This window comes from Magnolia sinica, chromosome 9 (genome assembly GCF_029962835.1).
Source record: "Magnolia sinica isolate HGM2019 chromosome 9, MsV1, whole genome shotgun sequence".
NCBI classification, from domain to species: Eukaryota; Viridiplantae; Streptophyta; class Magnoliopsida; order Magnoliales; family Magnoliaceae; genus Magnolia; species Magnolia sinica.
In genome coordinates, this window is record NC_080581.1 from 51579947 (window position 1) to 51640894 (window position 60948).

The 60948-nt window shown below is 39.2% G+C and overlaps 2 non-coding genes across 2 annotated transcripts; both read right to left on the reverse strand.

Moving 5' to 3' along the window:
* Positions 1–41719: 41719 nt before the first annotated feature.
* Positions 41720–41826, reverse strand: LOC131257245 (small nucleolar RNA R71). Its single transcript, XR_009177257.1, has one exon. It is a non-coding gene; the product is annotated as a small nucleolar RNA R71 (small nucleolar RNA).
* An 11121-nt stretch (positions 41827–52947) lies between these two features.
* LOC131257132 (small nucleolar RNA R71) lies at positions 52948–53054 on the reverse strand. The gene has a single exon (XR_009177148.1). It is a non-coding gene; the product is annotated as a small nucleolar RNA R71 (small nucleolar RNA).
* Positions 53055–60948: the final 7894 nt, after the last annotated feature.

The following is a 60948-nucleotide window of genomic DNA, read 5'->3' on the forward strand; positions in this document are numbered from 1 at the left end:
CCCATACGAGTAGAGATCCTATTAGATAGGTTCAATCGGTAAATAACAAGACACGAGGTAGACGATTGCACTGATATAAATGAGCCCCTTCTATGGTGTACAGTGCGAGCAGCAATGAAGAAGGATGAGTTTTTGAACTCTTAATGAATCCATAACCATATATTTGGTGGTGTACCCAATTGCTGCGTACACTTGATGGAATTCACCGATATGGGTGTGGAGGTAGAGGCCGCTTCCTATGAGAATCTAGGTGAATTCTCTAGAGCACTCATGAAATTCAGGTAATGGTGTATGGCTGAAACGCACCGAACCGCAAAATCACTTGTAGCGGAAAAGTTGTGTGAGTGGCATGTACTTGTGATCTACATCAAAAGGAATCAGGTTCAAGACTATGGTGTCACCTGATTCCTGTAGACCTGTCATGTTTACTCTAATGTCAGTTCAAGTCTATGGTGACACCGCCACCATTACACAATTCTTCCATCTTAACCCGAAATGTCAAAAATTTTGAAACATGTGGGGGATTGTTGTATTTTAAATTACTTTAAAATAATTTAGTGTTTCAAAATATCCGTTGGGTCGGGCCATGGCTATGGCCATAGGTGCGCATATGCCCTATGAATGTGTCTTTTCACTAAAAGGTTATATCCTTTCAATTTTTATTTTGAAAAGTTATGTCTTTTGAAGCCTAAGGGTCGCACCACTTGGGTTTAAACCCAATAGTCACAAACCTTTATAAAAGGGTGTCTTCACAAAGTCTATAAATAGACTTTCTCTCATCTACTTTTTAAAAAAAGTAAGAAAAAGTTAGTATTATATTAAAAGTACAATTTAAGTGTTTTCTAGTTTGGGTTAAGACTACAAAGTGGTTCGAGTCCATGTACAGTGAGTGCACCGCTGGGACCAGGTCATAGTCATTGTATCCTGGAGGTCGATTGCTCTGGAAACCTATTGCACTTGGGACGCTGTCCAAGGAGAGCAAATTCGATTTCAAGCCGAGTGACTCACGTCACGCCTCGACTTATATAAATCGATAAGTTTTCTCTTTTTCTCAATTTAAATTTATTTTATTTAAATAGTTTTTCAAACTCCATATCTCAATAATTCATCCCATCAGGGTTATGGCCCGATGAATGGTGGACCTAGCAATCCAGGGTCTCATATTAATGATTGACAATCCTTTTTGGAAATTAACAGACAGATGATTCGATTCACGATTGCGAATCACAATCCTTTTTGGAAATTAACAGACAGATGATTCGATTCACGATTGCGAATCACTCCTAATGGTCATATTTCACTATAATCAGTCATCTATAGATTTATAAGTCCCTAACGACACCTGGGTTGTTCTAAACAACTGATCAATGGTAGATTAGCTACGTAGTACGGTTTGGGAGCCGATGTATCATTAGGTTTCCCGAAACATGATAAATCAGTGGGCCTGCTGACTAGTGTTTCAAAAACTAAGACAAATGATTGGATCAGTCCTAGTTTATGCACTAGTGGCCTTAAAGACTACCCATGTGGAAATCAATGGTGATGTCAATGATTCGAACCCTTCAGACCCATTTAAGTGGACTTTAGTGCTAATGGGCGTCTAGTGATGATCACAGGAATGATCAAGATGTTCCATGATCCACAATGAATGATTAGATGGTCGATATTGTGGTTGAATAGGTGTATAATTTAAACCTATGATTGATCTTATAATCATATGGTTGGATTATTAATGATCATGATATAAGTTAAACTATTAGTGGATCGTGTGATCTAAAGCCTACGATAGACACTGTGTGGTTCAATTGCCTAATAGGGTGGTTAAAATCCTAAATTAGGTTTCTCTAATGACCTGATGATCTATTCTTAAAGATCAATGGATTGATGGCTTAATTTATAAATGGGGACTACTTTTAACGATTGGATTTAGACTGGAATGCATGTGAATGTTCAAATAAGTTAGGTCACACGGCAACACCCGAGTACTGAAAAGTACAGGGTGTTACAGGTGATTAGGACCAATTAAAAATTCTACAAATAAAACACAAATGCCTAATTAAAAAAAAATTACCTATTTAACTAAGGCAATTAACACTAAGGCTTCCAAGACAAGGTGGGTCTAATTATATAGACTACAATAAATAGGCCAATTAAGCAACTAGTCTATAAGAGATAGTGAGCTTGTATATACTTTGTAAGTTAAGTGCCTAGCATACAATTCGACTCAAACATTCATATGATTTAACTAATTAAATACATAAACATGAATAGAATTGTGCCTAAATCACAATCACAAATATAAGCATATATAGTGGTTAGGTTTCCTTACTCTACTCCTGGTGAACTCACTCTCCTCGAGTGTACCGGTATTCACTATTAGAGGTTTTAAGTCAGGTTAACATCTAATATTTACAAGTATACACTCCCACCAAAGGCCTATACAAGGACTTACCCACATACTCACCTGTGTTGGTGGCTCCCTCAGAGACTAAGTTAGTTTTCTATCAGCTAACCAATAACCACTGGTGGTCCTAATCCAAGGACTTACGTACACTCTTACTGGAGGCTCCCACAAAGATTAACACATATGCGTGGACAACGGACACACCCATGTTGGTGAATTCGGCCCTAAATGAGAACCTAGGTCCAACACAAGAAACTATTCGAGTTTGGGTCACAAACTCTTACACTCAATCCTATATAAGGAAGGAATGTATGAAGACTCTTACAAATGACAACTTGTCGGATTGAGCCCATTTTATAGCACATTGCTTGAGTTGTTTCTTCAAAGCTCTCCAGTACTTGAATCATCTCCTCAATTATTCCACCGATCGTTGATGCTAATGCTACAGTTCCTACAAACATTTGCCTTACATATGATGTGCCAATGAGGTGACCAAGGCAAGAGAGGTGGTGGAATCTCCTAAACCTAATAGATGGTTGATTTCCTAGGGGATTCACCTAGATGGGTCTCTTAGAGGATTTAAACAAGAATAGACCAATAGGCTTAGAGTCTAATCTCTATATAATGGTAGAGATCAAGAGCAATTGAGGGGTAATGTCAAGGAAGATGACTTGAATCTCATGTAATTAGAGACTTAGGATGTGGGATCCCTGTCTTTTATAACATCGCTCATGTGCACACGTGTCCCAACTCGCACTATTAATAGACCATCCACTACACCCTAGTGCACCTAGAAAACTCACCAAAGTGATTTATTTTGGATGACCTTGAGACCTATATCATGTGGACTGCATTGTCGTTGTGGTCGTAATGGTAAAAACCGTGTGTCAATCCGACGCTCCGTTAGTGAGATATAACCCATCGAATGTACAGCCCAAATTATGTATTCAGTAACACAAGCAACCATTATTATGCTAGGCCCATTGGACTTGAGCCCATGTGGGCCTAAAGCCCATTTTTAGAACATGGAAATTACCAATAAATAGGATAATTGCTACATGACAAAATAAGAATCTAGCACATATAAGACAAGCACTATAAGACAAAATTGGATTCTATCCCAAAACTCATCATTAGCTCTCTCCCCATGCCTTAGAAACTAATCATGGCTCATGTTCACCTCATCCTATGCATGCATCTAATACATGTTTTGATTTGTGCCACATCACTTCAAACAACCAATTGCAATACTCTACTTCATCATCCACCATGCATCACCTACAACCCATAACCCTTATCCATCCATTAGCCAATGCATGTCTAGATTTCTTCCACCTTGGCCAATGCATGCTTAGCACCATCTACCTCATCTATCCACTACCTATACCGTACATCACATTCCACCTCACTTTTAGCACCAATGAGATCCCATGAACTTGCCACATCATTTTGCCACCTCAACCCCCAATTCCCAATATAAGAGTAGGAGCTCTCTTGCACTTATTCTTTTCTTATACTTAGAAAAATTCTGAGAATTTAAGAGAGAGTGAGAGAGAGTGGGACCAAGGTGTGGCCCGCCATTGATCAAGAGGGAGTGGACCACACATCATCATCCAACTATCAATCTATTGAAGTGAGTCTACACCCCTCCTTCCATCTTCCTCATCCTCCTCTTTCTTCCCCTTTTTATTTTATTGATTTGTGTTGGCCCTACTGATGTGGAGTTCTTGTGTGCATGTATTTATATCTATGGTGGTCAGCAAAGTGGCCCATGTCAGTATGGCCCACCATGATGAACATCATATCTACACCCTTCATTTATAATCATGTTTTTGTTTCTAGACAGCAAGTTCTAAAAATAATATAAAATCAACAATGCTCAGATCGGAGTTGAAACTTGGGAATATTATGAATCACAATATGAATAACTCTGGACTAAATTTTGTAGTCATCCAACGGCCCAATCATCCGTAACATCAAGTTTACTTGGCTATTATCCAACAGCCCATGCAGGATTCCGATTTGCCTAAATGGACCAATTTTTAACTCTTTTAATGAATGTATTAAAAATTATGTTTTGTTGGATTGGTAGAAAATCGAACCATCTTTCCAATGGTATATAATAAGCCACAATCGGAGTTCGGATGGCCAAGATCTTGGCCTTATACAAAAGATGTATTGGGGAGCTTATTATGACCATTCTTGTTTGGGCCATATCCGTGATTCCAACGGTTAGATGTATTTGATATTTGCTCTTAACTTACTTGAGAAGTTAATAATCATACGTATGGTCCCGATGGTCAGATTCTCTTATGATAAATTTAGAAAATTTTGGACCGATAGATACTTTTATAAGTATAAATCTTGAATTTCTATGTGTGGTGCAGATGGATCCAAGGCTCTATATGGTTGAAAACCTATAAACGGCCTGAATGACTTGTTCCCAAACCATCCATTGGATCAGATCTTCCAACAGAGAATCTGATCATAGAGATTTCATCAATATATATATATGTATATATTTCATGTGTTACTTGATGAATATATTGGGTCTATGTCATACATAACAATTATCCTCTCATTGACCCACTTGGGTGTGGGATCACTTGTGATTTATGCATTTTATTAGTTCATCTAATCTGAGAACCCATGTATATTTTTGTGTCTCTTATCTATGGTTTGCAAGTATGTGAGCCCCACTTGCCATTTGTAACACCATGTCCATTCCGTACCATTTTCTATGCATATCTACGTGATGATTGATGCCCTTAGCTAAACCTGGATTGGCCGTTCATAGTACCCACCCAACTAACCGGAACCCCACGACCTCGAAACCTATCTCATATCGACCGCCCCATCGCCGCGATCATGGAGGTACCACCCGTGCGTTTGTATGATACTCCGTTAGTGAGATACGCCGTGAAGAATCATTAATATATCATGTGCAAGGTGCCATGTACTCCATTCCACACATGTGCACAACACATGCCATGCACACATGCACATGCCACACATGGGTGAGAGAATCGATACCCATGTGTGTGATGTCACACACCCATACCTCTCCTCTCTCATGTGCATGAAAAGTCAACTTCTCTCCATACCATATCCTATGCATGACATCATCACACCATGCCATCCCATGCTCCTTTAATCAACCATTAATTACAAATCATGAATTAATTACCATAATCCTAGCCTAAGCTAATATTAATCACATTATCCTAACTTAACCAAATTTTTATCAATTTCTCTACAAATACTGTAACATCCTGAAAAATTTTATGTAAGGACCCGAGCACCACCTCAATCAGGTTTCTCTTGGAACTCAAGCCCTTAGAAGTTAAATGTGAATTAACTAGCGCTAAACTCGATTGCCTGTGAAATTAGCATTAATCACTTTAAATTTGATCTGCAAGACCCAAAACCTGTAGAATCGTTAGCGCTATGTTACCCTGAAATCTAAGATTCAACGCTAAATCCAGTTGCTCTCAGGAGTACTTGGAAACTTTGTATCGGACCTGGACCGCACGTCGAAAGTCCGATAGTGATGATCTTAGACAATTATGATCACCTTATTGGGCTTGACAATCACCTCAAAAATCAAGTCCAGATGATATCCTGAGACGATTTGCTTGAGTCCGGAGTAAAGAGTGTGAGAAAGGTGAAATTATTTAGAAATTAAATATGAATTTAAGAAATCTGAGTCATGTCACTTGCGCGCCGATTTTAAGCATTCTGACCGTCAAAATCTGACCCAAATTTACCATCGGATCAGGGAAGATGGCCTATATATGTCAAAGTGCTTGTGGCCCTGATCGAGTTTCGGTGATCGTTGAATTGAAATTGGTCCGCCATGAGCGATTTGGAAACCCGATCGAACTGAAAATTTAACTTGCTTAAGATCCAATATTAGTGAGCTTAAGTCCGACCACACTAAAAAAAAGGACCTCCAGAAGCGCTCCATTAGATCGAAATAAACTCGAATTGGTTATAACCTAAGTATACCTTGGCCCTGGGGCTATTTTTATCAATATTAGGCCTATATAAAGACCTTAAACCCTCACTCTCAAATTCCATACGAATTTTCTAAACCCTAGCTAAGAGAGAGAGAGAGGAAAAGAGAGAGAAAGTGAGAGAGAAGTTGGTGAATCATCTTGAGATTCTTCCCTGTTACTCTGCGTACCTAAACCATCGCATCTGAATCATTATTCCAGCGATTCTAAGTTCATTCTTGGGTAAGTCAATCAAACCCTAGCCTGTTTTGGAGCTTAGAATAATCTATGTGTTGATGTAGCTAATTTAATTCATGCCTTAAGTTATCTAGTCGCCGTTGACGAAGACTTATCGTCTGAATCAGATCTGTTGCACACTTTCTGGTTTAAGGTGCGGACTATATTCGTATAGGTTATGGTTTTCAAGGCTTTCAATGTCGGTTAATGATTTATTATTGTTGTGGGTGCAATTTCACATGCCAAATGCGATGTTTGTATTGCGTTTCTAATATATATGAACTATATTGAGAATTGTGTATTCCATGTATATGTAGAAAATATCGTATACGTATGCAATATGAGCATATGTTTGCCATGATTAATTGTCACATGTTTGTGCTAGTTGTATGTGTAACAACTCCTTGGCAAGAGGAATTGTCCTAATGTGAGCTATCACCAACATACGTCATGTATGTTAGAATATGTAGCCTAAGTGTTTGTAGAAATGTCTGAATGAATAAGTGTGTCATATATTGTACTTTTATGGGCATTGAGAAGAGATTCTCAACTGTCTTAATGATGTGTATGATTTCCTCCATATAATCTATATTCTTTGTCTGTTTAACTTAGACGTCACTTACGTGTGAATTCATGTTAAGTTGATATTCAACAAATGCTCACATGCTTGTATGATTGGAATTGTTGATCCATTACTGTTCTGAATTGCTGGTATGAATATCTGTTATACTTGAATGTGTTTGGGACTATGAAATAGTCCAGGGAATCGGTAACCAACCTTGAGTTCGTGGCCGAGGTTGTTTTCGCCACGTAGGACGTGTTTGACGAACTCGAGTCGTATTAGGGTTGTCAGCAGTGGTTTGGCCACACGGAGTGTTGCGCACTCTATGTCGTTCAACTCAACATGCGCTCGTGCTAGTCGAGCTCGTCAAGTAACCTGATTGTCCCGATGGATGTGCACCATGTATGGACGCTATTGTTTGAATCTAGGGTACCAAACTTACCAATGCAATCCCGTTAACCATTGTACCATGATCCGCTAAGACTCATGAGCCGGGCATGGTGGTATGAGACACCGTGGTCGAATTGTCGGCCTACGCTGGGGCGACGAGCCTCCCCGTAGTGACCAGTGAGCACACCAGACTCATGAGCCGATTATAGTGGTATGGGACACTATATTCGCGTTGTCGGCCTACATTGATTGGTGACAAGCCCTTTGTAGTGTCCTCGAGCATACCTTGATACTGCATTGAGGTGACGAGCCTTAGTGTAGCAACTAAGGTATGACTAGGCATGCATTGATTAGTGACGAGCCCTTTGCAGCGACCTAGAACCATATGATCGTATGAGATTGTCTAGGACTGACGACCCTAGAATGGATCATCGTTTGGGAATTGATATGAGGAAGGTACCTTAGCTTCCCAATCCTACTGTATGAAAAGAACTAATAACAACCTGGTAATCATGTTCATGCACCGCATTGCATGTGCTTTGGCATCGTGGGACACCGCAGGAGGTTGTCATCCATACCGTAAGATGAAGACGCTGAGGGAGTGCAGGCGAGAGCATGCATCATTTCTACATACATCCTTGCATTAATAAGAGTAATTAGGACGTGTTTGATTGTATTGCCTTATCATTACTGCTTGATTGATTTGATAATATGTTAACTTTTACTGTATAGTTCCACTGAGTTGATCACTCACTCCCACATTCTGGGACTGTGTTTTAACACCAACCAGACTCTGTCTTAGATGCAGATGATGATGCGACCCATGAGGCAGAGCAGGAGTATGAGGATGACGAGGACGCGTTTTCTTTTATGCAGTTCTCAGGCGGGTTCATGTGAACCGTGCCCTGAGCTACGGGGATTCTGGGTTTCTTTTGTAATGGATGATTTCATTTTGATACTTATATTTTGAAACAAACACTTGTAATTATAACCTGGCAAAGCATACATATCTCAGGGACTTAGATAGATATATATATATATATATATATGTTTCTTCAGTCTCCCGCTTGCAGATTTCACCTATCCCTGGATTATGTTTGCAGTTTGGCTTAATCTACTCCATGTTTATGCACTCATACAGACAACATACATCCATCATTGCATATGTTGCATAAGTGATGTTTTGAAACTCGGGAGCTGAGTTATGCTCGACCCCCGAATTTCAGGGCATTACAAGTTGGTATCAGAGCATGATTTGGATTAAACCGAACATGGGTTATGGTCACACAACGCACGCTGACGCCACCTTAGTGTAGGAGGGTGCGAGATTAATCTAGAAACAGTGTAGGTTTTCCAGTTGCTCTTATCGGCGAAAGTTGACTGAAAACGATCGCCGAGATCGAGTCCGTGCACACTCTTGATCACACACAGCGACCCCAAATCTCTTCTAGACCGTCCATTGACGGGTTTAGACTATGTGTCATCCTTTTCTAGCCATTAGAAATCTGGTAAAAGTGAATCTATATCAGATTCTACTCAAAGTGACCCGATAAGAGTCGAAACGAACTAAGGGCCCAATCGGGGAATTTATAGGGGGACCTAGGGTGGGACCCACATCAATTGCTAACCTAAGGGGCAGGAGGACCTCGCTCAAATGGCGAGTCCTCGCCGAAATGTCCAGAGACCGGCGATGACCTCGCCAGTTCGGCGAGCCCTCGCCACCCAGCGGGCCGGTTCGGGCCGACACATATGGGGTCTAGTGTAGCCCACTCCTCCACGGTTGCACATTTTTAACTCCTCCAAAACCCTCCTTCCTTCACAAAGCTACCCTCTAAGCTTCCCTTTTCTGAAAATTTCTCTCAAAACCCCACAAAAATCCCTCCCCAAACCCCTTCTTCTTCCATTTTCGTGCACCCCCACTCTACCCATCTCAAAACCCACCTCCATTGCTGTTTTCCCTCTCTTTTCTTTCCATTTAAGTACTCAAATCCCTCCTTTGAGTCTCAAATTCATGGAAGCCTCACCATTCCTCCCATTTTCCCTCTTTCCTTTCATTTTCCATGGCCCTATTTGAGCTTATCACGGCTATATTTTCTATTTCTACCATTCTCTCTTTCATGGGGAAGAAAAGAGCTCCTGTTGATGAAGCTAGGCCTAGCCTCCCAACCCGTTCATGGAGGCCGAGAGGTGCCACCGCGAGCTCAACCGCCACTCGAGAGTTTCAGACAAAGCGGGATCTCGATCCTCAGTCTCCCGTTGGAAGAACTTTGTTGGCGGAGCTATCTTATGGAATCTATGAGGGTCATAGGGTCCTTTTTGAAGCTCATGTAGATCCATGGCTATTTGGAGAATATCTCTTATTTGAGCGCCTGGAAGGGGCCGGTTGATGTCCGCTATTCGAGGGTGAATACCGCGCCAATGTGGGTACTGTCCGAGCTTTCTATGCCCACATTCGAGAACCTTCGCTGGAGCCATTGTAGTTCAAGATCCCTTACGGAAGAGATCGAGAGGCCACAATCAACGTCACTTTGATATCCCAACTTCTGAATGTGCCACTTGGCGAGGTTCATGCAAGTGAGAAGAATCTGAGTAGTACGCGTGAAAGGGATTGCCGCACGTGGTTCCTTTGTGGTCGTCTGGTTGAATGGCAGCCTAACAGAAGCCTTTTAGCGACCAACATGACAGACGACTTTCGCTTGCTTCACCACATCTGCACATTCAATGTTTATCCAAGGTGGAGCAACCGCAATGAGTGTACGTGCCTTATGGTAGATTTCCTGTATCAGGTGGGGCAAGGAGAGGAGCTGTGTGTGCCAACATACATCTTGCGTCAGATTGTCATTATCGCTCGTTCGAATAGGAGGACCGAATCGCTCCCATTTGGCCGACTCATCTGTAAGATTGCACATGAGTTTGGCTACAGACTCGGGGTGGAAAAGCTGGTACCTGTTCGTTACATCAATGAGACGACTCTTAATCAGATGGATATCGGGCCTCGTCGACGACAAGCCTTACTTGAAGAAAGTGAGGATGAGACTGAGAGCGATGAGGAAGAGAGTAATGGCGAAGGTGGAGCTAAAATAGAAGAAGAAGAAGAGCAAGACGAGGAAGAAGTGGAGGCCCAGGATACGAGTGAGATTCCCCTCCTGCGGCACCGTAGCAGGGTACAGATTAGGCCGTCAGGGATGCCCGTATAACTCGACTTGAGGAGGGTCAGGCTGTCCTACGCCAGGACATTATGGATCTTCGGGGCCTCGTGAAACATAAGTTCAAGAAGGTGTCTCACACTCTAAAGTCTATCCTGTATTGCCTGCAAGATAAGGGTGCCCCTCCTCCATCACCTGATTCTGACAAGTAGTTGTAGATGTAGTCGTCCCTTGCTCTGTTTTGTTGCTTGTTATTGTGTGTAGTTGTTATAGGCGTAGTAGTTTGGAAGTTATTTTGTGGTTTGAAGCTTAAGATGTATTAGCTCGCATGCTTTCTCTGTCGCGATCCATGTAATGCTGCACTTCTTGTATTGCGACAATTTTGTTAAATGAAATGCATGTTATTTTTCCATAAGTTGTGATGTAAGTGCTGTGTGGGTGGATTATGTGGATGTTGAATCTCATAGGTTGCATCCTCTGTTGAATGTAGGGTATGCTTCCTAAGGGCTCGAAGACTTCGGCCCATCTCTCTTTAGGCGAGTCGCTTGCCGGGGTTTCCCCCTAGGTGATAGCCAGATGGATCCACAGTTGGGCCCGTCTCATTTTGGTGCTCGGGCGGACTCTCAGCCAGCTACTGGCCCCGCTGCTGGGACGACTCCTGTGATACCACCCATGACTCCACCAGTCACACCTTCGGTTCCTGAGCTGAACCGTGCATCTGCGTCGACGCCTTATGCATCTTCGTCTGCTCCACCTCCTAATAGGCTTGAGCAGATGATGTTGTTGATACAGCAATAGCAGATCCAGTAGCAGCACCACCACCACCACCACCACCACCAGCAGTAGCAGTTTTTATCTTCCATGGCTGGTATCTTTGATCAGTCGATGGGGGCGACTCCACCTGCTTCACCTATGCACCCATCTCGGAACACTAGTGCTAGCGGCACATTTGAGCGATTCCAATGCTTACAACCTCCCATATTTACGGGTTCTCATAGACCCAAGGAGGCCGAGTACTGGATTGACCGCATCTCTAAGATGCTGAGGCCGCTTCACTATTCTGAGGCTGAGCAGGTCGAGCTTGCCTCTTTCATGTTTGAGAAGGAGGCCAGTTTATGGTGGGACAGTGTTCTCCGCACAGTTGCGGAGGGTTTTGAGTGGACGTGGGAGGCATTTGAGGCTCGCTTCCACGAGAAGTATTTTTCGGTCACTTACCGACACGAGAAGGAAAGTGAGTTCCTTCGCCTCCGTCAGGGAGGGATGTCGATGACAGAGTATGAGAACCGGTTTACTAAGCTGGGTAGGTATGCTCCATTGCTCCTGGGTGATCAGCTGATGCAGATGCGACATTTTTCTAAGGGGCTAAGGCCTGAGATTCGATCAAAGATGTGTTGTGCTAGCATCTCTTCTTATGCTGAGTTGGTGAGCATGTCCCTGCGAGCTGAGCAGGACGAGGACAGGTCGCCCTGTATGCGAGCACCTATGGTTCCCAGACCGCCACCTGACTTTCCGAGTACACCATTTCTCGACAAGAGGCCATGGGCAGATTCTCCTCCGAGACGTGTAGCGTCGCCGACTCAGCCGATGCGTTCAGATCTGCGCTGTACATACTATGGAAAAATCGGGCATTCGGATCGTAATTGCTTTACGCGAATGCGAGACAGTGGATTTACGCCGCCGCAGAGGATCAGCCGTCTAATGCCTCAGGTCATATCAACTCGACCCCTTCGTTCAACACTAGCTCACCCATCTTTCAAGCCTTCTATACCACGCTTCAGGCCACCTCAATGGCCCATGGTACCACCGCCGAATTGCCCACAGCATGCTCAAGTTCACGTGCTTACAGCTGAAGCGCCTGGGGCTGACTTGGCACCGAGATCTTTTGAGGTTACAGCTCACATCCAAGGTATTCCCGTCTCCGTGTTGGTAGATACTGGGTCCACTATCTCTATTATATCGTATGCGGCAGTTAAGCGCCTGAGTTTGGGCACTGTTACTATGAAGGGAGTGACACTCAGTACCGCTACAGGGACCTCCTCTGATATTACCAAGATTTATATGGGCTGTTTGATTGATCTAGGGAGCAGATCGATTCTAGTTGACCTGTTTGTCACACCTCTATATCATTACAATGTCATTTTAGCATGGATTGGCTCACGAAGATGCGAGCAGAGATTGATTGTGAAGCTAGACTGGTGACAGTCCATGGACCTGAGGGCGAGACATTTACTTTCCCTGTTCAGGTCAGTTACCCTTTCCGTTTTGGTTGTTATACTTCTCTGTTGGAGAGTATTGCTGGTTCAGTGCTTGAAAGCACGCCAGTAGTTCAGGATTTTGAAGATGTATTCGAGTCGATTCCTGGATTACCCCCTCGGCGCGAGATTGATTTTAATATCAATCTCATGCCTGGTGCGACGCCTATTTCATTGCCCACCTATCGCATACCTCCGAGTGAAATGGAGGAATTGAGGAAGCAGATAGATGGCTTGTTGAATTTAGACTTTATTCAACCTAGTGTGTCCCTTTAGGGTAGTCGGCAGTGGTTTGGCCACACGGAGTGTTTGCACACTCTATGTCGTTCAACTCAACGTGCGCTCATACTAGTCGAGCTCGTCAAGTAACCCGATTGTCCTAGTGGATGTGCACCATGTATGGATGCTATTGTTTGACTCTAGGGTACCAAACTTACCAATGTAATCCCATTCACTATTGTACGTGATCCGCTAAGACTCATGAGCCGGGCATGGTGGTATGAGACACCGTGGTCGAGTTGTCGGCCTACGCTGGGGCGACGAGCCTCCCCGTAGTGACCAGTGAGCACACCAGACTCATGAGCCGATTATAGTGGTATGGGACACTATATTCGCGCTGTCAGCCTACATTGATTGGTGACAAGCCCTTTGTAGTGCCCTCGAGCATACCTTGATACTGCATTGAGGTGACGAGCCTTAGTGTAGCAACTAAGGTATGACTAGGCATGTATTGATTGGTGACGAGCCCTTTGCAGCGACCTAGAACCATATGATCGTATGAGATTGTCTAGGACTGACGACCCTATAATGGATCACCGTTTGGGAATTGATATGAGGAAGGTACCTTAGATTCCCGATCCTGCTGTATGAAAAGAACTAATAACAACCCGGTAATCATGTTCATGCACCGCATTGCATGTGCTTTGGCGTCGTGGGCCACTGCGAGAGGTTGTCATCCGTACTATAAGATGAAGACACTGAGGGAGTGCAGGTGAGAGCATGCATCATTTCTACATACATCCTTGCATTAATAAGAGTAATTAGGACGTGTTTAATTGTATTGCCTTATCATTACTGCTTGATTGATTTGATAATATGTTAACTTTTACTGTATAGTTCCATTGAGTTGTTCACTCACTCCCACATTCTGGGACGGTGTTTTAACACCAATCAGACTCTGTCTTAGATGCAGATGATGATGCGACCCACGAGGCAGAGCAGGAGTATGAGGATGACGAGGACGCGTTTTCTTTTATGTAGTTCTCAGGCGAGTTCATGTGAGTCGTGCCCTGAGCTACGGGGATTCTGGGTTTCTTTTGTAATGGATGATTTCATTTTGATACTTATATTTTGAAACAAACACTTGTAATTATAACCTGGCAGAGCATACATATCTCAGGGACTTATATAGATATGTATATGTTTCTTTAGTCTTCCGCTTGTAGATTTCACCTATCCCTGGATTATGTTTGCAGTTTGGCTTAATCTACTCCATGTTTTATGCACTCATACAGACAACATACATCCATCATTGCATATGTTGCATAAGTGATGTTTTGAAACTCGGGAGCTGAGTTATGCTCGACCCCCGAATTTCAGGGCATTACAAATACCTATCCATCCCTTAGCATTTTACCATTTTTTCTACACATGAGAGAGAGCGAGAGGAGTGATCTTGGTGGGACATCAACTCCATCAATCCCATCCATTTCATCCATCTCAACCATCCATCTAGTCCATTAAGGTGAGTACACCCACTCCACTCTTGGTTTGTTTTCTTTTTTATTATTTGCATGATTATTAGTGGTGACGATTTGATGTGATTAATGGTGTGGATGATGAAGATAGTATGATTGATGGTGAAGATAATTGCAATAATGATGATGATGCTATTAATGGTGTGGATGCATAGGAGAAAACCTATAAAATCAATTTATTATAGAGTTCATGTGGGACCCATTAATAGTGGGCCCCACCAAAATGTTTGTATGACATCCAAATCATCCAACCATTGGCCCATTCGGCTGGCCAAACTCACACACACCCATGCACACATGTGCACGTATCCACAAAAAAAAAAAGAAAAAAACAAGAGAAGGGAGAGACGCTGCTTGTTGGCAACAGCATCCCAACGGTCTAATATAAAGGAGACGGGCTGTGGGCCCACAATGGGCCCTACCCATGATGAATATATTTAATCCACGCCATTCATCCGATTCCCAAGCTCATTTTAGGCATTGAGCCGAAAAATGAAGCCAATCTAAATCTCTAATAAACCACACCATCAAAAATAGTGTTTTAATAGTAATAATCTATTAGGGCCTGCTATGATGTTTCTATAGTTGAAAAATACTGAATATTGGGCTTCTGAGATCTGTCTCAGGCGATAAAATCCAACGGATGGAGTGGATCGCCAGGATATGGGCCCCACCTATGAAAAACCATTGCAAAACAAAAAAAAATTATATATGCAAGGGGCGTTAGCCCCTTGCTATGCTGACGTCTTGCGTCATCTGGACGCTGCAGCTGCTACTGCTTGCTAGAACGAGCAGGGACAGTGGGTCCCACCATGATGCATCTTGACCATGATCTACACTGTGCACTTGATGGTTCCCCTTTAAAAATGGGTCATCCCCAAAAATCAGCCGTACACGGAACTCAGGTGGCCCACACCATCATAAATAAATAAATATATATATATATATGAAGCTGAATAAATCAGCAATATTCATGGTTCTGATCATGAGGTATATGTTATATCCAAACCATTCATCCATTTGGCGAGCTTGTCTTAAAGCTTGAGAAGAAAAATAAGATTGATCTAGCTGTTAAGTGGGCCACAATACAAAAGCAGTAGGGCTTGAACGTCTACCATTGGAACCCTTTTGGGGTCAGAAGTTTTGGATCAATATGAAATTAGTTTTTCCCCTTAATTCAGGTCCTTGTGACCTTATGAACAGATTGGATGGAAAGTAAACATTAAGGTGGGCCCTGTAAATTGTTTAACGGTGAAATCATTATCTCCACTACTGTTTGTGGTGAGGTCTAGATAATCTTTGGACATGATTCATTTTTGGAAAATGCTATAAAATGATCTCTAAAAATAAAAAATAAAAAATAAAAATAGATGAACTGTGCAGATATAATAAATATATCACTTTAGGACCCATGTAACTTTAATCTCCTTGAACTGTTTGTACAACTCGGAGCTCAAGCACATAAAAACACTTGTCAGGGTCCACTTGAAATTTGGATGCATCTGAAACTTGGACTAAACCCTCTCAACTTTTATGTGTGGTGTGGCCCACACAAGCCACAGATTAACTTGATTTTAAGCCAAGAGTCCCACATAATGTCTTTGATAGACCATTTTAGTACATGAGCCCAAAAAAAATAAAGCTTATCCAAATTTTAGGTAAGCTGCACCACACGAACAGTAGAAATTGAACATTTACCATTAAAGACTCATTGTGGGTCTACCACGATGCATCTGATTTATTGAGTCCATACATCATCCTTGACCAGTCCATTGCATAGTATGGTTTCAAGAATCAGGCTGATCCAAGGTCCACCTAGACTGTACCACCTGAAACAGTAAGGAACGAACTCTTATCACTAAAATTTTCCTAGGGCCGAGGTTAATGATGCAATGTATATCCATACCATCCATTGACTTCACCGGATTGTTAGAGCGGATCCTAATTTCAAGTGGGTCACACACAACTCAACCTCATGGGAAATCCCCATGGACTCCACCGCATAGGACCCATTGTGAATTCCATTGGTGTGTAGGCCTAAGAATATTAAGGCCCATTTTGAGTGAACGCCATGTGGGCCCATCAGTGGTAGCCTTGTTTGGGCCAATCATTAGGCCTCTTCGACAAGATTTTGTAATCTCCATGTGTTGAATGTATGACGAACTAGTATTGTAATTTTTGAAGTAATGATGATTAATCCCTTAAATGGGATGATTGTGGATAGCCCTTGATCACTTAGCACTTTGGATAGAATGCGGCCCCAAGTAATAGGATCATGTGACTTGTGTTTAAATCCTTAAACATGTTTAATTATAATAATTATGTAGACTCTAGTGGTGTGAGGGTGTGATATACCTGTTTGGCCCATTAGTCATGTGGGTATTTGATGTATGTATAGCCACCTAATCATAGGCAATGGTAGAGTATATGTAGTATATGTAGTCATCTAACTGTATGAATGTGAAATGCATATAAGGCCCTAACCATATGAAATCAAGTGGCATTGATGGCCATTCAATAACATAGGTTTGTGCTTATCGATATAAATACCGCCACTTGAATCACATGGTTGTACACTAAACTGAATGTGATGTAGGGTTATGTTACCCAAGCTAATGCTATCAAGGTCCTGGATTCTATGTAATGTGACCTCTGAACCGTAAATGGTATGATGAAATGTGGCACTTAGCCCTTAACCATGTGACACCGAATATGAGTCACTAACTATGTGACATGTGAAGTGGTTGTAATATAAGAGTCATCATAACTGGTGTAGCCTTGTATTCATATGTAGGATTATGATTGCTCAATTATGTTTGGATATTTTAAAATATGGATACTAGATCATGATAGTAATTGTATACATACTAAACTATGTGAAATTGTGGTACTGGCCACCTGACTATGTGAAAGTTTAGTAAAGCGGTTACCCCATTAGTGCGGCCCATTGATGCAGCCCACTTGATGTGTATAAGGCCCATTAATGCAGCCCACTTGATGCATATAAGGTCCATTATGATATATTTGAGGCTTATGTTTATGGTCCATGTGTTGAGGCCCATGTGATGTATACATGGCCCGTATTTGAGGTCCATTATGATGTGTATTCAACTCGTGTTTCAGGCCCGATATGATGTATATGAGGCCTATGTGATAAGGCCCATTATGCATTTGAGGGTCAGGCGATGGAGCCCATTGTGATGCATATTTGGCCCTTGTATGAGGTCATGGGTCCAATATATGTTAGGCTTTATGTGGGCCACTCCTTGGGAGCAATGTTGGTTAAATGTCCACATTGATGGGCAATGATGGTTGAATGTCCACAATGTGACCTTCCCTTAGGCCTTGTTAGGCCCATTCTCACCAATTCCGATTATTTATGTCGATTATGAGTATGTGACAGCATAGCATCATGATACATGCCCATACACATCATCTGTATGTTTGTTATGAGAGGTGGTTGACCATTGCATACGTCATTGGGCATGATGTTATGAGACTCCCAGATAGGTGGAGATTGTCTCACATGAGTACACTGTATGCGCTGGATTGATGTTGACTGGATTGTATGACTCATGCATCTTGCATTGTGATTACTGTACGCCCTAGCGACATCAGGGCCGTAACCTCCACAAGCATATCGTGGATGGCCAGATGAGACACCAAAAATCTGTTCTAGCATTGAGCTGCCATAGATGGCCCTGGGTGAAAATCCATAAACCCTCTTGGTACCAGAGGACGCTCCAACGTCGAGACCGAGTGGATATATGAGTGCACGTGGGCCGAATACCAGGAGGTCATGTCTCCCACTGTGTCGTGGTCAGTTGGAAAGGGGTGTGGCCTTACTCGCCCGAAGGTAGGGGCATTACTAGGCTGAGTTTGACCAGTTCGTGAATGGGTTCGCTATCGATGTGCTGGGTAGATATTGGCTGACTACTGGCCAGGTGGATAGTGTGGTCTCTTCCACTTACATGGTCTCACGTCAGTGGGCGGCGATTTGCATGTAGTGTGTACTAGATCCCGGTAATGATCCCAGAAATGAACAGTACTGATATGTGGACTTATTAAGCTGGAGTTGCATACTCATTTGATCATTCACTATCCACTCTAGCTGGTGGTGCGTAACTATTTGTTACATGTACCTTTGCAATGGTCAGGATTTCTGTTGGGGCGCGTGACTAACCTGAGATCAGGAGTTTACCACATTGAGTCTGACTATCCAAATTAGGTATGGGACTGGTTTGGATAGAAGTCCCTTGTGATGGGCCCCATAGCCTGCGATACTACATACCATCATCCCGAATTCACACTCCAGCATGGTCATTGCATTCGCACCGCATATTGCATTACATCCACGGCATATGGCATTTGGGTTATATGTTTTTGCATTTAGATACGGCTGACGGTATTCGTGAACTCATTAGGAATTGCATATTGCATTGAATCATCGACATCTGATATTTGACTCTTTATAACTCCTCATTTGCATAGCTGATCTGTAATGCGTACTCTAATATTGTATGATTATGGCATGACAATATGATGATGATGATGTGATTATAGATGCGTGTAATACGGTGTTGACTGTGATATAGGAGAAATGAAAATATGACTTGGTGATGCTGGTAGCATTGACTTGGAGTATTACTATAATGCATATGTCTTGCATTGACATTGGCATCGGCATCCTACCTTACGTACTATACACCTTTCACCATACATGATTTCTTGGTGGCATATTTATCTTGTTTGCATGTAAGACACACTGCACACACGTGTGTACTCACTAGGCTTTTTGCCCAAGCTTCCTATTTCCCATTTTTTGAAGGGCTGGAGTAGCTTGGAAGACTTAGCTTTCTCGTTACATTACATCTATTTTTCGATTTGGCAATGTTAACGTTATGTACCTTTTGCAAAGCATTATACTTGTAACATCAAGATTTATAACGGAGAGTGTTGCTTGGTATTTTGATCATGGATCTTCATGCTCGGGTATTATTATATATGTATATAAAAAAATCAGTCAAAAATCTTCCTTGTAGTGCGCCGAATTGGGACTTGGTGTATGGAAGTCGAGTGTCGGATTCGGGGCATCACGGAAGCTGTCTGTCCCCGAGTTTGGGGCATGACACCATTGGATCTATTTCATTCCCTTTACACTTTTTGTTTGCTGAAAATTTTCCAAGTACTTAACTGTATTGCATGTAGGACTCTTTGACACCTTGTACTAGGTCCCACACTCTGTAGTTTAGGGTCTAACTTTGGGGGTTGTTTAATCCTTATATAAGTGAGCTGGAATGTCCTACCTTTTAGTCAGGAATAATCCCTGAGTGTTTGGAAATTGGGCCCTAAGTTGTGACAGACTCCATTTCTGAAAACTGTCTGATTATTTGTGTTTTGTACCAACTTTGGGCCTCTATAGTGGACCACATGCTGGAGATTTGAGTAGGCCCGCACTTGGAACCTCTAAGCTACACTAATAAATAGATAAATAACATTTTAATTGGGCCAAATCAGACCCCACATGATCAGGGAGTGGATCCCAAAATGTGGTTTGACATGGTTGTGCAGAAAATCAAAGTGCCTATGTTTGGCCCTATACCAAATATTACGTGTGCACAACCAGTTGGTCCCAACTTATAATTTTTGAAGTACATATATAGTAAAACTAAGGGCACCTAACGGCACACTGAATGTCGTCCCTTATGATCATGGGATATACTTAAAATTAGGCCAAAACTAATTTTACACTATGTCCTGCACAGTTTCTCCAAGTACCCATGTTTGGGACATCACCATAAATTGTACTCACCCAACCAATGAGGTCTGCCTTATAATTTGTAAAGCCCATACATATAGCTAGCAGTTGGTTATTCTCTTTCACCATATGTAGGCCCCACATGATCATGAATCTGACTCTAAAATGGCCTAGAACCAACATTGCACAAATCTGTTTGATGTATAATTTATGTGGGGCCACGTCAATGGGGTCCACCACCTTCCCAAAGCATTTCATGCAATATCTAAACTCTAAAAAATAACTCTTAGATGTTGTTGGGCTCAAAACCTTAAGTGGGCCATCTAGTATAGGCTATCTTGTATGGGCCTTACCTTCCATGTGATGAGGCCCAATGAGATGTATGTGAAGCCCTTGTATGAGGCCCACTATGATGTGATGAGACCCATTGTGATGTATGTGAGGCCCATGTTATGAGGTCCATTGTGATATATGAAACTCTTGTGCAAGGCGCAATTATGATGTTGATCCCACCATGATGTATATGATAATGTTTATGATGTCCATCCATTTTTCTAGCTAGTTTAAGGGTCATGGGCCCCATTGTGAGATGGTTTCTATAGCGGGCCGCATTCTAGGAGACAATGGTGGTTAAATGCCCACATTGTAAACTCCTTAGGGCCCATTGCTAAGCCCATTCCCCATTGTAAGTTAGAATTTAAGGCGGGCCACACTTTAGGAGCAATGATGGTTAAATGTCCACGTTGCAAACTCTCTAGAGCCCATTGTTAAGCCCATTTCTATTTTCCCCTTATTGAGCCCTCATTGAGAATAATGCTTTCCACCATACCCTATAGTACTACTCAAACCTTGGAACCCATCTTGTGGCCATGATATGTAGGCCCGTTGTGATAAGTAGGCACATTATGATATGTATGACCATTGTGATTTGTAGGCCCATTGTGATTGTATGAGGCCCATTATGATTATATGAGGCCCATTGAGTGAGGCCCATTGTGATTGTATAAGGCCCATTGTGATTGTAGGAGGCTCATTGTGATGGTATGAGGCCCATTGTGATTGTATGAGGCCTATTGTGTGAGGCCCGTTGTGATGGTATGAGGCCCATTGTGATTGTATGAGGCCCATTGTGTGAAGCACGTTATAATTGTATGAGGCCCATTACGATGTGTGAAGCCCATGGTGATTGTGTGAGGCCGATCATTGTTATAATTGATAATCATGCATGGCATACACCATGATTCGTGCCCATACGCATCATTTGCATACTTGTTATGAAATGTAGTTGACCATTACATATGCCATAGGGTAGGTTGTTTATGGGACTCCTTTATAGGCGAAGTCATCCCACACGAGGGCACGGTATGCGCAGGATTGATGCATGATTGGACTATGTGACTTATGCATCTTGCATTGTGTGTTGTAATTGTTGTACACCCTAGCGACATCAGGGCCATAGCCTCCACAGGTATATTGTGGATGGCAAGTTTGGACACCGAAAATTTTCTCTTTATATGAGGCACGAAGGATGTCTCTGGGTGAAAGTCTCTAAACCTAACAGTACCGGAAGATGCTCTAACATCGAGACTGAGTGGATACATAAGTGCACAAGGGCCGAATACCAGGTGGTCGTGTCTCTCACTATGTCATGGTCGGTTGGAAGGGGGTGTGGCCTTACCCTCACGAGGGTAGGGGGCAATTGCTATGCTGAGTATGACCAGCTCGTAAATGGGTCCACTATCGACATACCGAATATATATTGGCTGACTATTAGCTAGGCGGATAGTGAGATCTCTTTCGCTTATACGGTTGTGCATCCAGTGTAGGGCGGCAATGTGGTGTATAGTGTATTAGACCCCAGTGACTATCCAAAGAGGAACTGTACTGATATGTGGATTCAGATGAGGACTGTCATGACTTGTGATTGCACCTTGCATATGACATTGGCCATGTAGGCCTTACATCGCATAGCCTTAGTATGGCTGACAGCATTGTACTAAACCCCGGTGATGATCCCAGAGATGTATGGTACAAATATGTGGACTTACTAAGCAGGAGTTACGTACTCAGCATTTGACTCATTCATTCATTCACTATCCACTCGGGCTGGTGATGCGCAACCAAATCATTATGTGGACCTTCGCAATGGCCAGTATTTCAGTTGGGGCGCACGACTAACTTGAGATCAGGAGTTTAACACATTGAGTCTAGCTATCCAAATTTAGGTATAGGACTGATTTGGATAGAAGTCCCTTATGATGAATCCCACAGCTTGCGATACACATACTATCATCCAAACTACACACTCCAGCCTTGTCATTTCTTTTGCATTGCATACTACATTACAACCTCTGCATATGACATATTATGACGCCCCATCACTGTGGTCACATGTGGGCGGGCACACGTAGACGGACGCTGATGTGGGCGGGGCCTAGCAAGCCTGGGTGAGCTACCACTGGTTGGCAGACTACTGTGCTGGTGGGCTACTGTGCACACAGTGTAGGCAGGACCTTATCCCACATATTCGTGGACTCGTCAGGATTTGTATATTGCATTACATCCTCAGCATATGACATTTAGTTTATTATGTCCTTGCACTCGAACAATTACGCGTTAGCCTTGCCATTGCCTTTCCATCGTATGCCATAAAGTATAAAATGAAATTTGATTATCTTGTTCATGATGATTGGCTATTTTAATGATCATGGTCGCTTGTTGAGTGACATCTCTATTATTGATGTCATGTTCAAGATAACCTGTATAGTATACGACATACTCAATTGATAACCTACTCACTTATGATAACATGATTGGTTGATAACATGCCTATGGTTGTTTTGGATGTTCTTACAGGAGTGCCCTAATAAGACGTATTTTACTCTTGGCACGCAGTAGACTCATGAGCTGTGGTTTGCTCGTATGTATGACTTACACTTTTTAGGATGTATACAAGAGCTGTTGGAGTTTGTTATTGCTTCATTCATTACTGTTGAGCTGGTGCACCATATCATGTGTGACATGTCGAACAAGTTCATCTCTTCGATATACGTTGATACCATGTACAAAATGTGTAACCGCCTAAACAGATTAATCGTTTTAAAAAAATTACAATGAAAAAATCCTCTTTGTAGGATCCCAGGATCGGAATCTGGCATATGGATGTCGGGAGCCGAGAATGGGATACTACAGAGGCTATCAGTGCCGAATTCGGCAATCGAAAATTTTGTGAGCCTGATTTTCGAGTTTGGGGCGTTACATAGGATGTGTGATATTAGTGGTGAATCACCTAATCTTTAAATGCACAAGAAATCCATTCAAAAGCTGTAAGTGCTATAGTTTATATCCCTGTCTGTTGTCAAATTTGTGGTTTCAAAATCACTGTTATATATAACTTGCATAAGTGAAGCTCTCTCAAGGATCAACATTCATAAACAAGCTAAGCTCACAACAAGCAAAGCTCACAAGTACAAGGATCAATCTTGAATGCAAGAACTGCTCACAAGACAAGACTCAAGCTACAAGACTTCAAGAAGAGTACAAGGCAGTTTGTAAAGAACTCAAGTCACTTTCAAGATTGAGCTACATCAAGATTTCAAGATTGAGCTACATCAAGAGTTCAAGGCTCATACTTCAAGGTCACTCGTTCCTAATGTTTCAATGTCCTTACTTCATGATTGAGGTTTGACTGACCATAGGTTGACCTTAGAAGTAGGTCACTTTGGATACATAAATCGAATGTTTATTTTACATGAGTTTGGTCTGTTCTTCGACTAGTCCTAGGCCTTCTTCGACTAGTCCTAGAGTTGCTTCGACCAGTCTAAGAAATTCCTCGATCTGTCGTGAGTTTGTTACAAATTTCGGATAAAATCTGTTAGGCTTCGACTAGTCCAGGAATCTGTTTGACCAGTCGAAGGAACAGTGTCGACTGCATCTTCGACCTGTCGAAAATCTTTGACTCAAAATCCAGCGATGTTTTTTAGGTTCTTCGACCAGTCGAAGGAAACCTTCGACCTTTCGAAGGTGACCTACGACCAATCGAAGGAGACCTTCGACCAGTCGTAAAACAGTCAAAGCTTATCGCGCCTGATTTTTCAAATATCTGTTATTGCTTCGACTAGTCAAAGAGCTCCCTAGACCAGTCGAAGACGCGATCTGCTCACCTATAAATAGTGCACAAATCTCAGAAGAAATCATCGAATTAATTAATCCATTCAAGCCAATTTTCGTCGAACTTCTGAGAGATAATTTTGTGCTTCATCTAAGCTAAGTGTGCTTATTTAATATTCTCTTTCCTTAACTTTATTTAATTGATTTTGTTTCTGCTATTCCAATCTAATTTGATAAGAGGAATTGTTATTCCCTTTCTTTGGAATCAAAATCAATTAAGGCAAGCCCTATTTGGTTTAATTTAAAATCTATTAGAATTAGAACCATTGTAATTGAGTACTGGACATTGAACTTAGACATTCAATTATCTACTCTGATTTGGTTCTACTGGGCTGCTACAACGAAGGAGATAATCGGGTATTTTACATTTAATTGTAAATTCCTTTCTGTTTTGGTTTCTTTCAAGATTTGCCAGAAAAATCTTGTTGTATTGCTTATCTGAGGAGAGCCAGGAAAACTCAAAAGTGGGGTTTTTTTAATTGTGTAAGCCCACAAACAAAGACACAATTGTAAAGGTTTTGGGTGAACCTGGGAAAACCTATTTTGTTAATGAACACTAATATCCCCTGTGTGAGGATATTAGGAGTGGAGTAGCATTCTGTGTGGCTGTTGTTTAACAGTTGGTGAACACACAGGCGAACCACTATAATCCCTTGTGTTGTGGTTGAATGATTTATTCTTCTGATCTTTAATTATTCTTTTGTGAGATGTATGTATGGTGGTGAATGTTGTAATCATTTAATTCAAGCATTGTGAGAATGTTGTAATAGTTAAGAATTTATTTTCTGTTATTCCTTTATCAGCTTGATATTCAATTTCCTTTAAAAGTTGTTCCAGCAAGGTTGCCTTGCCATTTTTATGGTGTATGGCTGTCCCTAGAACAATACATTTGTGATTACAATTTATTTCAATTCAGTTTGTATTTATTTTTGTATTGCTCTTCGGTTTGAGATTTGATACAAAGATCTTTCTAGAAATAAGGTTGTTCTACCATAAACTTTGATTTTTGGTGTAAGGTTATCCTTATAATTACATTTGTATCAACCTCTCAAGATCTGAATTTTGAGGTTATTTTACTTTCCTACATTGTGATTTATTTTGGCTATCATATTCTTTTTAATTCCGCTGTTATAAGTTTTATTTGGCATTGTCCTATTCACCCCCCCTTTAGGACATATAGCTAGGCCTTTTCAAGTGGTATCAGAGCCTAATAGCTCTTTTTTAATTCTTGGATTTAATTCTTGAGCTAACGATTTAAGCTATTTAAGATGTCAAATTTTGATAGCCTTTCAGTCACAAGGCCTCCACCCTTTTATGGCTCCAACTATGCCTATTGGAAAGCCAGAATGAGGATCTTCCTCAAATCAATGGATGAGAGTGTGTGGCAAGCCACAGCAACTGAATGGAAACCTCCTATCATGGAAGTTACTGGGGTTGATGGTTCAAAATCTATGAAAGACACACCATATTACCAATGGACCACTCTTCAGAAAAGTGAGAGTAGTGCAAATGTTAAAGCACTAAATGTAATTACTTGCACACTATCACCGGATGAGTTCAAAAGAATCATTTCCTGTGATACTGCAAAGCAAGTTTGGGATATATTAGAAATGACACACGAGGGTACTACAATTATCAAAAAATCTAAAGTCTAACTCCTCACAACTAGATTTGAAGAAATTCATATGGAGGAAAATGAAATGTTTATGGACTTTTACACTAGATTGAATGACATTGTAAACTCAATGTGGGGTCTTGGCGATAAAATCCCAGAAAGTAAAGTGTGTGCAAAAATATTACGCTCACTTCCTAAACGGTTCAATTCTAAAGTAACCGCGATCCAGGAACTTCGTGATATGGATAATATGAGGGTAGAAGAACTAATTGGTTCTCTACAAACCTACGATTTAAACTTTAAAGCTCCTAAATGTAAATCTATCGCACTAAAATCTTCTAAATGTAATTCAGAAGAAAATTCTGATTCAGAAGATGATATGGCTCTTTTAGCTAAGAAATTTTACAAGATTTTCAAAAGTAAGAAAAGGGTTGATTTTCAAAAATCAAATGATAAAAAGAAGTTTAGACCCAAATCTCGAAAATCTTTGAAAGATAGTCAATGTTACAACTGTCAAGAATATGGGCACTTAGCAAATAGATGTCCTAAAAGGGACAAACCCAAGAAGAAGGGTATGTTGGCTACATGGGATGAATCATCTGATTCTGAAGGTTCTTCTGAATCAGAAGATTCTGAAACTGAGTCGGGCAATGAGGTTAAAGCTCTTATGACTCTAGCCAAATTCACATTTTCAGATAATGACTCAACAAGTAAAGAAAATCTGAGTAGTGAATGTGAAAATGAAGATGATCTTCAAGACGCTTATAATGCCTTATATAAGGAAAGTTGTAAAATTGCTGTCAAACTTAAACTTCAAAAAGAAAAGTTTTCTAAACTCAAAAAATGTTTTGAATCACTTGTCTTAGAAAAATCACAAATTTCAGATTGTTTTGAAAAATCAAAATGCGATTTGGAATTCAAAACTCCTAATTATTGATTTAAAATCTGAAATTGAGAAACTTAAAACTGAAGTATCTTCTCTTCTGAGTCTAAAGGACACATGGAAATATGCCCAAGGTGATCCAAAGTTAGAGAAACTTTTATCCGGATCAAGAAAATGTGGCGATCGATCCGGGTTGGGCTATGATAAAAATCTACCTCCTAAACAAAAGTATACTCCTCCTATGTTTGTTAAAGGAGAGTCCTCAAACTCAAAAGGGAAAAGTACTTATCAAGATTTTTCTAGAAATTCAAAAACTTTTCAAAAACCTAGAAGCAGCCATGTCAACTTTAATTAGAAACGAAATCCACTAGCTGAAAAGATAGTTGATTTACTCAAGGAGCTCTTAAAATCTAACTCTATAGGTCATTCCTACAAATATACACAAAAGAAGACCAACTATGTTCCTAAACCCAAAACAGTTATGAAATGGGTTCCTAAAGTTACCTGCTTGGTTTCTCACACTGCTTTCAAAGCAACAAGTCATTCAAAGTGGTACCTAGACAGTGGATGCTCCAGGCATATGACAGGTGACAAAGCTTTATTCATGGATCTGAAAGATATTACTGATGGTTCAGTCACATTTGGTGATGGTAGCAACTGCAAGATTATAGGCCAAGGTACCGTTCAACTTTTTAATCTTCCTGTGTTTAAAAATGTTTTATATGTTGAAGGCTTAAAACATAACTTGCTTAGTATATCTCAAATATGTGATAATAACCATAGTGTTCGGTTTTCTAATCAAAGCTGTGAGATACTAAACAATAAGGGTTCTGTAATATTAACTGGACGTAGAACGTCTGAAAATTGCTATATTATTAGCAAATCCAGCTCATCTAATCAAACATGTTACATGGTCCATACAGACGAGACTGATTTATGGCACAAACGTCTTGGACATGTAATTATTGAAATTTATATAGATTGAGCAAACGAGAACTTATAAGAGGTTTACCCAAACTTCAGAAATTAGATAAAATATGTGGTGAGTGCCAGATAGGCAAACAAACAAAGAACTCACACAAAAAGGTGAATTCAAATACCACATCAAGACCACTCGAACTTCTCCACATGGATCTGATAGGACCTACCAGAACAGAAAGTCATGGTGGGAAAAAGTATATCCTGGTAATAGTTGATGACTTTACCAGATTCACTTGGGTAGTCTTCTTAAGGGATAAATCTGAAACCCTTGAAGAAGTAAGAAAAGTTTTCAAAAGGATTCAAACTGAAAAATCTTCTCAAATCAATAAAATTCGTAGTGATCGTGGATCTGAATTTGAGAATAGCAATTTTGAGAAGTTCTGTACCGACCAAGGAATATTACATGAATTCTCTGCTCCCAAAACTCCACAACAAAATGGAATTGTAGAAAGAAAGAATAGGGTGCTTCAAGAAATGGCTAATGTCATGTTGAATAGCATGAAGCTCTCTAAAAATCTTTGGGCTGAAGCAGTCAACACAGCTTACTATATTATTAACCGAGTCTACACTAGCAAAGTAATAATAAAACGGCTTACGAATTGTGGTTCAATAAAAAGCCTACTGTTAAATACTTTCGAGTTTTTGGCAGCAAGTGCTATATTTTACGTGATCGTGAAAATTTGGAAAAATTTGATACGAAGAGTGATGAAGGTATTTTTCTAGGATATTCTTTAAACAATCGAGCTTATAGGGTTCTGAACAAAAGGACTGGTGTGATTCAAGAATCCATTAATGTTGTCATTGATGATCACTTAAACACGCCAATTTCTAATTCAGATAATGATGAAGTACTAATCATTGATAAACCTGATACTTCATCGAATCAGACTGATTCGAACTAAGGACTGTTAAAGATCATCCAACCACACAAATTCTTGGAAACCCTCTCACCGGTGTTTGCACCCGTAGAAAACTTGAGGATATATGTAATTATGTATGTTTTACATCCCAAATAGAACCATTTAACGTAAAAGAAGCTCTTGTTGATGAGAACTGGATTGTTGCGATGCAAGAAGAACTCAACCAATTCGTAAGAAATGATGTTTGGTATCTCGTACCAAGACCTAAAGATAAACACATCATTGGAACAAAATGGATTTTCAAAAATAAGTCTGACGAGTGTGGAAATATAATTAGAAATAAGGCTAGACTAGTGGTACAAGGTTATACTCAAATTGAAGGGATTGATTTCGATGAAACTTTTGCACCAGTAGCACGTCTTGAATCTATCAGACTATTTATATCCATTGCATGTTTTAGAAAGATAAAGATCTATCAGATGGATGTGAAAAGTGCATTCCTAAATGGCGATTTACATGAAGAAGTCTATGTTGAACAGCCAATGGGTTTTGAAGATTCCAAAAATACTGATTATGTATATCGGCTTTAAAAGGCTCTTTATGGATTAAAACAAGCACCTAGGGCATGGTATGAGAAACTAACGAAATTTCTTTTAAGTCATAATTTTCAAATGGGATCTGTTGATAAAACTCTGTTTGTTAAAAAACATAATGATCATATCTTAATGGTGCAGATTTATGTTGATGATATCATTTATGGATCAACTTGTACTGACTTGACTACTGAGTTTGCAGATTTGATGAAATCACAGTTCGAAATGAGCATGGTTGGGGAATTGACTTATTTCCTTGGATTGCAAGTAAAGTAACAATCTGAAGGAATATTCATTTCTCAATCTAAGTATGCTTTGAATCTAATCAAGATATTTGGATTTGAGAATGGCAAGAATTTCGATACTCTTATGAGTACTATCCTGAAACTCTCAAAAGACTCTAATGGTAAAAATGTTGACTCAAAACTTTATTGGAGTATGATTGGTAGTTTGTTATATTTAACTGCTAGTAGACCTGATATTTCTCTAAGTGTTGGTATTTGCGCAAGATATCAATCTGATCCAAAAGAATCTCACTTGATTGCTGTCAAGCGAATTATTAGATATGTCGCAAGTACTGTAAATCTCGGTCTCTGGTATCCTCATGAGACTAGTGCCAATTAGCTGGGTACTCAGATGCTGACTGGGCTGGTAATCTAGATGATAGAAAATCAACCAGTGGTGGTTGTTTTTACATTGGAAATTGTCTAGTTTCCTGGTTTAATAAGAAACAAAATTCTATATTACTTTCAACAGCTGAAGCTGAGTATATTGCAGCTAGTAATGCATGTACACAGAATGCTATTACATTGGATGCAACGAATGTTAAGTGATTATGGAATTAAACAGGATTTTATGTTATTACATTGTGATAATTCTAGTGCGATAAATATTTCAAAAAATCCTATTCAGCATTCTCATACTAAGCACATTGATATTAGATTTCAATATATAAGGGAATTAGTAGAAGAAAAAGTTATATCTCTAGAATATATTCCTACCGAAGATCAATGAGCTGACATTTTCACAAAACCTCTCGATAAAAGCAGATTCAAAAAGATGAAATTTGATCTTGGCATGTGCATTTTAAAATGATTATTTATGCCTACTTGTATTATAGTGTATATATTTGCTAGATTGAATTCTAATTTTTGTATAATTTGCAAGAAATATGAATTTTTGGGCATTCTTCGACCTGTCGTGAGTATACTCGACCAGTCGACCTTCGACCGGTCGTAGATACCCACGACCAGTCATAGAACTCAAAAATCACTTAAATTTGAGGATTTTTACTTTCTTCCTCATTTCAGTTTTCTTCTCTAAGGAGCCGTTCTTCGACTTGTCGAACCATCTTTCATGTTCTTCAAGGTTAGTGTTCCAAATCACGTTTTTCTTGCTGATTTGTATCTAGATTGTTTTCTTTTCAAGCTTTAACCTTTTTATTTTGTATTTCATTGAGATTTGGGGTTTGGATTTTGAAAAATCTGTTTTGTGTAAACCCACTTCTCAATCCTTTGCAACTTCTTATTTTCTTGATATCCTTGTTGCAAATGGCTTCTAGAAGTAGAAAAACTACTTCCCGTGGTCCTTCTTCTTCCTCCAGATTGACCGTTATCTCTAAGTGTCATCTTCTTGTTCCCAATGATGATCTATCATATGTTAGGGACATTAGATTACGTAATGTTATTGTTGAACATCCTGTTGATGTTAATCATATTGCACCTTTTGACATCCTTCCTATGCTTGAAGCTGTAAGTTGGGTTAACTTATTACATTGGGGTGGGCCTGCATACCGGTCCATTGCCCAATCCATGTTTACATGTATTAGTGCTTTCTCACAGGATAATTTAACTTTTAAAATATCTACTAGAGAAGGGCCTTTTGACATTGATCTTCATTTAATTTCAGCCCTTATGGACATTCTTGTGAATGATGAGGGTATTCCTATCCATAACTTAACTGATAAACCCTCAATGTCTGAAAAACGCATGCTCACTAGAGACTTGTGCAACATGGATGTTCAATAGACACAAAAAGGGAATGCACTTCCCGCAAGGTATTTGTTACCCAAGTACAGAATTCTCCACAAAATCTTTGTGTCTAATCTGTATCCTCGTTCGGGTAATAAATCTGACTTGACTTCGTTTATGGTTCGTGTTATCCATGTTATTTCCAATGGTACTCAGATTTGTTTACCATCCTTAATCTGTCATTTCATTCTTCAGTCTAGACTTCATCCTGGTCATAGTGACATTCCTTTTGCCTATTTAATGACTATATTGGCTTCTCATATGTTAATCGATATGCCGGTTGATGAGGCACCAATCCATCATCTGATCTTCAACAATACTAATATCAATAAGATGAAGCTGGATCTACTTCCTGAACAAGGTGGTGGTGGTGGTGGTGATGGTGGTCATGAAGAAGCTAGTGATGACATTAATATGGATGACATTTTTGAGGAACTGGATTCTGACTCAACAAATGATCCAGATTTTGAACCATCTGATGTTGATGCACGTCTGAGTGCATTAGAGGATAAAGTTGAGAATATAAATGTAAAGTTGGAAAACATGTCTGTTGCTCATGATTTACAATTCAAGTTCATGCGCAAATATCTTAGGCGATTGAACAAAGGCATGCACCAACTTGATCCCTCTATTCCTGCTCCGTCATCTGGTTCTGGTTCTGACTAGTTTATATAAGACTTCTGGTCTGTAATATCTTTATAACTTAGCACTTGGTTGACTGATTTTGAGTTGGATACTATTTATGTTTTATGCTGGATATTTATTCTATGTGAAGCTATGCTGAGTATCTATATCTCTGTTTTACTATACTCTCATAACTCCTCATGTTTACTCTCATATATCCCTTTATTTAGTTCTCCTTTGTCATATTGTGACAAAAAGGAGGAGAATGGTTTGTTCTTAACGATGTGATTGTGAGAGGAGTAGTATTGGTTATGTTACTCAAGGGGAGTATGTTTGAACTAGTTGAATGAAACTGGTTGAATGTTGAATGTTGAATGTTGAATATTGAATATTGATTTGCAGGTAAGCCAGTTGATATGACCTGGTTCATAACTCTTTAACCAGTTGTTTTACTTTATGTTTATCTTGGTTATGTGTTTTGTCACTAATTTGACAAAGGGGGAGATTGTAAGTGCTATAGTTTATATCCCTGTCTGTTGTCAAATTTGTGGTGCCAAAATCACTGTTATATATAACTTGCATAAGTGAAGCTCTCTCAAGGATCAACATTCATAAACAAGCTAAGCTCACAACAAGCAAAGCTCACAAGTACAAGGATCAATCTTGAATGCAAGAACTGCTCACAAGACAAGACTCAAGCTGCAAGACTTCAAAAAGAGTACAAGGCAGTTTGTAAAGAACTCAAGTCACTTTCAAGATTGAGCTACATCGAGATTTCAAGATGGAGCTACATCAAGACTTCAAGGCTCATACTTCAAGGTCACTCGTTCCTAATGTTTCAATGTCCTTACTTCATGATTGAGGTTTGACTGACCATAGGTTGACCTTAGAAGTAGGTCACTTTGGATACATAAATCGAATGTTTATTTTACATGAGTTTGGTCTGTTCTTCGACTAGTCCTAGGCCTTCTTCGACTAGTCCTAGAGTTGCTTCGACCAGTCTAGGAAATTCCTCGATCTGTCGTGAGTTTGTTACAAATTTCGGATAAAATCTGTTAGGCTTCGACTAGTCCAGGAATCTGTTCGACCAGTCGAAGGAACAGTGTCGACTGCATCTTCGACCTGTCGAAAATCTTCGACTCAAAATCCAGCGATGTTTTTCAGGTTCTTCGACCAGTCGAAGGAAACCTTCGACCTTTCGAAGGTGACCTACGACCAGTCGAAGGAGACCTTCGACCAGTCGAAGGAGACCTTCGACCATTCGTAGAACAGTCAAAGCTTATCACGCCTGATTTTTCAAATATCTGTTATTGCTTCGACTAGTTGAAGAGCTCCCTAGACCAGTCGAAGACGCGATCTGCTCACCTATAAATAGTGCACGAATCTCAAAAGAAATCATCGAAATAATTAATCCATTCAAGCCAATCTTCGTCGAACTTCTGAGAGATAATTCTGTGCTCCATCTAAGCTAAGTGTGCTTATTTAATATTCTCTTTCCTTAGCTTTATTTAATTGATTTTGTTCCTGCTATTCCAATCTAATTTGATAAGAGGAATTGTTATTCCCTTTCTTTGGAATCAAAATCAATTAAGGCAAGCCCTATTTGGTTTAATTTAAAATCTATTAGAATGAGAACCATTGTAATTGAGTACTGGACATTGAACTTAGACATTCAATCATCTACTCCGATTTGGTTCTACCGGGCTGCTACAACGAAGGAGATAATCGGGTATTTTACATTTAATTGTAAATTCCTTTCTGTTTTAGTTTCTTTCAAGATTTTTCAGAAAAATCTTGTTGTATTGGTTATCTGAGGAGAGCCAGGAAAACTCAGAAGTGGGGTTTTTTTAATTGTGTAAGCCCACAGACAAAGACACAATTGTAAAGGTTTTGGGTGAACCTGGGAAAACCTATTTTGTTAGTGAACGCTAATATCCCCTGTGTGAGGATATTAGGAGTGGAGTAACATTCTGTGTGGCTGTTGTTTAACAGTTGGTGAACACACAGGCGAACCACTATAATCCCTTGTGTTGTGGTTGAATGATTTATTCTTCTAATCTTTAATTATTCTTTTGTGGGATGTATGTATGGTGGTGAATGTTGTAATCATTTAATTCAAGCATTGTGAGAATGTTGTAATAGTTTAGAATTTATTTTCTGTTATTCCTTTATTAGCTTGATATTCAATTTCCTTTAAAAGTTGTTCCAGCAAGGTTGCCCTGCCATTTTTATGGTGTATGGCTGTCCCTAGAACAATACATTTGTGATTACAATTTATTTCAATTCAGTTTGTATTTATTTCTGTATTCCTCTTCGGTTTGAGATTTGATTCAAAGATCTTTTTAGAAATAAGGTTGTCCTACCATAAACTCTGGTTTTTGGTGTAAGGTTGTCCTTAGAATAACATTTGTATCAACCTCTCAAGATCTGAATTTTGAGGTTATTTTACTTTCCTACATTGTGATTTACTTTGGCTATCATATTCTTTTTAATTCCGCTGTTATAAGTTTTATTTGGCATTGTCCTATTCACCCCCCCTTTAGGACATATAGCTAGGCCTTTTCAATAGCCCAAATACCAAATGCCCTATTTAAACAAACCAAGTTCCAATGATTAAAAAAAAGGGTAGAAAATGGCATCTTCAATCGATCGACTGTGCCTTCGATCGATCAAACTCTTTTTTGATAGAATCAAAGATTCGTTAATTGGATCAAGAAACTCCGGCTTTTTAGATAGTTGTTACTGGAGGTTTCTAGAAATCTTCAATCAATTGAGCCCTAAGATTCAATTGATCGAAGCCTTCGCTCGAGAGGCATCGATGATCTGTCGATGGGATCGAGCTTTGCTCAAAAACTAATGTTTTAGGCTAAAATGTTTACAGCATCTTTGCACCTCATTTAACCTTACTTATCATGTTCTAATTGGGCTCCTAAGGATAAGGGGTGATTAATTAAGGTTTACCAATTAAGGTTAGGATTATTTAGAGGCTAAGGTTAGGGTCAACAAGGCACCTCACCAGAGTTGGGGAATTACATGTTAATGGTAGTATAATGTACATTTTTTCGATCATGATAAGTTAAGCCTCATATTTCATCAATCCATGTAACCAATCATCTGTTTCCAACATTAAATGGATTGATACCTCAAAAATCAATTTTACAGGACCATCTTTACCTTTCAATCCTAATGCCTAAAGAGAGACAGTTGATTAGAAGAAAAACTAATGGTTCGGGAATGCACTCGAAAGCATAATATCTCCATAAAAAAATTATAGATTCTTCTTTCCTTTTCATTCTAGGGCATGCGATGTAACATCTTGAAATTTTCATGGCCCAGTACATACTCTTGCCCGAGAATTCAGGGTGTTAATAATATATAAATTGCATGCTTTAAAAATCATACTATATTTTTTTTATTTAGATCACATCCAGTTACATTCATGAAGGTAATTATTCACGAAAATATAACCGACTGTATTTATTATTTCATTAGAGTAAAAGAATTCAACAAATTATCAAATGCTCTCGTAATAAGAGCTTATTACATTATCGAGTTCGCAGTAGAAATATAAAACTAAATCATAAAACTATCTTATTATTCATTCAGTATAATCTTCCATAAAGAGATAGTCCTCTAGGTCTTCAATCTGTACATCACTTACATCATCTATATGGTTGGAGAGGGTCAACGCCCTACTCATAGTGATGGTTAACCTTTAAGATTAATAATAATTCAAGAAATTCATAAAAGTAATGTAAGGGTTCTATACGTCTCGTACTCCACCACTACAAGAGGTATCAGTATGCATAACCAATATAAATATGAATGCATGCCTAGAAAAGTGTGTGCGGCTTATCATACGTAGTGATCATCATGATGTGGAATATAATTCATAGAAAACCCGACTCGCCCACATCCCATAACTACGGAGATTCACCGGCGTATCCAACGTTAACGTGGATTTATACAAACATCTCAAGGCAACATAACAACGCAATTGGGGAATTTACGCAACACGATGTGTTCATATAGCGACTATTTTCGACGTCTAATCCTGAGAAGTGATGTAACACGCAAGGCAATTTACTTGCATCGATTGTGCACCATGCCAACCAACCCACAGAATTACGTGGCGGCCAAGAGGGCTGCTACCCGTAACGCATTACGTCCACCATAAATATTTAAATCACTAGTTATGATACCTCTAACACATCACTCGCATTGATAGAGAGATAATTCAAATTATGGGAGTCTTGGAATTCCAAGGCACATGCCCAAGCCATAAAGTTAAATAGCACACGGCTAATAAAATAAGTAGGAGATTAGTCATGGCTAACTCAACAGAGAGGAGAGTGGCAATGGCTAACTCAACAAAGAGAAGAGTAGCAATGGCTAACTCAACAAAGAGGAGAGTGGCAATGGCCAACTCAACAAAGAGAAGAGTAGTAACGACTAACTCAACAAAGAGGAGAGTGGCAATGACCAACTCAACAAAATTGGTAAAGGCAAGGGCAAGGCTAGTATCCATCGCCCCACATAAAATAATGAAGATCACTCGTAATTAACATCATACCATAATTCTTAAAGAATAAATAATTGTTGGTGATAAATTAACAATTGCAAGGAGTGATTCATAATATCATGAAAGCACGTAAAAGGCAAGATAATTCATATTAACATAAATTAATGCAAGCTTAAAGGAATTTCTCACATAAATTCAGAAAGGTCATATATAATTAACATCACACCTTAACCATTATTCCCAAAGGATAAATAATTGGTGGTGGTAAATTAAATATTTGTAGGGAGGATTCAAAGCATGTGAGGGAACAGAATAAATCATACCAACCTAAATTAATATATGCTTAAAGGAATCCCTCACATTAGCCTTAGATCTAAACCCTAGGTAAATATCCATGTAGGAAAGCTTCAAGAAAAGCTTCCACATGAATCATGACATCGCTTGAGCAAGAGGGAGACACCATACATATGGAGAAGGAAGATAGCATCTAGGCTTCTCCTTCTCTTTCTCTTTCTCTTTCTTTTTCTTTCTCTTTCTCTTTCTCACTTTCTCTTTCTCTTTCTCTTTCTCTTTCTCTTTCTCTTTCTTTCTCTCTTTCTCCTTGGGCGTGTGAGTGGAGAGGTGAATGCACACCCCTTTTAAAAGGAGTGGGCATGTGAGAGGGGTTTATTTCACATCTCACTTGAATTAAGTTTCTCCAATTTTTCCTTTTCTGACATTCTTCCTTTAAATATAATTAGTCCATTGTGTCAAGGTCGTCGAATAGAGCCAAGGTATATGATTTTCTTAGTGATCCGAAATTTAGATTGGCCTATCTTGAAAATTCTCTTAACGGATACCAAAACGAACTTGATCTCAATTAACGGTCCACACTTAATGATCAGGGCCCAATTTTAGGGGAATGTGTAGTCAGGATAGGCAAATAGTTGGACAAATTTTGGTGGTTGGTTGACGGTGAAAAAAGCCTAAATCTAAAATTTCACCTTTTGTACCAAAAGGAAGGAACCGGCTTCAACCTTCAATGGTGTAGGATCATAGATTGGGGCCTAAATTTGATATAACCTCATAGTCATATGAGACCAGAGTGTGGTCCAAATTTCAGTTGTGATGGACAAAAGGAAGTGGTTAAATTAAAAGATCCAAATTTATGAGGAGTTGATAGGCCTTAACAGGATAACTTCGTGCCTAAGAAAAAGCCTACCAAATTGGAGTCTTCATATTTTACACTTGGTCTATATGATGGGTAATCCAAGTCGTTCATATGAAGAGAAATATCCTACTACGACTACCCATGAGGTTTCTTCACTCGATGGACACCAAAATCAACAGTTAAGGGGCTGATTTGTCAATTGGGTCACTTTTATAATGATCTAAGGGCTGAAATTTGACATGTATGGTTAATTTATGATACATAGGCATGGTATAAAATTTCACATCAAACGGATAGTGAGAACCATGTGATCTAGAATTTAGGGTTCTAGGTTAATGACATTTTCGTAATTATTGCTGATATGAGAATTTTGAGAGATCTAATGGTTTTACATGGTTGTACGCACGTTTCTAAGTCATTCTTACAAAAGAACTTATATCTAAATCATTATGAATAAGAAATTATTCACCAAACTAATTACGGGAATGTACATATATCAACCAATATAATGGATGGTTAGATGACATGTTATGTAACACCTTGACCTTTTCAATACCCATGTATTGAAAGTTTTCAAGCGTTACCATGGAATTCAACATAATATGTATGTGTGTATGATACCAATCTAACTATCCTAACCTTACATCTATCTCCCAATGCGAACCTGACCACTGGGAATGACCTCTATACATTAGACTAAGTCATATGACCATTGATCACGTGATTTGACGTAGGTACCTTCCTTTGAATGGATTGGCGAATAACCCCCTATCCGCAATGATCTGGATGTAAGCTCGTTTGTAAGAATTGTTTAAAAAGGTGCACACAACCACGTAGAACAATTGAATTTCACAGAACTCTTAGATCAGCAATAATTACGGAATGTCACTAACCTAGACCCTTAAATTCTAGGTCACGTAGGTTCCCACTATCCGATTAACATGAAATTTTACATCATGCCTATGTATCATAAATTAGTCATACACGTCGGATTTTGACCCTTAGGTCATTGTAAAAGTGACCCAAATGACAGATCAACCCCTCAACCATTGATTTTAGTGTCCATCAGTGAAGAAAGGTCCTAGGTAGTCGTGGTAGGAAATTCCCCTTCATCTATGCCTATATGATCTTATGAATAGGTTGGATGACAAATAAACACCACTGTAGGGCCTAGAAAGGATTCAACGGTAGAAATCATAATACCACTATTTCATGTAGTATGATCCACCTGATCTTTGGATATGCTTCAATTCTGGGCTCAAACCCCTTAAATTAGATGGACAAAGTGAATGGACGAGCTGGATTCCATGAAAATATCACTGTGGGCCCCACACGAATGTTATGTGTGCAGCAGGAGTGGTGCACTCACAGCACATGGATTCTGCCAGTCGGGTTAAACAAGGTTTGACCTGACAAAAACATAAAAAATGAGGACTCTTCCCTCACTTTTTATTGAGGGTCAAATATTGCCTATTATCCCCCATTTATTACTTGGTTTTATGAACATGATAATGCTTAATGTTCTATTTTAATCATGTTTGTATTATAAGGTAAATTTCAGGGCTTGGATTGAAAAGGATGCTAAAAGCATGGATTTAACGCTCAAGAATCACTAAAGGCAATGATGGATCTCATGAGACCAAGAATGAAGAATTCACATGCCAAATATCCAAGAAAACTAAGTGAGGAATGAAGAGCATTGAAGACTTGAAGTGAAGAAAAGGAACCCCAAAAATCTACCTCCTTCGACTAGTCTAAGCCCTCCTTCGACCAGTCGAAGGCTCCTGCTCGACTAGTCAAAGATTCCTCGACTGGAACTCCAGTGACAAAATCCTCTAAATTCCCGTCATCCTCAACCAGTCAAGGGGAAGGAGACCCTTGACCAGTCGAAGGTTGTCCTCGACCAACTAAGGTTACGTAGATTTTGCATGAATTGCGTAAATTTGAGGCGGTTTCTGGATTTTTTCAAGTCGATGCAAAAGGAGGTGCTGCAAAACTATAAATAGGAGTCCCTAGGTTGTTCCTAAGCATCTTCTAGGGTTTGAAGAATGGAGCAAAAACATGGAGAAGCTGTCGCCAAGAGTTTTTCTTCCTCTTCCTTAGTCATTTTTATTCTTTTCTAAAGAAATTTTAGTTAAATCATGTCTATGGTTGGCTAAACCTCTTAGCTCTAGCTAAGAGGTGAAGTTTATAGCATGATGGGATGTTTCTTTTACTTTGATTCATATTTATGTTGAACCTTCTTTTATTCTAGTTTGATTTTAAAGGAATACTTTCAGTTCTTAATGGTTTGTTGTGACTCAAATTACAGTAGATCTGTAATAGCTTTGAGTATCTTCTTTTCCTGATTTTGAGACTGTGGGATTGGTAAATCCTATTGTTAGCCATCGTCTCATGGGCATGGTTTGGTGATGGAATCTCTTCCAATTATCACAATTCTCCTCCATTGAGAATTAGGTCAAGAAAAGTTCATATTGATCTTAACTGTATATCTTCCAATTAGATAAGATAGGACTTCAATTCCAATTGTGTTACTTGAATCAAGTAAGAGGGCTCCCTGATCTTTACAGGTGGATCCTTGGAAACCCTAGTTACCACCTTTGAATTTGTTAGTTTTAATCACTTTAATCACAATTACTCTCCCAATTAATTCAGATTTAGATTCACATCTTCTTCTACTTCTAGTTCTAATTACTTTCAGAATACACACAAGATTAGTCCTTATGGATTCGACCTCAGTCTCACCGAGATTATTACTACATCGCGACCTTACACTTGGGGTTATGAACAAGTTTTTGGCACCATTACTGGGGACTAACGATTGCATTTTTCTGAGATTGACTAGTTTTAGAATTAGGTTAAGATTAGGATTTGTTTACTTTCTAATTCTAGGTTTATAACTTTCCTAATCGGTTTTTAGAAACTAGGTTTTTTTATAAAAAAAACTTTCTATTTTCTGTTTTTAGAAACTTTCCTTTTTCATTTTTTTAGAAACTAGGTCGCTTTCCTTATTTCCTTTTTAAAAACTAATTGCTTTCCTATTTTCTTTTGTAGGATCCCAATATAAACACTTATAATTTGGTAACTTCTTTCTAATTCTCTCTCTCTCTCTCTCTCTCTCTCTCTCTCTCTCTCTCTCTCTCTCTCTTTCTATTTCTAAATTTCTATTTTCCTTCTTTCTTTTAAGTTTAGGTTAGATTCTAAAATTGAGGGCTGAGAGTGTTTCATGCCCAAGTGGGTCCGTGACAACACTCGACGTCTCTGGAGTGAAGGAGGATTGTTTGAGGGGTTATCTATCTATCACAGGGTTAGACACCACTTGAGATTCTCAGAGTTAATTGAGGTTTTAGCTGCGAATCAACCTATAAATCAACTGGTGAATCAGCCACAACCTAGGGTTGCGGAAGTCTAGGATGAGAATGAGGTGCACCATGCACCCCCCGCCTCGTACTTTACGAGATTACTCACAACTGGAGGGGGTGAGCACCCCTTCTTGTATGATTTTTTCAGGAAACATGGATATCAAGCCTGGAGTGATCTAACTCCTCCAAAGTTCCTTAGACTTGAATTTGAAAGTCCATACCTGCACTTGCAAGAGTTTGACGAGGTTATAGCCACTTTATACGTTCCTAACATGTCTGAGGACACAGTTAGGCTGAAACTCTTTCCTTTCTCCTTGAAAGAGAATGTTAAGATGTTGTTGCACTCACTACGTCTGCGATCTATTAGCACATGGAATGACATGATGAAGGAATTCATAAAAAAATTCTTTCCATACCATAAGACGAACACCATCAGGAAGTCGATCATGAACTTCGCCTAAAAGGAAGATGAAACATTCTTCCAATGTTGGGAGCGGTTCAAGGATCTTGTCAGTTCATGCACACAACATGGTTTTGAAATGTGGTGCATTACAACTTTCTTCCATGATGGACTGACATCTTCCATGCGCCAATTTGTTGAGACGATGTGCAATGGAAAATTCATGAACAAGAATGTCGATAAGGTATGGGATTACTTTGATAAACTCGTTGAAACCGCATAATCATGGGACATCGCCCCAAAACCTAGTAACACATCTAAGCCTACTCAAGCAAGGGAGAGAGGTGAGATATACTTACTGAAAGAGGATGATGATATAAATGTTAAAGTGGCCAGTCTCGCAAGGAAGGTAGAGGCCATGGAACTTAAGAAGGATAAGGCTAAGGAAGTTGTTTGTGGTATATGTGCTTGCAACATACATACAGCTGAAATTGCCCAACGATACCTGCTTTTCAAGCACCATTGAACGAACAATCGAATGCCGTGAACAACTACCAAAGACCTTTCAATGGACCCATGTCTAACACATACAATCCTAGTTGGAGAAATCATCCGAACTTTAGTTGGAGGAATGGACAAACGGCTACTCAAGGAATTCCTAACCAATTCTTGAATCAAGGGAAACCTTAAAAGGATCCGGTCTGAAAACATATTCAAAACTAAAAGCTTATCAATTGGAGTATATTGCAAACCCTTCAAGAACTTTTTAAGGCCATACAAGGGGGTGAGATAAAAAAATTCAATTGGGAAAAAAGGGATTCTTCCAGCCCAACCTTTCCCCAATCCTAAACCGCAATATGAAATAAGTGATCCAAGCTCTTCAAATCAAATGAAGCAAGCTAAGTCTATCACTAGTATTAGGAGTAGGAAGATAATTGATAAATCTATTCTGGTAAGTGCTGAAAAGTCTATGGATCCAAAAGTAGATGAAACTGATAGACCTAGCAACACTCCACAAGAGTTAGAACTGGAACTCCAAAGCAAGTAGATTGCACCATTCCCCCAATGGTTGATTCAAAAAAATCTCTCTCTAACTCTCAGGACATTCTAGAGGTATCGAAATAAGTGAAGGTCAGTATTCCTTTACTGGATGCGGTTAAACAAATACCTTCATATGCTAAATTTCTGAAAGACTTATGTTCGACTAAAAGACAGCAAAATATTCAAAAGAAAATCATTTTAACTGAAAAAGTCAGCGCCATCCTAAAGCAAGATGTGCCACAGAAATACAAAGATCCTGGTAGCCCAACCATTACTTGTGTCATTAGGAATTACCACATTGAGCACGCACTTCTTGACTTAGGAGCGAGTGTAGATCTAATTCCTTTCTTGGTCTACGAACAGCTAGGTTTGGGAGAATTGAAACTCACCCGAACCACATTACAACTTATCAATCACTCAGTTCGTGTACCGAGAGGGATAATTGAGGATGTGTTGGTCCAGGTTGACAAATTCTACTACTCGGTATATTTTATCGTCCTAGATACTCAACCCATCAACGACATGAGCACTCAAATTCCAGTCATTCTTGGTCGCACATTCCTTGCCACATTAAATAAAATCATTAATTGTAGGAATGGAGTCATGAGTTTATCTTTTGAAAATATGACATTGGAGTTGAATATCTTTTTCAATACGAGCAAACAGTTGGAGGATGATGATGATGCCCACGACATTAACATGATTGACTCTTTCGTGGAAGATAGAATACTTTTGACCTTATCCTCTGACCCTCTAGAGACATGCCTAGCCCACTCCCATGATTTTGATGATGATATGATTAAGAAGATAAGGACCATGTTGAATACCGTGCCAATACTTGAAATTAGCTGGTGGAGGCCACAATTTGAAGAATTGCCCCAAACTGATGTACTACCTCTACCGTCTAACCTTAAGGCACCGAAGCTTGACCTAAAACCTTTGCCCTTTGATTTGAAATATGTTTATTTAGGTCAATATGAGAATACCCAGTGGTGATTTCTTCCCACCTTGAGCAAGAACAGGAGAGTATGCTCATCTCTACTACCATTGAGCATAACGGAGCCCTTGGATGGTCGATTGCGAACCTTAAGAGAATTGACCATTCGATTTATACTAACCACATTTATCTAGAGGATAATGCGAAGACCTCCCGACAATTACAACGTAGATTAAATCCAACCATGAAGGAAGTGGTTAAGGCCGAGGTTCTTAAGCTATCAGATGTGGGTATCAAATACCCTATATCGGATAGCCAATGGGTGAGTCCAACTCAGGTGGTTCCTAAGAAGTCCAAAATCACCATAGTAGCCAATGCCAATAATAAACTCATGCCAACTAGAGTTACTACTGGTTGGAGAATGTGCATTGACTACAGGAAGTTGAATACCGTCACAAGGAAGGACCACTTTCCTTTGTCCTTTATTGATCAAATCTTGGAAAGGCTAGCCGGTCATTCCTATTACTGTTTCCTTGACGGGTATTCGGGCTACAACCAGATAGAGATAGCCCTTGAAAATCAAGAAAAGACCACATTCACATGACCCTTTGGTACCTTTGCTTACCGAAGGATGCCATTCGGGTTATGTAATACCCCCACCACTTTTCAGCGATGCATGATGAGTATATTTTCTGACATGGTGGGGTAATATCTAGAGGTCTTTATGGATGACTTCTCTGCCTTTGGTCCATCATTCAGCAATTGCTTGGAGAATCTTAGGTGTGTGCTGAAGCGATGTGAGGAAAAGAATTTGGTACTGAATTGGGAGAAGTGTCATTTCATGGCTTGTAAGGAATTATCCTTGGATTGATCTTATCTCTAACTTACCTCCACCCAAGAACATATGAGACGTGCGATTCTTCTTAGGACACGTCGATTTTTATAGTAGGTTCATAAAGGACTTTAGTCACCTCTCTCGTCCTTTATGCAATCTACTTCAAAAGGATGCACCATACGAGTGGACTAAGCGATGCTAGGAAGCTTTTACTAAGCTCAAGGGCATGTTAACCACTGCACCTATCATACAGCCACCTGACTAGAGCCTTCCTTTTGAACTTATGTGTGATGCGTCTGACTATGCAATTGGGGTGATTTTAGGCCAGAGAAAAGAAAAGAAGCCCTACATTATTCATTATGCAAGTAAAACTCTAAATCCTACCCAAGTGAACTACTCTACTATAGAAAAGGAACTCTTAGCTATAGTGTTCGCTTTTGACAAATTTAGGTCCTACTTGATCGCATCCAAGATCGTCATTTACACAGATCATGTGGCGTTCAAGTATCTTCTTTGTAAGAATGATGTTAAGCCCCGTCTGATAAGATGGATCCTCCTACTCCAAGAATTTGATTTGGAAATAAAAGATAAAAAGGGAATAGAGAACGTAGTGGCTGACCATCTTTCCCGCCTTGATCTCTCTAATTCTCTTGAGACGACACATATAAATGACATGTTCCCTAATGAACAATTGTTCAAAGTCTCCCATTCACCTTGGTTTTCGAATATCGCAAATTATCTTGCTATTGGTTTCACGCCTACACATTGGACCGCACAAGATAAGAAAAAATTCTTCACTGAGGTACGCAAATTCTTCTGGGATGATCCATATCTATTTTAATATTGTCCAAACCAAATCTAAAGGAGATGTGTACCAAATAATGAACATCAAAGTGTCATCTCCTTCTGTCATTCTCAGGCTTATGGTGGTCACTTTTCTGCCAAAAATACCACGATCAAAATTCTGCAATGCAGCTTTTACTGGCCCATTATGTTCAAGGACACTCATAAGTTTTACAAAGCTTGTGAGCGTTGTCAGAAATTAAGAGCATTGTCCTGTCAAAACATGATGCTTTTAAACCTTATTCTGATCATTGAAGCATTTAATTGTTAGGGCATTGATTTCATGGGACCATTCCCCCAATCTTTTGAAAATTTATATATTTTACTCACCGTAGACTATGTCACTAAATGGGTCGAAGCAATCCTGTGCCAGAACAATGATCATCAAATGGTCATTAAATTCTTAAAAGAGAACATCCTTTCTCGATTCGGAATGCCCGAGCCATCGTTAGTGATGGAGGTTCACATTTTTGTAATAGGCCATTTGCGAACTTAATGAAGAAATATGGCATCTCCCACAAAGTGAGCACTCCATACCACCCACAAACAAGTGGGCAAGATGAGATTTCTAATAGGAAGATCAAACACATTTTGAAAAAAATGGTTAACCCTAATCGAAAGAATTGGTCAATCTAATTGACCGATGCCTTATGGGCTTACCGTACTGCATTTAAAACCCCTACTGGAATGTCTCCCTTTAGACTTGTCTATGGGAAGGCTTGCCACTTACCTGTGAAGTTGGAACATAGGGCCTACTGGGCGATTAAAAATCTAAATTTCAATTTGGACAACGCTGGCTCGCTACGTAAACTTCAGTTAAATAAACTTGAAGAAATCCAGAACGATGCATACGAAAACTCAAGAATTTACAAGGACAGGATGATCATGTTTCATGATCAACACATTCTTCGAAAATCATTCACACTAGGTCAAAAAGTCTTCTTGTAAAATTCTTGGTTAAATCTCTTTTCGGATAAGCTCCGATCTCGTTAGACCGGCCCTTTCACTATTACTAATGTCTATCCTCATGGGGCCATTGAGATTCAGAATCCAAGAATGGCAATGATTTCAAAGTCAATGGACATTGTTTAAAGCCATTTGTTAAAAAATTTGATTCAGAGGACATGTCCATACCTCTGAATGATCCTATTTACCAGGATTGACCTCCTAGTCTGACAAAGGTGTAGTTAGGTTTATTGCTTTCTGCTGTTTAGGATAATTTTCTTTACGCCATTTTAGGAAAGTTTGATTTTCGCTATTTTAGGATAGTTTGCTTTACGCCATTTTAGGATAGTTTACTTTCCGCTGTTTTAGGATAGTTTGCTTATCATCTGCTTGAGTCTTTTACGCTAACCCATCTTCACACTGAGATCATTGGAAAAGCCTCAAAATTTGTTCTTTAGGTATTATCTTTCCATCACTTCCCTTTTTCTTTTCATTGACTCTTTTGCATTACATGCTTATTTCTTTTACATTGAGGACAATGTAGATTTTAGGTTGGGGATGAGGGATTAGGAAACTAATCAGTTGTTTTTTTAGTCCTTGAGCAAAAATTATGGAAAAGTGCAAAAAATTTAAAAATTAGAATTATAAGATACTTAATGTTGATGATTTATGGCTCTTGGATTCGGTTACTTGGAGATTTCAAAGTTAAAGTTCAAATTATTAATCCATGAGTAGAAGTTTTAAACATTAATCAAGTCATGATTTCACATGTCACATCTAGCCGTCACATTAAAGCTTCAATTAACATTGAATTGTTAACTTGGTGATTATTAAGCATGAAAGAAACCAACCTGGGGAATCTGTCTATCATGTTCGATGAGAAGAGTTGAAAAGAAAGAAAAAAATATAATGCCCAGCTAAAACAAAAAAAAAAAAAACATTCGTTGTCGAAAAAGGTCACCTATTAAAAATCTTTAAAAAGATTAAACATAGCTTGAAAGCCATCGATGGAAAAATCAAAAGTTGGACGAATTTTTTTTTAAAGGAAATTAAAAGACGAACTATAAGGCAAGTTTCGTTTTGAGTTTTGGTTGTCCTGAATGCACTTTTGATTATCAATATTATCATGAAAATGAATAATTGAACCTTTGATTGTGATAAGTCTAGACATCATTATGCACCCATGGAACTCAATGTGTGGAATGGTTCTAATTGGAGGATTAATGCTTTGAACTTGATTATGAAGTTTACCGAATACTAGAGTTTAGGAGAGAATAATGCTCAACATTGATGTATTTTGAAACTCTATTATCTGGATTATTTTTTGAACCACTTGAGCTTATGGAAATTATACAGTGCTTCTCGAAATATTTTTCGCATACTTCACTCAGGACTAGCAAAATGCTAGTTGGGGATTGTGTTGAGGGTCAAATATTACATATTATCCCCCATTTATTACTTAGTTTTATGAACATATAATGCTTAATATTCTATTTTAATCAAGTTTGTGTTGCAAGGTGAATTTAAGAGCTTGGATTGAAAAGGATGCTAAAAGCATGGATTTAACATTCAAGAATCACCAAAGCCAATGATAGATCTTATGAGACCAAGAATGAAGAATTCATAAGCCAAAGATCCAAGAAAACTAAGGGAGGAATGAAGAGCATTGAAGACTTGAAGTGAAGAAAAGGAACCCTAAAAATCTACCTCCTTCGACTAGTCTAAGCCCTCCTTCGACCAGTCGAAGGCTTCTGCTCGACTAGTCGAAGATTCCTCGACTCGAACTCCAGTGATAAAATTCTCTAAATTTCAATTATCCTCGACTAGTCGAAGGAGACCCTCGACCAACCGAAAGTGACCCTCGACCAGTCAAAGGTTGTCCTTGACCAGTCTAAGGTTACGCAGATTTTGTGCGAACTGCGTAAATTTGAGGTGGTTTCTGGATTTTTCCAAGTCAGTGCAAAAGGAGGTGTTGTAAAACTATAAATAGGAGTCCCTAGGATGTTCCTAGGCATCCTGTAGGGTTTAAGGAGTGGAGTAAAAGTATGGAGAAGCCATTGCCAAGAGTTTTTCTTCCTCTTAGTCATTTTTATGCTTTTCTTAAGAGATTTTAGTTCAATCATGTCTATAGTTGGCTAAACCTCTTAGCTAGGGATAAGAGGTGAAGCTTGTAGCATGATGGGATGTTTCTTTTACTTTGATTTATGTTTATGTTGAACCTTCTTTGATTCTAGTTTGACTTTAAAGAAATACTTTCAATTCTTAATGGTTTATTGTGACTCAAATTACAGTAGATCTGCAATAGCTTTAAGTATCTTCTTTTCTTGATTTTGAGATTGTGGGATTGGTAAATCCTGTTGTTAGCCATCGTCTCATAGGCATGATTTGCTGATGGAATCTCTTCCAATTATCACAATTCTCCTCCATTGAGAATTAGGTCAAGGAAAGTTTAGATTGATCTTAACTGTATATCTTCCAATTGGATAAGATAGGACTCCAATTCCAATTGTGTTACTTGAATCAAGTAAGAGGGCTTCCTGATCTCTACAAGTGGATCCTTGGAAACCCTAGTTACCACCTTTGAATTTGTTAGTTTTAATCACTTTAATCACAATTACTCTCTTAAGTAATTCAGATTTAGGTTCACATCTTCTTCTAGTTCTAGTTCTAGTTACTTTCAAAATACACACAAGATTAGTCCCTGTGGATTCGACTTCAGTCTCACCGAGATTATTTCTACATCGCGACCCTACACTTGGGGTTGTGAACACTTTTCACGGAGGAACGGACAGCGTCCAAGTAAAGCAGATGAGGCCCATCTAGACCATCCATGTATTCGATCCACACCATTCATCATGGTCGAAAGGTCAAAATGACCAAACCTTAGGTTTTCCTCTCCTAAACCGATCAAGAAAACTAGATGAAACCTCGTTCAGAACTCATCTGCAAGAAAAGGATGCCGAAAATGATCTGACTTCCCTGCTTAGGAGATCCTAACAAAGGACACCTGAGTCAATCTGGGCCATCCAAAACCAAGGACCGACAATTTCAACCCAAGCTACGTTGGCCGAAGGGAGTAGAAAGGAGAAGGAATGTGACACTCCACTTTTTCTCCATGCGCAATCTCACTTCTGAGAAAACCTCCGCAAGAACCTCTGCGATTCTTGTTCGCAAGGAAACCGCATGACCAGACCAAGACTCCTAAGGATCAGGGATCATCGGACAAGGACTCCTGACCGTCTAAGGTCAAGATCTTAAAGAGAGATCGGTTGGGAAACAAACGGCCATGGGTGCAGTGGCCATTGGCCCGGTTATACACAGGGTAATGAAGACAGGAGCAAACACTAAATAGAAAATCAGAAGCGTCCATCTGTTGGACCTTCATTAAAGAAAACCTCCTAATAAACCGATTAGATCAGCAACAACTATGAAAGCAGTAATGCAGAACCACTCGCCCACCATTTCTCAAAAACTCCTGTGTAAACAGAGTGCGAAAAAGGAGCATATTTCCGCCCAAACCAAACTCCTTCCATAGGGACTGGAGCCTATAAAGCTCCACGCTGTGAACCATTGGTCCCACGAAAGGAAGAAAGAAAGAGAGAAAGAGAGAGAAGGAAAGAAAAGAGGAAGAAAAAAGTGGGAGAGAAAGAGGTCCGGCCGACCAACAGCAGCAAGGGGACACGTACAGCAAAAGGGAGAGAAAGAAGGAAAGAAAGAAAGAAAAGAGAAAGAAAAGAGAACGAGAAAGAAAAGAAAAGAAAAGAAAGAGAGAAAGAGAGAGAAAGAGAAGAAGAAACCATGAAGGATGAAGTTGCTGCCCAAGTTCAGTTCGGGTTCAACCCGTTCCTCTCCCTTCTTTTTCTAATCATCTAATTCATGTGGGTTAGGACAGTAATGCGAGCGTTGATCTTAAGATTACCCAAGGCCTTAAACCTTACTAACAAACATCAAACAACTAGGTGAGGGTTTTTCCTTTAAGCTTACGGTAATTTAAGTTGATATGTTTTATCTTACCTGTTACATACTATGTTTTCATATTGCTATGACTTCCTTCCTGCAATTATTTAATTTATCATCAACGGTTATCTACCCTTTTGGGAATTATGATATGATATCAATTACAAGTGATCTTTATGAATTTATAATGAGCGATGGATATAGGCCTTGCCCTTGCCTTTATTAATTTGTTGAGTTAGCCCATGTTACTCTTCTCTTTATTAAGTTGGCCATTGCCACTCTCCTTGTTATTGAGTTGGCCATTGCCACTCTTTTATTTGTTGAGTTAGCCATTTCTACTCTCCTTTTATTGAGTTGACCATTGTCACTCTCCTCTTTGTGAGTTATTCATTGCTACTCTCTTCCTTACTTTACTGGCCTTATGCTATTTACCTTTAAGGCTTGGGCATGTGTCTTAATATTCCAGAACTCGCATGATTTAACTTATGTTCTCTATAAGTACAAGTGATGTGTTAAGAGGTATAACAACTAGTGATTCAATTATTATATCATGGTCGTAATGCGCTCTGGCTAGCGACCCTCTTAGTCGTCACGTAATTCCATGGGTTTTAGGGTAGTGGTGGACAAATCGATGTAAGTAATTCGCAATGCGTATTACATCACCTCCGGGATTGGATGTTGCAAATAGTCTCTCCATGAACAAATCATGTCACGTAATTCATCTGACTTATGTGTTAAAGAAAATCGAAGATTTGAAGTGAATTTGTGTGATTCTCGACTAGCCTAAGCTCCGGCTTGACCGACCCTGGCTCTGGCTCGACTAGTCTAAGAAACTTCGGCTCGAACTCTAGTAACATTATCTTTTAAATTCATGCGATCCTCGACCAGTCGAAGGTAACCTTCAACCAGTCGAAGATTGCCCTTGACTAGTCGAAAGTTACGCAGATTTTGCGTGGACTACGTAAATTTGAGGTGGTTTCCGGACTTTTTCAACTCAGTGCGAAAGTTAGAGTTCTCCAACTATAAATAGTTCCCATGATGCTCCAAAGCATCTTCTAGGGTTTGAGGAGTGGAGAAAAAGGGTGGAGTCGTTTGGGAGTTTTTCTTTTTCTTCATTAGTTGATTTTTTATGTTTTATTTGAGAGATTTTGGTTTAATCATGTTTATGATTAACTAAACCTCTTAGCTAGGGCTAAGAGGTGAAGCTTGTAACGTGATTGGGATGTTTACTTTGCTTTATTCATGTTTTTATTGAACCTCATTGATTCTAGTTTGATTATAAGGAATATTTTTAGTTTTTAATGGTTTGTTGTGACTCAAATTACAATAGATCTGCAATAGCTTTGAATATCTTCTTTTTCTTATTTGAGATTGTGGGATTGGTAAATCCTATTGTTTTCCATCGTCTCCTAGCCATGGTTGGGTGATGGAATCCCTTTCAATCCTCACAATCTTCATCCATTGAGAATCAAGTCAATGAAAGTTCATATTTGATTTAATTGTTATATTTTCCAATTGGATAGGATAGGACTCCAATTCCAATTGTGTTACTAGAATCAAGTAAGGTAGAATCTTAATTACTACAAGTGGATCCTTGGCACCCTAGTTCCCACCTTTAAATTCACAAGTTTCAATTACATCATTCACAATTACTCTTTCTAATTATTCATATTTAGATTTATATCTTCTTCTAGCTCTAGTTCTAGTTACTTTCAAAAATGTACGAGATTAGTCCCTGTGGATTCGACCTCAGTCTTACCAAGATTATTACTACATCACGACCCTACACTTGGTGCTATGAACAAGTTTTTGGCACCGTTATCGGAGACTACAGTTGTTTTTTTCTAAATTTAATTAGTTTTAGAATTAGGTTAAGATTAGGATTAACTTTCTATTTTATTTCTAGGTTAGGAATTTTTCTGAACTTATTTTTAGAAATTAACTTTGTTCTCTGTTTTGTAAGATACTAACCTAGCCTCTCCTATCTAGTAACTTCGTTCTAACTCTCTCTCTCTCTCTCTCTCTCTCTCTCTCTCTCTCTCTCTCTCTCTCTCTCTCTCTCTCTCTTCTCACTTCTTGTTTGTTGTAGTTTTCAGTTCTTAGATTTTAGGTTAGATTTTGAACTTGAAAGCCGAGAGTGTTTCATACCCAAGTGGGTCCGTGATAACACTCTACGTCTCTTAAGTGAAGGAGGATTAGTCGAAAGGTTGCCTACCCATCACCGGATTAGACATCACTTGAGATCTTCAGAGTTGATAGAAGTGATGGCTGTTAATCAACCTGCAAATCAACCTCAACCTCTAGTTGAGGAAGCCCAGGATAAGAATAAGGTGCATCATGCACCCCCACCTCGTACTTTACGAGATTTCTTACAACCGACAGGGGTGAGCACACCTTCCTGTATGATTTTTCCATAAAATACAAAAAATATGGATATCAAGCCAGGGGTGATCTAACTCCTTCCAAAGTTCCATGGACTTGAATATGAAAGTCCATATCTACACATGAAAGAGTTTAATGAGATCACTTTTTACTTTCCCAACGTGTATGAGGATAAGGTCAGGCTGAAACTCTTTACCTTCTCATTAAAAAAAAAGGCTAAGACATGGTTGCATTCACTACGTCCATGATCTATTGGCAGATGGATGACATGACAAGGGAGTTCATAAAGAAATTTTTCCCATACCATAAAACAAACACCATCAGAAAGTCAATCATGAACTTCACCTAAAAGGAAGATGAAACATTCTTTTAATGTTGGGAGTGGTTCAAAGATCTTGTCAGTTCATGCCCACAACATGATTTTGAAACGTGGCACATAACAAGTTTCTTCCATGAAGGACTGACATCTTTTATGTGCCAATTCGTTGAGACAATGTGCAATAGAGAATTTATGAACAAAGATATCGATGATGTGTGGGATTACTTTGACAAACTCACTAAAATTGCACAATCATGGGACATCTCCCCAAGACCTAGCACCACTTCCAAGCCTACTCAATTAAAGGAGAAAGGTGGAATATATATTTTGAAAGAGGAAGATGATATAAATGCTAAAGTGGTTAACCTCACAAGGAAGATAGAGGCCATGAAACTTAAGGAGGATAAGGCTAAGGAAATCTGTTTGCGGTACATACAACAGAAAATTGCCCAACTAAACCTGCTTTTTAAGAGGAACTGAATGAGCAATCGAATGCCGTGAACAATTACCAAAGACCTTTCAGTGGACTCACCACAAATACATATAATCCTAGCTGGAGGAACCACCCCAATTTCAGTTGGAGGAATGGGCAAACAGCTAACTCTCAAGGGGCTCTATCTCAACTTTTAAATCAAAAGAAGCCTCGGGAGGATCTGGTTTTAAAACACATTCAAAATCAAGAGCTTTTCAATCAAAACACATTATAAGCTTTCCAAGACTTTAACAAATCCACCAAGGGATTGAGGCATGCTTAGCAATTGGGGAGAAAGGGATGCTTCCAGCCCAACCTCTCCCCAATCCAAAGCCGCAATGTGAAATTAGTTACCCAAGCTCCTCAAATCAAATGGAGCAAGCCAAGTCTATCACCACTCTCAGGAATGGAAAAATAATTGAGAAAACTATTCCGGTAAAGGCTGAAAAGCCTAAGGACCCGAAAATAGATGAGAATGATGGACCTAGCATTACTCCACATGGGTTAGAACCGGAACCTCAAAGTAAACCAATTTCTCTATTCCCCTAGCGGTCGATTGCACCAAAACCTCTAGCCAATTCTTAGGATTTTCTAGAGGGGTTGAAATAAGTGAAGATCAACATCCCTTTACTGGATGCAGTGAAACAAATTCCCTCCTATTCCAAATTTCTAAAAGACTTATGCACGACTAAGAGGCGACAAAGTATCAAAAAGAAAATTTTCCTCATAGAAAAAGTAAGTACATCCTCAAGAAAAGTGTGCCACAAAAATACAAACATCCTGGTAGCCCAACTATCACTTGTATAATTAGGAATCAGCAAATTGAGAATGCACTACTTGACTTGGGGGCAAGCGTAAATCTGATGCTTTACTCGGTCTACGAACAACTTGGTTTAGGTGAATTAAAACCCACCTAGACCACACTATATCTTGTTGATCGCTCAGTTCGTGTACCATGGGGGATGATCGAGGATGTGCTGGTCCAGGTTGATAAATTCTACTATCCAGCGGATTTTATCATCCTGGATACTCAGCCTATTGCAGATATGAGCGCTCAAATTCCTGTCATACTTGGCCACTCGTTCCTTGCTACATCAAATGCTGTCATCAATTGTAGGAATGGGGTCATGAATTTGTCTTTTGGGAATATGACGTTGGAGCTCAATATCTTTTTCAACATGAGCAAACAGGCAGAGGATGATGACGAGGCCCACGACATTAACATGATAGACTCTTTCGTGAAAGATAGAGCTCTGATGACCTTATCCTCTATGACCCTTTAGAGACGTGCTTGGCACACTCCCCCAATTTAGATGATGATATGATTAGGGAGATGGATGTTATGCTTGATGCTGCGCCGGTACTTGAAGTTAACCGGTGGAGGCCACAATTTGAGAAATTGCCCCTAAACGATACAGCGCCTCTACCGTCTAACCTCAAAGCACCGAAGCTTGACCTAAAACCATTGCTTGCTGATCTTAAATATGTCTATTTAGGTTAAGATGAGACATATCCGGTGGTAATTTCTTCCCACCTTGAGAAAGAACAGGAGAGTATGTTAATCGCTACTCTCATTTAACATAAAGGAACCCTTGGATGGTCAATTACGGATCTCAAGGGAATCGATCCTTTGATTTGTACTCACTGCACTCATCTTGAGGATAATGCGAAAAACTCTCAACAACCACAACGTCGACTCAATCCAAATATGAAAGAAGTGCTTAAAGGAGAGGTACTTAAATTGTTGGATGTACCTTATATCCGACAGTCAATAGGTGAGTCCAACTTAGGTGGTCCCTAAGAAATTCGGAATCACCATCATAGCCAATGCTAACAATGAACTCGTGCCAACTAGAGTTACTACTGGTTGGAGAATGTGCATTGACTACAGAAAATTGAATACCGTCATAAGGAAGAACCACTTCCCCCTGCCCTTCATCGACCAAATCTTAGAGAGGTTAGCTGCTCATTCTTATTACTGCTTCCTCGACTCATATTCGGGCTATAATCAGATAGAGATAGCCCTTGAAGATCAAGAGAAAACAACATTCACATGTCCCTATGGCACCTTCGCCTATTGAAAGATGTTATTCGAACTATGTAATGTTCCTGCCACATTTCAACGATGTATGTTGAGTATTTTTCTGACATGGTAGAGGAAATTTAGAGGTCTTCATGGACGACTTCTTTGTCATTGGTCCATCTTTCAACTGGTGCTTGAAAAATCTTAAATGTGTGTTGAAGCGATGTGAAGAGAAGAATTTAGTTCTGAACTAGGAGAAATGTCATTTTATGGTTTCCAAGGGAATTGTATTTCATCCAAGGGAATTGAGGTAGACAAGACCAAAATCGATCTTATCTCTAGCCTATCACCTCTCAAAAGCATACGCGATGTGCGATCCTTCTTAGGACACGCTAGATTCTACAGACGATTCATAAAGGACTTCAGTCACCTCTCTCGTCCTTTATGTAATCTACTTCAAAAGGATGCCTTATACGAGTGGATTGAGTAATGTCAAGAAGTTTTTACTATGCTCAATGACATGTTAACTACCACACCCATCATGCAGCCACCTGATTGGAACATCCCTTTTGAAATCATGTGCAACACATCCAACTATGCTATTGGGGCAATGTTAGGCCAGAGAAAAGTGAAGAAGCCCTACGTTATTCACTACGTAAGTAGAACTTTAAATTATACCCAAATGAACTACTCTACTACGGAAAAGGAACTCTTGGTCGTAGTATTCCCTTTAGATAAATTTAGGTCCTATTTGATTGGATCCAAGATCATCATCTATACATATCATGCGGCGTTGAAGTACCTTCTTTCTAAGCATGATGTTAAGCCCCACTCAATAAGATGGATACTCCTACTTTGGAAATTTGATTTAGAAATAAAATATAAAAAGGGAGTAGAAAATGTAGTGGGTGACCATCTTTCAAGACCTGACCACCCTGATTCCCTTCAGACGACACCTATAAATGATATATTTCCTGATGAACAACTGTTTAAACTCTCCTACTTACCTTGGTTTGCTGATATTGCTAATTATCTTGCCATAGGTTTCATGCCAATACATTGGACTGTGCAAGATAAGAAACAATTCTTCGCCGAGGTACATAAGTTCTTATGGGATGACCCATATTTATTTAAATATTTTCTAGACCAAATTCTAAGGAGATGTGTAGACAATGAACACCAAAGTGTCATCTCCTTCTGTCACTCTCATCCCTATGGTGGTCACTTTTCCGTTAAAAAGACCACGGCCAAAATTCTGCAGTGCGGCTTCTATTGGCTCACTATGTTCACGGACACTCATGAGTTCTGCAAAGCTTGTGAGCCTTGTCAGAAATTGGGAGCGTTGTCCCATCGAAATATGATGCCTCTGAATCCCATACTGATCATTAAAGCACTTAACTGCTGGGGCATTGATTTCATGAGGCCATTCCCCCAATCCTTTAGAAATTTATGCATTTTACTAGCAGTAGACTATGTCACTAAATGGGTCAAAGCGATCCCGTGCCAAAACAATCACCAACAAATGGTCATTAGATTCTTTAAAGAAAATATCCTTTCCCGGTTCGGAACACCGTAGGCCATCACTAGTGATGGAGGTTCACACTCCTGTAATAGGCCATTTGAAAGTTTAATGAAGAAATATAGCATCTCTCAGAAGGTGAGCACTCCATACCACCCGCAGACAAGTGGGCAAGCTGAGATTTCCAACAGGGAATTTAAACACATTATCGAGAAAATGGTTAACCCTGATCATAAGATTGGTCAATCCGCATGACAGATGCTTTATGGGCCTACCGTACTACCTTCAAGACCCCCATTGGAATGTCTCCCTTTAGACTCGTCTATGGGAAAGCTTGCCACTGACCTGTGGAATTGGAACATAGAGCCTACTGGGCTATCAAAAACTTGAATTTTAACCTGGACAATGCTAGCTCGCTACGCAAACTTCAATTAAATGAACTCAAGGAAATCAGGAATGACGCATACGAGAACTTGAGAATTTACAAGGACAGGATGAAGTTATTCCATGACAGGAACATCCTTCAGAAATCATTCTTAACCGGTCAAAAAGTCATTGTGTATAACTCTCGGTTACATCTTTTTCTAGGTAAACTCTGATCTCGTTGGACTGGCCCTTTCATTGTTACTAATGTCTATCCTCATGAGGTCGTTGAGATAAAAAATTCAAATAGCGGCAATGCTTTTAAAGTGAATGCACATCATTTAAAGCCATTTGTTGAGAAATTTGATTCAGAGGACATATCCATACCTCTGATTGATCCTGTTTACCAGGATTGACCTCCTAGTCTGATGGAGGTGTAGTTAAGTTTATTGCTTTCATAGAATTTAGGATTAGGATAATTTTCTTTCCATTTTTTTAGTCTTTGTGTTAACCCATCTCTACATTGAGATCCTTGGAAAAAGCCTTGAAATTCCTTCTTAAGGTACTACCTTTCCATCACTTCTCCTTTCTTTTCATTGCCTCTTTTGCATTGCATGATTATTTCTTTTACATTGAGGACAATGTAGATTTTAGGTTAGGGTGTGGATTAGGTAAACTAATCAGCGTTCTCCGAGTTTTGAGCAAAAATTTTTGGAAATTTTTAATTTTTCAAGAAAAAACCTATTTGGAAATTAATAATTTTTGTATACTTTGACTATGATAATAAGATAGGAAGCGAATTTTGAATTGTTGGAGTTTGATTAAGAGCAAGTTTAAATTTCATGTTAATCTAAATCACAAGACACGTTCAATTTGCTTTCTGTGAATAGTACTAGATTTTTTTATTGTTAGTATGATGTTCATTAAAAGATATTGAGAATCAAGTCTGAAGAATTTTATCCACCTTAAAAGAAGAAAATGACTAGATAAAAAATAGGAGATCGACAAAAAGGTCATGTATGGTGAAAAGACTGAAAAAATTTGAAAAAGAATGAAAAATTTGAAAGAAAAGAGAAAAGATGAAAAGACTAAATGAATACAAATGACCATCGATATAAAATTAAAAAATGTAAAAAGAAGGAAAAGGGGATAAGTTCAGAATCAGTACTTGAGTTTTCAACCAATCTTGAAGTCATGAGCATGGCTAACATTATGAAAAAATAGTATTTTTATGAGACGTAAGTTGATTTCCACTAAGCATATTGAAAAACTTAATATATGAACTTATGCTCTAAAATAATTGATAAAGAATTTATTTGATTAATTTCTTATGTGATTCGGCTCTAGCTTTTTCAAAATCCCGCTTACTCATCTTAATTCTACCCATTCATACTTGATTGCACAAAGGATTGATTTCTGAAAAAGGTTTGAACGTTAAGAATTGAAGATTACTTCACGCATGTCTTGCTCGGGACTAGCAAAATGCTGGTTAGGGAGTGTGTTGAGTGTCAAATATTACATATTTTTCCCTACTTATATCTTGGTTTTATGAACATGATACTGGTTAATGGTATATTTTATACATATTTGTGTTGCAAGGTGAATCTTAGAGCTTGGATTGAAAAGAATGTTAAAAGTATGGATTTGATGCTCAAGAACCACCAAAGCAAAGGATGGATCCTAGGAGACCAAGATTGAAGAATTCACATGCCAAAGATCCAAGGAAACCAAGTGAGGAATAAAAAAAATTGAATATTTAAAGTGAATTTGCGTGATTCTTGACTTGCCTAAGCTCTGGCTCGACCAGCCCTAGCTCTGGCTCGACTAGTCTGAGAAACTTCGACTCGAACTCCAGTAACATTATCTTTTAAATTCATGCGATCCTTGACCAGTCGAAGACTGTCCTCAACCAGTCAAAGGTGACCTTCAACCATTTGAAGATTGCCTCGACTAGTCGAAGATTACACAGATTTTGCCCGAACTGCGTAAATTTGAGGCGGTTTCTGGACTTTTCCACCTCGATGCGAAAGTTGGAGTTCTCCAACTATAAATAAGAGTTCCTAGGATGCTCCAAAGCATCTTCTAGGGTTTGAGGAGTGAAGCAAAAGGGTAGAGCCGTCGTCCGAGAGTTTTTCTTCTTCTTCATTAGTTGATTTTTATGTTTTATTTAAGAGATTTTTGTTTAATCATGTCTATATTTAACTAAACCTCTTAGCTATGGCTAAGAGGTGAAGCTTGTAGCATGATTGGGTTGCTTACTTTGCTTTGATTCATGTTTTTATTGAACCTCATTGATTCTAGTTTGAATATAAGGAATATTTTCAGTTTTTAATGGTTTATTGTGACTCAAATTACAATAGATCTGCAATAGCTTTAAATATCTTCTTTTTCTTATTTGAGATTGTGCGATTGGTAAATTCTGTTGTTTGCCATCGTCTCCTAGGCATGGTTGGGTGATGGAATCCCTTTCAATCCTCACAATCCTCTTCCATTGAGAATCAGGTCAATGAAATATCATATTTGATTTAATTGCTATATTTTTTAATTGAATAGGATAGGACTCCAATTCTAATTGTGTTCATTGAATTAAGTAAGGTAGCATCTTACTTACTACAAGTGGATCCTTGGCACCCTAGTTCCCACCTTTAAATTCACAAGTTTCAATTACATCATTCACAATTACTCTTTCTAATTAGTCAGATTTAGATTTACATCTTCTTTTAGTTCTAGTCCTAGCTACTTTCAGAAACATACGAGATTAGTCCCTGTGGATTCGACCTCGGTCTTACTGAGATTATTACTACATCACGACCCTACACTTGAGTTGTGAACAGATGAGCCGCACACACTTTGCTAGGCATGCATCTCATGTAGGTTGTTTGCGTATGCCGATACCCCTCGTAGTAGTGGAGTACGAGACGTATCAAAACCCTTACATTTTCTTTATAAATCTCTTGAATTATTGTTAATCTTAAAAGATAACCATCATTATGAGTAGGGCGTTGACCCTCTCCAACCGTACAGATGATGCAAGGGACATACAGATTGAAGACCTAGAGTATCATCTCCTTATGGAAGATAATACTGAAAGAATAAAAAGATAGTTTCATTATTTAGTTTATACTTCCGCTGCAAACTCAATAAATGTAAAAAGCTCCCATTGAGAGGGTATTTGATAATTTATTGAACTCTTTTACTCTAATGAAATAATCAATATAGTCGATTTTATTCTCGTGAATGTTACCTTTGGGAATGTATCTGGATGTGATCTAAATGAAAAAAATGAGGTGCGATTTTTAAAGCATCCAATTTATACATTATTGTAAGTGTTATTCTGTCTAGCTCCTATGATTGTCAAATTTTGTAGTGCCAAAACCTCTTGGAATCTGTATCTTGTGTAGCTCATCTTCATGTTCAAGATCATGCGATCTTACACAAGTTCTAGTTCAACATCAAGTGATAGATCAAGCTTTCAAGCTTCAACCTATGTCAAGACAAAGTGCTTTACTTTGGAACTTGAAGCTTCAAAGTACTTCAAGTTCAAGCTTCATGTACTTTCAGATCATCTATCAACCAAAGTGAATGATGACTCATTGTTCAAATATCACTCATAAGGTATGA